The sequence below is a fragment of the Lactuca saligna genome, chromosome 8 (assembly GCF_052625555.1).
Source record: "Lactuca saligna cultivar CGN05327 chromosome 8, ASM5262555v1, whole genome shotgun sequence".
NCBI classification, from domain to species: Eukaryota; Viridiplantae; Streptophyta; class Magnoliopsida; order Asterales; family Asteraceae; genus Lactuca; species Lactuca saligna.
This window is the reverse complement of record NC_136424.1, coordinates 264,033,090-264,105,178: the sequence shown is the minus strand read 5'-3', so window position 1 is coordinate 264,105,178 and position 72,089 is coordinate 264,033,090. Positions and strand designations below refer to the sequence as shown.

Here is a 72,089-nt window from a genome sequence, read left to right as displayed (position 1 = left end):
GGCATAAACGACATGCAAAATGAGGCAAAACTTAGAGAGAGGGAAGAGTTTGAACAAGAGAAAATGGCTGAATTCGAGTTCTATTTATAGGCTGCTGGGTCTGGGATTACGCGGGGCGTAATCTCAAATTACGCAGGGCGTACTTTGACATCACTGCGTGCGTCGACTGGTGGTACTCGAGTATTGGTCAGACAAGTTGCATCCGACTGAGTACGCTGGGCGTACTCAAATTACGCTGGGCGTAATTGACTCGTCGAACTTCTAAATTGCGTAACTTTCACATACGAGCTCCGTTTTCGACGTTCTTTATATCCACACGAAGGTCAGACCATACTCTACAACTTTCATTTAGACTCCGTCGGCTAATTTTGACTTTTATTTTTATTATTTATTTTTAGAAGGCCGGGACAGAAAAACTTCGTTATAAATTCATAACTTCTTAGTCTGACGTCCGTTCTCGCCTAACTTTTCATTGTTTCGCTACTAACAACAAGATCTTCGATTCTCATTTAGATTGTTTCGGCTAAAAACCGCTCGATCTCAAATCGAGTATTCGGGCTGCATACTGCTAAGTCGAAACTTAGAAAAATCATAACTTCGTCATACGAAGTCAGATTTGGGCATTCCTTTTATGCACGCTCTCGGTTTAACGAAATCTACGACTTTCGTTTAGATCGCTAAGGCTAAATATCGCTCTATCTTAAATTCAGATTTTACGTCACTCGGCGTCGTGTCGGTTCTGTCGCAAAATTTCGACAAGTCATAACTTTTTCGTTATAACTCGGATTTTGGCATTCCTTATATCTCCGGACTCCTTGTTTCGACCACTACAACTTTATGCAAAGATATCAGGCGTATCTCAAACTTTAATTTTGACGCTTATTTTATTCTTAATTTATTAAATTATAAAAATCAAGAAAATAAACACATAAATCACATAATTCACATAATTCACAAGTAATACATTTTTATTATTTCAAATTTAGTTACAAAGGTTAACTTAGACTATTACATTGCTAAAAATGGCAAGCCCAGAAACAGGGGCGATACAATTCTCTCCACCTTAGAATGATTCCGTCCCCGGAATCACACACCAGCAAACAAATGCGGATAGCGACTCATCATGTCACTCTCCGTCTCCCAGGTGATATTTGGCCCATTCGTGTGTTTCCATCGGACAAGCACTAACTCCACCATCTTACGTCGCAATTTCTTAGTCTTTCGGTCAACAATTGCCTCCGGTTCCTCAATCAACCTTTTGTTCTCATCGATCCTCAACTCTGAAAGTGGAATTATGTCGGGAACTTCTCCCGTGAACTTCCTCAAATAACACACATGGAAAGTGTTATGAATTCCATTCAGTTCTTCTGGTAGTTCGAGCTTGTAAGCTTGGTTCCCAATCCTCTGAAGAACTTTAAACGGTCCAATAAACCTTGGACTTAACTTTCCCCTTTTTCCAAATCTTATAAGTCCCTTCCACGAAGAGACTTTAAGCAAAACCAAATCTCCAACTTCAAAAGTCATCGGTCTTCGCTTTTTGTCAGCATAACTCTTTTGACGGTCCTGAGCTGCTAACATTCTCTCCCTAATTATTTTCAACTTTTCAGCAGTTTGATGGACTATCTCCGGCCCCATAAACTGCTTTTCCCCAGCCTCAAGCCAACAAGACGGCGTAAGACACTTCTGTCCATACAAAGCTTGATAAGGTGCCATCTTTATGCTCGAGTGAAAACTATTATTATAGGAAAATTCTACCAAAGGTAAATGTTCATCCCAATTACCTAGGAATTCCAAGGTACACGCTCTTAACATATCTTCAAGTGTTTGTATTGTCCGTTCGCTCTGACCATCAGTCTGCGGATGGTAAGCTGTACTTAAACACAACTTGGTACCCAATTCCTCTTGTAGACTTTTCCAAAATCTTGAGGTGAAACGGCTATCACGATCCGACACAATCGTTAACGGAACACCGTGAAGTCTCACAATTTCCTTCACGTAAGAATTCGCAAGCTTTTCCATAGACCATTTCTCATTGGCTGCTATGAAATGCGCACTCTTAGTGAATCGATCAACGACCACCCAAATCATGTCGTAACCATTCTTTGTTCTGGGCAGTTTAGTGACAAAATCCATAGTAATGTCTTCCCACTTACCCATAGGCACAGGCAATGGTTCTAAACTCCCGTACGGTTTCTGATGTTGTGCCTTGACTCTTGCACAAGTCACACACTCGGCCACATACTTCGCAACTTCGAGCTTCATCGTTGGCCACCAATAATAGGGTTTCAGGTCCCTATACATTTTAGTGCTACCGGGATGAATTGAGTACATGGTCTTGTGAGCTTCTTCCATCAGAAGATCTCTGAATCCTCCTGTCTTAGGTATCCAAATCCGATCTTGGAACACCTTCAGTCCGTGACTGTTTACACCGAACACCAACGTTTTGCCCAAACGTTCCTCCTTTCAGTCATTCTTCTCCGAAGCTTCCTCTTGAGCTTTCTTTATACTTTCCAAAATGGTTGAGACAACTTCAATTCTCAACGCTCTTGGCCTTCTCTTTTCAAGATTGACTTTCCGACTGAGAGCATCAGCGACAACATTGGCTTTACCGGGGTGGTAAAGTATCTCACAGTCGTAGTCTTTAAGTAGTTCCAGCCAGCGTCGTTGCCTCATATTCAATTCTTTCTGAATAAAGAGATATTGGGGACTCTTATGATCAGTGAAAAGTTTGCACTTCGTGCCATAGAGGTAATGCCTCCATATTTTCAGAGCGAAAACTACCGCTGCCAACTCCAAATCATGAGTCGGGTAGTTCTTTTCATGCTCTTTCAGCTGTCGAGATGCATACGCGATCAGCTTATCTCTTTGGGTCAAAACACAACCCAATCCAACACCAGACGCATCGCTATAAACAGCGAAGTCTTCAACTCCATCGGGTAGAGAAAGTATCGGTGCCTCGCATAGTTTCTTCTTTAGCTTCTCGAATGCTTCTTTATGCTTATCACTCCAAGCATAAGTAGCTCCTTTGTGGGTCAAAGCTGTTAATGGACTAGCAATCGAAGAAAAGCCTTGGATAAACCTTCGGTAATATCTGGCTAATCCTAAAAAGCTTCGGATCTCCGTGGGACTTTTTGGTTGTTCCCACTTCATTACAGCTTCAATCTTTGCTGGATCAACCATTATACCTTCTTGGTTGACCACGTGACCCAAGAATTGGACTTCTCGAATCCAAAAATCACATTTGGAGAACTTCGCATACAGATTCTCCTTCTTCAAGACTTCCAAAAATTCTCGCAAGTGTCTTCCATGCTCCTCTTGGCTTTTTGAATAAATCAGAATGTCATCAATGAACACTATCACAGATTTATCAAGGAACGGATTACAAACCCTGTTCATTAAATCCATGAATGCTGCTGGAGCATTGGTTAGTCCAAACGACATAACCAAAAACTCATAGTGTCCATATCGGGTTCTGAATGCAGTCTTCTCTATATCCTGCTCTCTTACTTTTAGCTGATGATATCCTGACCTCAAGTCGATCTTTGAGAAATAACTTGAACCTTGTAGCTGATCGAATAGATCATCAATCCTCGGTAACGGATATCTATTCTTTATTGTTGCCTTATTCAGCTCTCGGTAATCAATGCACATCCTCATGCTTCCATCTTTCTTCTTTACGAATAACACCGGAGCTCCCCAGGGTGATGAACTAGGTCTAATGAAACCTTTGTCCAATAACTCCTGAAGTTGCATCATTAGCTCCTTCATCTCCGTCGGTGCTAATCGATAAGGTGCTTTTGCAATTGGCGTTGTTCCGGGCAACAAGTCAATATGAAATTCTACTTGTCGATCGGGCGGTAATAAAGGAAGATCTTCGGGAAATACTTCCGGATAATCACACACAACAGGAATATTTTGCATTACCTTCTTTTCCTTCTTAGCATCGATCACGAATGCTAAGTATGATGTACACCCCTTGGTCAAACATTTTCTGGCTTTCATTAGAGAAATGATTCCAGAATTTACTCTGCGTTTATCTCCATACACCATAAATGATTCCTTTCCAGGCGAATTCACTTTCACTATTTTCTTCTTGCATAAAATTTCGGCATCATTGGCACTAAGCCAATCCATTCCCAAAACGATGTCAAAACCATTAAGTTCTATAGGTAATAATTCCTCGTGGAACTTATTCCCATTCAAATCAATTAAAATGTTTTTCATACGATGGCTAAAAGGTACAATCTTGCCACTAGCAACTTCGACTAATAAAGCATTATCTAGTCTCACAATAGGCAAAGCTAGTTTTCTACCAAATTCATGCGATATAAAGGAGTAGTTGGCTCCAGAATCAAATAAAATTTGGGCAGGCAATTTGTTAACAAGAAAGGTACCTGAAGCGACATCAGCTTCATCTTTAGCAGCTTCTAGTGTCATCTGGAATGCTCTCGCCTTTGGCTTTGGCAGAATGTTGGGTCTTGCTGCCTCCTTCTTCTTCGGATAATCTCTTGAGATGTGCCCCTCCTCACCGCAACCATAACAAACATTCTTGGTGAAAGTGCATTCGTTGGCATAATGCCCTGGCTTTCCACATTTGAAGCATGTGGTTTCCCCGCCACGCTTCCCATGATGCTTCTTCTTGCACTTGTCGCACCATTTCGCCTCTACCTTTCCTCCACTTCCTCTCGAACTAGACTTCGAGAATTTACTTTTCTTGCTAGACCCTGAAAATCCATCGATTTTCCTTTTCTCACCAAACTCTGACCTTTCTAGACCTTTTTCCCTGATCTGGGTCTCAACATTTCTAGCAGCCCAGATGGCGGCTTTCAATGTGGTTGCTTGCTTAACCATTGGACCATAGTCTGCTGGTAGTCCAAGGGCAAACTTGTTGACCTTAGAGAGTTCTGTAGGCACCAAATATGGGATAAACTTCATCTTTTCCGTGAAACTTGTTGCATATTCAGTAACGCTCAATTTCCCTTTCTTCAAATTCTGAAACTCATTACTGATTTCCAGAAGGTCCTGCTCGGAGCAGTATTGCAGTTTTAGTTGTTCCAGAAAGTCTTCCCAAGACATTTTGCTTGCTTCTCCCTTGGGCATAGAGTCAGCTAACAGCTTCCACCAACTCAACACGCCAGATTTTAGCAGAGGGATCGCAAGAGCGGTCTTCTGCCTGTTGCTGCATTCGCAACTTTCAAACATAGTCTCCATTTCGGAGACCCAGTCCATAACTTGCGCCGGCGTCGGGCTTCCGGATAGGCATGGTGGTTTGGATGCCATGAAATCCTTATACTTGTACCCACGACCATCATTTCCTCCATACTGGTTATTGCGTCTAACCACTGGTTGTTCGTCTTGACCAATGATCCCACTAAAGTTTTCTCCTTCAGACTGCCCTCCATTCTCCTCGGGCTCTTCCACTTGAATTGACGGTTCTTCACGATTCTGCCTAAGCACGCATCTTGTTTCTTCCATCTAACGATCTAACATCATTTGAATCATCATTTGTACACGAGCCATTGTTATCGGCTCAGGTGCAGCAGCTACGACATGTACTTGCTCGATTACAGGCGGTTGATTCCTGTTTTCATTAGCATTTCCAACTCCGCTTCTTGTTCTCACCATTTTGATCTATACAACGAATAATTTCACCTTATTACTCCAAACGATTACATGCTAGTTCTAATATCGTACATATACGCTTAGAATCCTAAACACATAAACCTTCAGATCCGGTTGGCAACAAACCGTAGATCCGAACAAATAATATCATATATGGCAACATATAACATTTAGCACATAAAAGCATTTTAGGCAACTTTCCTAAACTAAACTAGTGCTTGTGTCTAAAATCCAACAGACACACACCTCGTAATCTCCACTTAGCATCCTAAGTTTAAGTCTAGAAATCCTACAAATTCCTAGTTCGCTTAAACTAATGCTCTGATACCAACTGTGACATCCCCAAAATCTCGCCCAGAAAAGACCGATTTCATTTATGCTTTTTAAAATAATTTTCAGAGTAAATCCTTTTAATTTTAAAAGAGATGCGGAATTTGTTCCCAAAAACAAAACATGATAAAATAGATATTTATCAAAACATTTCATAAAGAAATATGATTTCATTTCATAATCAATAGTCGGGATGTCATGTTCTGATACAAATCATAAAGCATAAACGATAGCATTACAAGTCATTCAACAAATATATACATATACAGACTTGTAAGCAAAACAACTTGGTGTTCGCCCATCTTAAGCTCTTGCGCCACTTCCTGTAAAATAAATCAACTGAGTGGGTCAGGCTTGGGAGCCTGGTGAGCATATAGGGTTTTCAACCCACAATAATTATATTTAATTTCAACAATCAACAATAAACCCGATTACCCATTCCCGTTATCCTCACCTTACGTTCCTAAAAATAACGTCTATTATAAGGAACCTATTTCAGGATTTTTCATCGGGATGGACATTACTGCAGAGGGGCTTCCTCAACAATAAGTATCCTAAAGGCAACCATGTGGGGGATAGAGTACACCGGTGAACACGTCGTTCACAACACCTAAAGGTAATGAGCCTGCTAGTGTTCCACAGGACAGTCTAGAATAGTCTGTGGTCATCATCCATACTCTGCTGAATGACTAGAATAACACCAATAACACCGAGGCCTCTCATCTGTTTATTACACACAAATTATCTACCCATGTTCTACCTAACATATTAGTAGATATAAATATACATTTTTATACATAGTTTAAAAACCTGTATAACATGCTTTAAGCAATACATATTCCACATAACAGATGAGACATACACACATAACACGTATTTCATAGAGAATACATCATATCTATAAGATAGAAGAGAGTGAATATACACTCACACGTATAACAACCAAATATATACACATAACACGTATTTTATAGGAAATACTTCATAATATTGCGTTGGAATGAAAATAACTACACACTCACTTGATCAGAAGATGATCGGGCAGCACTACGTCTTGCAGAACAGGTGTTTCTCCGTAGATCTGGAAGATCTTCACAAAACCGGGCTCCTCGCGGGCAGCATTTCGGCTCGGGAATAACGCTCTTCGGGATCCTCGGGGTTCGGATCTTTCTTCGGGGCTCGGGAATGATACCGGGGCTTTGGGGCATAAACGACACGCAAAATGAGGCAAAACTTAGAGAGAGGGAAGAGTTTGAACAAGAGAAAATGGCTGAATTCGAGTTCTATTTATAGGCTGCTGGGTCTGGGATTACGCGGGGCGTAATCTCAAATTACGCAGGGCGTACTCAGTACGCGGGGCGTACTCGCATTACGCGGGGCGTACTTTGACGTCACTGTGTGCGTCGACTGGTGGCACTCGAGTATTGGTCAGACAAGTTGCATCCGACTGAGTACGCTGGGCGTACTCAAATTACGTTGGGCGTAATTGACTCGTCGAACTTCTAAATTGCGTAACTTTCACATACGAACTCTGTTTTCGACGTTCTTTATATCCACGCGAAGGTCAGACCATACTCTACAACTTTCATTTAGACTCCGTCGGCTACTTTTGACTTTTATTTTTATTATTTATTTTTAGAAGGCCGGGACAGAAAAACTTCGTTATAAATTCATAACTTCTTAGTCTGACGTCCGTTCTCGCCTAACTTTTCATTGTTTCGCTACTAACAACAAGATCTTCGATTCTCATTTAGATTGTTTCGGCTAAAAACCGCTCGATCTCAAATCGAGTATTCGGGCTGCATACTACTAAGTCGAAACTTAGAAAAATCATAACTTCGTCATACGAAGTCAGATTTGGGCGTTCCTTTTATGCACGCTCTCGGTTTAACGAAATCTACGACTTTTGTTTAGATCGCTAAGGCTAAATATCGCTCTATCTTAAATTCAGATTTTACGTCACTCGGCGTCGTGTCGGTTCTGTCGCAAAATTTCGACAGGTCATAACTTTTTCGTTATAACTCGGATTTTGGCATTCCTTATATCTTCGGAATCCTTGTTTTGACCACTACAACTTTATGCAAAGATACCGGGCATATCTCACACTTTAATTTTGACGCTTATTTTATTCTTAATTCATTAAATTATAAAAATCAAGAAAATAATCACATAAATCACATAATTCACATAATTCACAAATAATACATTTTTATTATTTCAAATTTAGTTACAAAGGTTAACCTAGACTATTACATTGCTAAAAATGGTAAGCCCAGAAACACGGGCGTTACAGTTCTCTCCATCTTAGAATGATTCCGTCCCCGGAATCACACACCAGCAAACAAATGCGGATAGCGACTCATCATGTCACTCTCCGTCTCCCAGGTGAGATTTGGCCCATTCGTGTGTTTCCATCGGACAAGCACTAACTCCACCATCTTACGTCGCAATTTCTTAGTCTTTCGGTCAACAATTGCCTCTGGTTCCTCAATCAACCTTTTGTTCTCATCAATCCTCAACTCTGAAAGTGGAATTATGTCGGGAACTTCTCCCGTGAACTTCCTCAAATAACACACATGGAAAGTGTTATGAATTCCATTCAGTTCTTCTGGTAGTTCGAGCTTGTAAGCTTGGTTCCCAATCCTCTGAAGAACTTTAAACGGTCCAATAAACCTTGGACTTAACTTTCCCCTTTTTCCAAATCTTATAAGTCCCTTCCACGGAGAGACTTTAAGCAAAACCGAATCTCCAACTTCAAAAGTCATCGGTCTTCGCTTTTTGTCAGCATAACTCTTTTGACGGTCCTAAGCTGCTAACATTCTCTCCCTAATTATTTTCAACTTTTCAGCAGTTTGATGGACTATCTCCGGCCCCATAAACTGCTTTTCCCCAGCCTCAAGCCAACAAGACGGCGTACGACACTTCTGTCCATACAAAGCTTGATAAGGTGCCATCTTTATGCTCGAGTGAAAACTATTATTATAGGAAAATTCTACCAAAGGTAAATGTTCATCCCAATTACCTAGGAATTCCAAGGTACACGCTCTTAACATATCTTCAAGTGTTTGTATTGTCTGTTCGCTCTGACCATCAGTCTGCGGATGGTAAGCTGTACTTAAACACAACTTGGTACCCAATTCCTCTTGTAGACTTTTCCAAAATCTTGAGGTGAAACGGCTATCACGATCCGACACAATCATTAACGGAACACCGTGAAGTCTCACAATTTCCTTCACGTAAGAATTCTCAAGCTTTTCCATAGACCATTTCTCATTGGCTGCTATGAAATGCGCACTCTTAGTGAATCGATCAACGACCACCCAAATCATGTCGTGACCATTCTTTGTTCTGGGCAGTTTAGTGACAAAATCCATAGTAATGTCTTCCCACTTACCCATAGGCACAGGCAATGGTTCTAAACTCCCGTACGGTTTCTGATGTTGTGCCTTGACTCTTGCACAAGTCACACACTCGGCCACATACTTCGCAACGTCGAGCTTCATCGTTGGCCACCAATAATAGGGTTTCAAGTCCCTATACATTTTAGTGCTACCGGGATGAATTGAGTACATGGTCTTGTGAGCTTCTTCCATCAGAAGATCTCTGAATCCTCCTGTCTTAGGTATCCAAATCCGATCTTGGAACACCTTCAGTCCGTGACTGTTTACACCGAACACCAACGTTTTGCCCAAACGTTCCTCCTTTCGGTCATTCTTCTCCGAAGCTTCCTCTTGAGCTTTCTTTATACTTTCCAAAATGGTTGAGACAACTTCAATTCTCAACGCTCTTGGCCTTCTCTTTTCAAGATTGACTTTCCGACTGAGAGCATCAGCGACAACATTGGCTTTACCGGGGTGGTAAAGTATCTCACAGTCGTAGTCTTTAAGTAGTTCCAGCCAGCGTCGTTGCCTCATATTCAATTCTTTCTGAATAAAGAGATATTGGAGACTCTTATGATCAGTGAAAAGTTTGCACTTCGTGCCATAGAGGTAATGCCTCCATATTTTCAGAGCGAAAACTACCGCTGCCAACTCCAAATCATGAGTCGGGTAGTTCTTTTCATGCTCTTTCAGCTGTCGAGATGCATACGCGATCAGCTTATCTCTTTGGGTCAAAACACAACCCAATCCAACACCAGACGCATCGCTATAAACAGCGAAGTCTTCAACTCCATCGGGTAGAGAAAGTATCGGTGCCTCGCATAGTTTCTTCTTTAGCTTCTCGAATGCTTCTTTATGCTTATCACTCCAAGCATAAGTAGCTCCTTTGTGGGTCAAAGCTGTTAATGGACTAGCAATCGAAGAAAAGCCTTGGATAAACCTTCGGTAATATCTGGCTAATCCTAAAAAGCTTCGGATCTCCGTGGGACTTTTTGGTTGTTCCCACTTCATTACAGCTTCAATCTTTGCTGGATCAACCATTATACCTTCTTGGTTGACCACGTGACCCAAGAATTGGACTTCTCGAATCCAAAAATCACATTTGGAGAACTTCGCATACAGATTCTCCTTCTTCAAGACTTCCAAAACTTCTCGCAAGTGTCTTCCATGCTCCTCTTGGCTTTTTGAATAAATCAGAATGTCATCAATGAACACTATCACAGATTTATCAAGGAACGGATTACAAACCCTGTTCATTAAATCCATGAATGTTGCTGGAGCATTGGTTAGTCCAAACGACATAACCAAAAACTCATAGTGTCCATATCGGGTTCTGAATGCAGTCTTCTCTATATCCTGCTCTCTTACTTTTAGCTGATGATATCCTGACCTCAAGTCGATCTTTGAGAAATAACTTGAACCTTGTAGCTGATCGAATAGGTCATCAATCCTCGGTAACGGATATCTATTCTTTATTGTTGCCTTATTCAGCTCTCGGTAATCAATGCACATCCTCATGCTTCCATCGTTCTTCTTTACGAATAACACCGGAGCTCCCCGGGGTGATGAACTAGGTCTAATGAAACCTTTGTCCAATAACTCCTGAAGTTGCATCATTAGCTCCTTCATCTCCGTCGGTGCTAATCGATAAGGTGCTTTTGCAATTGGCGTTGTTCCGGGCAACAAGTCAATACGAAATTCTACTTGTCGATCGGGCGGTAATCCAGGAAGATCTTCGGGAAATACTTCCGGATAATCACACACAACAAGAATATTTTGCATTACCTTCTTTTCCTTCTTAGCATCGATCACGAATGCTAAGTATGATGTACACCCCTTGGTCAAACATTTTCTGGCTTTCATTAGAGAAATGATTCCAGAATTTACTCTGCGTTTATCTCCATACACCATAAACGATTCCTTTCCAGGCGAATTCACTTTCACTATTTTCTTCTTGCATAAAATTTCGGCATCATTGGCACTAAGCCAATCCATTCCCAAAACGATGTCAAAACCATTAAGTTCTATAGGTAATAATTCCTCGTGGAACTTATTCCCATTCAAATCAATTAAAATGTTTTTCATACGATGGCTAAAAGGTACAATCTTGCCACTAGCAACTTCGACTAATAAAGCATTATCTAGTCTCACAATAGGCAAAACTAGTTTTCTACCAAATTCATGCGATATAAATGAGTAGTTGGCTCCAGAATCAAATAAAATTTGGGCAGGAAATTTGTTAACAAGAAAGGTACCTGAAGCGACATCAGCTTCATCTTTAGCAGCTTCTAGTGTCATCTGGAATGCTCTCGCCTTTGGCTTTGGCGGAATGTTGGGTCTTGCTGCCTCCTTCTTCTTCAGACAATCTCTTGAGATGTGCCCCTCCTCACCGAAACCATAACAAACATTCTTGGTGAAAGTGCATTCGTTGGCATAATGCCCTGGCTTTCCACATTTGAAGCATGTGGTTTCCCCGCTACGCTTCCCATGATGCTTCTTCTTGCACTTGTCGCACCATTTCCCCTCTACCTTTCCTCCACTTCCTCTCGAACTAGACTTCGAGAATTTACTTTTCTTGCTGGACCCTGAAAATCCATCGATTTTCCTTTTCTCACCAACCTCTGACCTTTCTAGGCCTTTTTCCCTGATCTGGGTCTCAACATTTCTAGCAGCCCAGATGGCGGCTTTCAATGTGGTTGCTTGCTTAACCATTAGACCATAGTCCGCTGGTAGTCCAAGGGCAAACTTGTTGACCTTAGAGAGTTCTGTAAGCACCAAATATGGGATAAACTTCATCTTTTCCGTGGAACTTGTAGCGTATTCAGTAACGCTCAATTTCCCTTTCTTCAAATTCTGAAACTCATTACTGATTTCCAGAAGGTCCTGCTCGGAGCAGTATTGCAGTTTTAGTTGTTCCAGAAAGTCTTCCCAAAACATTTTGCTTGCTTCTCCCTTGGGCATAGAGTCAGCTAACAGCTTCCACCAACTCAACACGCCAGATTTTAGCAGAGGGATCGCAAGAGCGGTCTTCTGCCTGTTGCTGCATTCGCAACTTTCAAAAATAGTCTCCATTTCGGAGACCCAGTCCATAACTTCCACCGGCGTCGGGCTTCCGGATAGTCATGGTGGTTTGGATGCCATGAAATCCTTATACTTGCACCCACGACCATCATTTCCTCCATACTGGTTATTGCGTCTAACCACTGGTTGTTCGTCTTGACCAATGATCCCACTAAAGTTTTCTCCTTCAGACTGCCCTCCATTCTCCTCGGGCTCTTCCACTTGAATTGACGGTTCTTCACGATTCTGCCTAAGCACGCATCTTGTTTCTTCCATCTAACGATCTAACATCATTTGAATCATCATTTGTACACGAGCCATTGTTATCGGCTCAGGTGCAGCAGCTACGACATGTACTTGCTCGATTACAGGCGGTTGATTCCTGTTTTCATTAGCATTTCCAACTCCGCTTCTTGTTCTCTCCATTTTGATCTAGACACCGAATAATTTCACCTTATTACTCCAAACGATTACATGCTAGTTCTAATATCGTACATATACGCTTAGAATCCTAAACACATAAACCTTCAGATCCGGTTGGCAACAAACCGTAGATCCGAACAAATAATATCATATATGGCAACATATAACATTTAGCACATAAAAGCATTTTAGGCAACTTTCCTAAAATAAACTAGTGCTTGTGTCTAAAATCCAACAGACACACACCTCGCAATCTCCACTTAGCATCCTAAGTTTAAGTCTAGAAATCCTACAAATTCCTAGTTCGCTTAAACTAATGCTCTGATACCAACTGTGACATCCCCAAAATCTCGCCCAGAAAAGACCGATTTCATTTATGCTTTTTAAAATAATTTTCAGAGTAAATCCTTTTAATTTTAAAAGAGATGCGGAATTTGTTCCCAAAAACGAAACATGATAAAATAGATATTTATCAAAACATTTCATAAAGAAATATGATTTCATTTCATAATCAAAAGTCGGGATGTCATGTTCCGATACAAATCATAAAGCATAAACGATAGCATTACAAGTCATTCAACAAATATATACATATACAGACTTGTAAGCAAAACAACTTGATGTTCGCCCATCTTAAGCTCTTGCGCCACTTCCTGTAAAATAAATCAACTGAGTGGGTCAGGCTTGGGAGCCTGGTGAGCATATAGGGTTTTCAACCCACAATAATTATATTTAATTTCAACAATCAACAATAAACCCGATTACCCATTCCCGTTATCCTCACCTTACGTTCCTAAAAATAACGTCTATTATAAGAAACCTATTTCAGGATTTTTCATCGAGATGGACATTACTGCAGAGGGGCTTCCTCAACAATAAGTATCCTAAAGGCAACCATGTGGGGGATAGAGTACACCGGTGAACACGTCGTTCACAACACCTACAGGTAATGAGTCTGCTAGTGTTCCACAGGACAGTCTAGAATAGTCCGTGGTCGTCATCCATACTCTGCTGAATGACTAGAATAATACCAATAACACCGAGGCCTCTCATCTGTTTATTACACACCAATTATCTACCCATGTTCTACCCAACATATTAGTAGATAAAAATATACATTTTTATACATAGTTTAAAAACCTGTATAACATGCTTTAAGCAATACATATTCCACATAACAGATGAGGCATACACACATAACATGTATTTCATAGAGAATACATCATATCTATAAGATAGAAGAGAGTGAATATACACTCACACATATAACAACCAAATATATACACATAACACGTATTTTATAGGAAATACTTCATAATATTGCGTTGGAATGAAAATAACTACACACTCACTTGATTAGAAGATGATCGGGCAGCACTACATCTTGCAGAAGAGGTGTTTCTCCGTAGATCTGGAAGATCTTCACAAAACCGGGCTCATCGCGGGCAGCGTTTCGGCTCGGGAATAACGCTCTTCGGGATCCTCGGGGCTTCGGATCTTTCTTCGGGGCTCGGGAATGATACCGGGGCTTTGGGGCATAAACGACATGCAAAACGAGGCAAAAATTAGAGAGAGGGAAGAGTTTGAACAAGAGAAAATGGCTAAATTCGAGTTCTATTTATAGGCTGTTGGGTCTGGGATTACGCGGGGCGTAATCTCAAATTACGCAGGGCGTACTCGCGTTACACGGGGCGTACTTTGACGTCACTACGTGCGTTGACTGGTGGCACTCGAGTATTGGTCAGACAAGTTGCATCCGACTGAGTACGCTGGGCGTACTCAAATTACGTTGGGCGTAATTGACTCGTCGAACTTCTAAATTGCGTAACTTTTACATACGAGCTCCGTTTTTGACGTTCTTTATATCTACGCGAAGGTCAGACCATACTCTACAACTTTCATTTAGACTCCGTCGGCTAATTTTGATTTTATTTTTATTATTTATTTTTAGAAGGCCGGGACAGAAAAACTCCGTTATAAATTCATAACTTCTTAGTCTGACGTCCGTTCTCGCCTAACTTTTCATTGTTTCGCTACTAACAACAAGATCTTCGATTCTCATTTAGATTGTTTCGGCTAAAAACCGCTCGATCTCAAATCGAGTATTCGGGCTGCATACTGCTAAGTCGAAACTTAGAAAAATCATAACTTCGTCATACGAAGTCAGATTTGGGCGTTCCTTTTATGCACGCTCTCGGTTTAACGAAATCTACGACTTTCGTTTAGATCGCTAAGGCTAAATATCGCTCTATCTTAAATTCAGATTTTACGTCACTCGGCGTCGTGTCGGTTCTATCGCAAAATTTCGACAGGTCATAACTTTTTCGTTATAACTCGGATTTTGGCATTCCTTATATCTCCAGAATCCTTGTTTCGACCACTACAACTTTATGCAAAGATATCGGGCGTATCTCACACTTTAATTTTGACGCTTATTTAATTCTTACTTCATTAAATTATAAAAATCAAGAAAATAATCACATAATTCACAAATAATACATTTTTATTATTTCAAATTTAGTTACAAAGGTTAACCTAGACTATTACATTGCTAAAAATGGCAAGCACAGAAACACGGGCGTTACAGCTTGGTGGTTGTTGTTGTTGTGACGATTGTTGTTGGAGTTGTTGTAGTTGTTGGAATTGTTGAAATTGTTGGTATTGTTGTTGCACTTGTTGTTGGAAAGCCGGAAAATGTTGATATTGTTGTTGGAAAAGTGGTGATTGTTGGATAGGGGAACCACTTTGAAGTAGATTGATAAAACCGCATTGAGGTGACTCCATAGTCGGGAATTGGCGAAGTGTCGTATCTAACGCAAAAGCGTTATCGGGTTTGCGATTTCTGTAGTTTGGAGGGGGTTTTTTGGTTGGGATCCATGGTTTTTGGTTGTGAAGATGTTGTGTGTAGTTTGTGTATAAAGAAAGAAACGAATGGTGTAAAAATTAAGAAGTTAAGGTGTTGTATTTATAGGTAAATAAAGTGGGTAATTTTTTTTTAACCAAATTAGCCGTTCAACGGCTAGCAGCAACGGTCAAAATGGGGATTCGATTTGATTGGGCATTTACATCCGTTGTGTGGAACACGAATGACCACGAGCACGAGCTACCACGAACCACCGTGGCAGTATGCACGACCGTGGTTCGTGGCCACCTCAACCACGAAGTGCCTCGTGGTTAGTATACCATACGGCCTTATGAATAATGGACAAAATTTCTGAGGATAAATATAGTTATCTCGAAAATACCACGTAAAGAAAATTAGATTTGAGTGAGAGGTATAACTAGTGTTCTAAATAATGTAAGATGTGACTTGGCGGCAATATCAGGCCTTAAGATTTTCCGACCCTTGGCAAGTCACGATGTTTGTAAGGCGTGACTTACGGCGGTAATTTTCTATATAATTAATATTTTTATATGTATTTTCAACTATAATTCAATTTTATACACATATATGAGTTAAGGCGGTGTTTTGACAAATTTTAACGACAGGTGCAAGCCTTGGAGACATAGCGGAGCTATGACCAGTTTTTTAGAACCTTGGTTGTAACTAGGAAAATTCTCATGGACAATTTATGTAACTTGAGAAACAACTTGATTCCAAATACGACTGTGCATCTTCCTACTGAATCGATTTTATAACCACAGGTTGCCAAACATATTCCTTTTTTCTTTCATCGCTCCTCTGATACAAGTATAACAGAAATATCGATCGACTGCTATGATAGGTACCTTTGCAATCATACAACAAAAAGGGTCGTGAGTTCTCCGATTAAACTTCTGGTCATTTGCATGAGTGATTAAGTGTAAGAACAGTGCCGACCCAATACCCATGCGAGTGGGGCAAAGGCCCAGGGCAGCAGGCATAATAGGGGCATAAGTTTAATCGAATTGCAGTACATATATCATTTAGGCCCAAAATAGTTTACAACCTTGATTTATGGCTTAGCGTGAACGCGAAAAGATTGAAGAGGTGGCTACTCCTTTCGTGAATCGACACCTAAGGCAACGAAACATCAAGTAGTACCCTGTAGAAGACGAGGATGAAGAGTCGACTGTCTACACTTCTGTCGACAAATTTCCACAGATTGGAGAAACCAATAAGCAAAGAACCGATTACCCCTAGATAAGTAGATAAAGCTCTTTAATCTTATTTCCAATTTCTCAGTCTCTCTTATAAGTCCATGCGATTTTTTGAATGAAGAAGACAAAAACGTATTTCTAATTTCTCAGTTATCTAATCTCTCTTTTTAAAACACTGTTGCATTTTTAGAATCAGTGATCTATTTCCCTAATTCTTAAGTTAGAGTTCAAAGTTTGCTTCACTAGGTGTTTTTTGTAGTTCTGATTGCCGAAAGTATGGAGTTCTTATATTCAATCTAAGTACTTGTTTTTCTGGTATTATGTTTAATCTGATATCTTATTTTTAGCTATTCAAGAAGTACAATTCCCAACCATTCAACACTTGAAGAGGTATAATTTACATCTATTCATTCATTGGGAGGTTATAATATTTGGGAGGTTATAATATTTAATGGTTGAGCATCAATGTATGAATTCATTTAATGGTTTTCGTGACAAGTTTTGGTGTTGAAAATGCAACAGTGTTTTAAAAAGAGTAAACACTAAAAATGGTCCATGTAGTCTATACATAGAAATGACTCTTGGTCCTGCAAGTTGACTATTTATTTTATTTGAGAAAAATGTTCCTTTTTAATATTAGGTTGTGTTTGAGTTGAGTTTGGGATAATTTGATTTTATTTTCTATTCAACAAAGAGGATATCAAATTTGACTTGGACTTGAATTTAAAGAGGATTTGATTTCAACTCAATTAAGTATGTTTTTTTGGCTTTACAATTGCATTAGAATCTTTAGTGTCATATATTTGAGGGATCTTAATGTTCGCAATTTAAATTCATCATTATGTTGCAACATGAAATTCATTAAGCGAGGATTCAAGTGAGCGGGGAGATGGCTTTAAAAGAAAATGTATGTTTTAATCATTAGTTGTGTTGAATATGAGATGTGTGTATATATATAATATAATTGTATTATTTCTTAATGTAGCTTGTTGTGTTAGATGTGGTTTGTAGAATTTTAGTAAACGCTACATTTTATTGTTTTTTTGTATTAACATATGTATTTTAAATAAAATTCTAGATATTTACTTTAGCAATTATTAATTAAAATGGTCTATATTTAAATATTTCATAGTATACATCATAAATATATCGACTTCACGGAGGTTTTACAGTAAAGTCATAGGGCATCCTTAAATACTTTCGCCTAAGGCATCAAATACCTTTGGACCGACCCTGTGTAAGAAGGATCCACGGATGATAATCATCAGGGAATAGCAACTTGTTGATTCGTATGAGGGAGGTATGAGGAAGAAAAGGTATCCCCATCATCGGTTAGTAACATTCATCAGTGGTTACGTACAAGAGAGAAAATGAAAACAACGTTGTCCTAGGTCTGCTTGTTATTCCCGTAATACCACCATAAAGAAAATATGAGAGAGAGAGCGAGAGAGAGTCAACAACAACAATGAGAGGCAGGTTGCTGCCAAGTTCTGGGGTGAGTTCGGTCAATTTGTTGAGAGAAGTTGCTACTTTTCCATATCAAACTGGTGATTTGAATGTTGAACAAACTCAAAAGAAAGGCGGATATAGTCCTTAACATATATGACAGAAGGAGGAAGAATGGGGGATACGTAAGACTCATTACTAGTACCAAGATGGTAGAATGTATACAACACCATAATACCAAAAGTCAGTACATGCATGTTTGTGATGAGTATGGTGTTGGGAAAAGATGTGTATATGGTGTGATTAAAATGAATGTAACATATTTGTTAATTTAAATTTATCGAATAGCCATTCTAAATAATAAATTATTGATAACTTTGAATTCAAAGGGTATCTTACTTTTATAAATTTATAACTTATATTATATACAATATTAATAAAAAATAAAAAATAATATTATATAAAAGTAGTAATGGTATATTAGTCTTTTTAGTTCTATCGGGGACCAGACATGCAACATAAATATATTATAGGGATACAATAGGACCGTCCGACCAAGTTAAAAAAATAAGTTAGAAACCTGTAATTTATCCGAAACCACAAGGGCCATTTGTTTAATTTACTCTTTAATTAGTTAGTATTTGATATTTTTCATGTATATAAATGGTATAGAAAAACTATCATTTTTACCTTACTGTTAGCATAATGTTTTATAGAAACGTATTTTACCTTACTGTTAGCATAATGTTTTATAGAAACATATTGTTTATGAGAGCAAGGGTTTATATGAGAAGCTAAAAGTTAATTAACTAAAATGATACAATCTAATCTAAGTGTTATGAGAACATCTCTAATAGTAAACCTATATCATAAATATAAAAATATTGACTACTTTATTTTTGTGGACCTGTAATTAAATTGTTTCTTTAATGGTTAAACTTTTTTATGATTTTTTTTTTATTTTTTATTTTTTATTTTACTATTTTATACTTATCTATCTAAAATATTATATAACTCCCTCATTTAACTAATCGCTTTCTAAACACATCATATTTTACTATAAACATTCCTTCACGTACAAACGATTTACATATTACTATAACTTATATTTATATATTGTATATTTGTTAATCTATAAATTTTAAATAAATAATAAATAAATCAAAGTAAATCAAAGGTAGAAAATGAAATAATTTTAAATAGATAGGGGTTAATTGTTCAAATCTTTAAATTATATTGCCCACTCAACATATATTGAGTGGTCAATAAAAATAACCAAATAAGTCATATACTCCAATGATGTTTAATTATTTTGATCACTTAAGCAAATAGTAATAACTTATAAAAAAAACTCACCATTAGAGACGCTCTTACATTAGCTTTTATTTGCTTATTAAATAAGTTGATTAAGCCTAAACTAATCTATTATATTTAGCATTTCGTCATGGATTAAAGGAGAATACAAGAGCAACAAGTAGAGTAATTTTACAGCAACCAAATGTGAGTAAGATTTTTTTGAACACACATTCCTAAAAGATTTTATTTTTGTGTCTACGTAGCATGTGTTATGATTTTTTTTTTTTATTAATTATATTATACGTTGCTATGATATGATTGATATTTTATGATCGTATATGTATTGATTACGCGATATGAAGTCACTATAAGTTTCTTATGAATTTAGTTGAATATATGTAGGAATTGATTACTTCTGTTAAGCACATGTTAAGATTCAGGAGTGGTTTTCATAATTTCCATGAGCTTGATTTTTTTACTAGCATTAAGCTATTTCAATTTAGGACAAAAGATTCAGAAAATCAATATTAAAATGGTGATGATGGCATCTGTATATATGTTCATCACTGGTGGTTGTTGGAAAAGATACACAAAGGTAAACAGAGAGTTAGAGGGGGTTATTAATCTTATAGGGAGTAGTGAAGAAGGTGATTGGGTTCCTTTAATATTTTAATTTCAAAAAACATTAAAAAATTGATTAAAGAAGAAATTTCAATTAAAAGTGCCCTAAACCCTTGACACTTAATTTCAATTTCAATTTGAATAAATATTTTATCAACAAACATTATCAGTGATGGTTCTCGGACAACATAGACAGGGAGGAGGAGGAGGGGGCTATTAAAATATTGATTAAAGAGGGTGTTTAGGTCTTTTTTAATATTTTAATTTCAAAAAACATTAAAAATATTGATTAAAGAGGAAGTTTAAATTTGAAGGGCCCTTAACCCTTGACACTTAATTTCAACTTCAATAAGAACCTCGTACACAACAAAACATTATCAAAATGAAGAAATTTGCAAGTTTAAAACTTTTTTTGCGGTATAGTCAAATAAACTATTCATACCATTTTTGCTCTTTACTTTTTGAATATTGGCCCTAATAGACATGAGAAGAAACAACGTTGCTAGAGAAAGGTGGAAAAAAGAACATTTTTTGTACATTTTACCAATAAAATGATTAGCATGTTAAAATCCAAGAAACCATATATGTTTTGCTAATTAAATGAAAAACATGTTAAAATGCCAAAATTTTAATCGAATAACATGCTATTCATCTTTTCATTATATTTATACACATAAGTCATTTGTTTATATAATTGGAACTCCATGCTATAACTTCGACACAAAATTTTGTTACCTTCTTTCTTCACAAACCACATATATACATTTGGAGCTTCTTCTAATGGAGTTTTCTACATGTTGTTGGTCCATTACAATCTTCATAATGATTTTGCAGGTGTTATGGAATACTAGCATGCATGTGAATGGATGCTATACGACCATCTTCAGCTTTGGCGACTCCCTGGCCGACACTGGAAACATTAAACAAATCGCCTCCATATCCCACACAGACGTTGAGGCTCTACGGTGGCCTTACGGTGAAACCTTCTTTCATCAACCCACGGGTCGTGCCTCCAATGGTCGCCTCTTAATCGATTTCCTAGGTAACTCCTCTATGTGTTTGAAGCTAATAACTATCAAATGTGGCTAGTAATGGTTGAGCCCTAGCTTGAACAACTTATATTTTACAATAAACAACTAGATTTGATTGAACATGTATATAATTGGTTTATCCCATATTAGACTCGACTCATAGTAATTTTGTTTGATTGAAGATTCAATTTTACTTATGTTTTAAGGTATGTCTATATGATAAATCAGATTGTAGTTGTCAGTACCATTGCATATATACATGAAATTTCATGCATGTGTTGACAAATACCTAAAGCATTTCATCGACCACGTTCCTCATACCAGTACCATTTCATATATACTTTTTGTTTCCGTGATTATCATAATTTGATATTGATTTCTTTGTATCAACCCTTGTAGTGGATTTAGATATCTGACATCTTGTAAATACTATCTAATAAACTATCTAGGTCATGTTCTAGGGGAATAAATTTTGATATTTTGTTCTTCCTGAAGCTGAAAGTCTTGGGTTGCCATTGATACCACCGTTTCTACATGACAAAGAGGATGACAAAGTGGTGGAATTTGGACAAGGAGTTAATTACGCGGTGGTGGCTGCAACAGCATTGGATACATCATTTCATGAAGCAAGAGGGGTTGTTAATGCGGTGGCAAATGTTTCTTTAGGAGTTCAATTGACATGGTTTAAACAATCATTGCCTTTTATTTGCAGCAATGCCTCAGGTAATCAAGCATACATATGTGCTTCTAATGTATACACTTTTGCTAAGCATATGTGTATATAATATTTGTTATATATTAGGATTATAATTTTCTAAAAGGTCATAAGATTCATGTTTATAATTTTGAGATTCAGTTAACAGTGTACAATGAGTACTTGTGTTGATTATAATTGTTGGCAGATTGTAGAAACTTAATTGGGCGTTCTTTGATCCTAATGGGAGAGATTGGTGGAACCGATTACAATAATCCAATAGTTTATAATAAACCAATCGATGAGCTCAATTCATACGTTCCACTTGTTATTGATACCATCATCTCAGCAATTAATGTAACTACTCAAATCATTCAAACTATATTTTGAATTTTCACTACCAACAACTTACCATGCATTCACAAATTTCTTTTTCTATTTTATGATTTTATCATGGGGTTGACTCTAATAGTTTTAAATACAGGAACTAATTAATCTGGGGGCTCAAACATTGGTTGTTCCAGGAACCTTTCCAATTGGGTGTTCTGGTATGATTCTAACAAGCCATTTTTTTGAAAAAGAAGAAGAGTATGATAACAGAACCGGTTGCCTCATCAAGTTCAATGCACTTGCTGAATACCATAATGAACTGTTGCAAACCAAAGTAAACCACCTTCAGGAGCTTCATCCGAATGTCATCATCATCTATGCTGACTACTACAATGCTGCCATGCAGATTATCCGTTCTCCCGATAAATTTGGTACTTTTTTTTCTTGAACAGTCAGATTTATATTAAAAGGAAAACGAAATCATAACAAAAAGAAAAATTACAAAGCCACACAACCTACGAAGTTAAAGTGTCTAATAGGAATATAAATACACCACTGATAGGCTAACATATCATTCACGTATGACCACATAATCCAATACTATGCAAACCCCAAACCTTTTCTTGTTGCAAGAATCTAGTTTATAAGAAGATCAGGGTATAAAATTACTTTGATCAATGAGAGTTGTGAAACACTTTCAGATTAAAGCATTTTGAAGGTACACTCGAAACTCTCTAGTCGGATGAAACTCATTGTTAAGAAGATGTTATGAAAATCTATACCTAATATGATTTTGAAATTAATCGTATAACAGGAAATAATGCCCTGCCTTAAAACTTCCAAACAACAATTTTTTGTCTTAAACGGTCATATACTAACTTAAAAAACCGGTCTGAAAATGGATCACAAATCCAGCTGTATTTAAAAACATAAGGATTTTTGAGGCATTTTTTTATATAGCAACATAACTCATATAAAAATTTCAACTCGACCCCAGATAGAGGCTTTTCCCCTTGGACCCTGCCAGATTTATATTCAAAGGAAAACCAACCCAGAAAAACAATGAAAATTACAAAGCCACACCACTTGCAAAGTTAAACAGTCCAATAGGAATACAAGTATGCAAACCCCAAACCTTTTCATGTTGCCAAAATGGAGTCTCCCCGATGTTTCGTGCATCATAATGCCCAGTCTAGTGACTGACATACCCATGATAATCCAAATAGCTCACAATCAGATATTTTTGAGTGTTAAAATGATGCTCGATAAAGAAACTTTTTTTTGGACCTTGAAAAACCATCAAGTAGTATCTGAAATGTGATCACACCATTTTATCACATAGAGACTTAACAGATGATAACAACCAAAGATCAATTTGAGACTCTACTACAGTAAGCCATGGAGTATATTTAGCCAATCTTGTTCACGTAAAGGAATATACACAACACCAAGTTTTCCCAATTTCCAAAATCTTCCAAACACAAACAAAATAACTTTTTAACATGAAAAGTATATCAATCACACCAACACCCTTTGATCTCACAATTAAGATTGCACCCCAAAACATAAACACATTATATGAATTCCAATGTATCCAATCCACCACGACCCATGTTCCAAATAATGAATGTGCATTCTATGATTACTTGTTGAAATATCTTCATATAAAGATTTTCTAACAAATAGAAGAGTACAGCAAACTCGATGCATCAAGAAACGATAACACGAAGAATCAATTCTTTTACATTCCTAAATAAATGAAGTATTCTTTACTCTTAAATTGATAACCACTTACAGTTGTTGAGACGTTGAAAATATAATCGAACGAATCCACATTACCTGGAAGGAAATTAAACCCAACAACTTGACACCTCTACCCACATATGCGAAGCCTGATATTGTCTCTCCAAAAGAGCTCTTGTGTATAGAATAGGGACTCTAACATATATGGCCACTTTAATTACCGTGTTGTACCGATGTGGGATATACTAACACTCCCCCTAAGAGTCGTAGGCTTGATAAGGATAGAAAGGGACGTGTTAGGCCAAGGGGGTGCTGATCAACAACTTTGATACCATGTAAATATATGTGAAGCCTAATATTGTCTCTCCAATAGAGCTCTTATGAAGAGATTGGGGACTCCAACATATATAGTAACTTTTGTTACCATGTTGCACCGATGTCGGTTACACTAACACTTTGGCACCAAAATTCTTACTAGTGCATGCTCCTTTCTTTCTTCTTCATTCTTACACAAAGGGCAACTATGATCATCAAGTTGTATGCCAATTTAAAGTTGACAATAGTAGGAAGTTGTTTTTTAAGAGTTCTCTAGATAAAGATATTAATTTTTAAGTAAATTACACGAATGGTCCTTATGGTTTAGGGTAATTTACACATTTGGTCCCTAACTTATTTTGTTAACTCAGAAGGTCCCTACTGTTTGTTTTTGTTACACACTTGGTCCCTACTGTTTGTTTTTGTTACACGTTTGATCCCTATCTTAGCTAAAAAGACTTTTATTTAAATAGGTAAAAATGGTGGGATAGGTAAGGTAAGGTGAAGAGTGTGAGATTAGGGGTGTGTTTATTTAAATAAATCAAAAAATCAATGGCAACATAGGCTTTTTAGGTAAGTTAGGGACCAAGAGCGTAACAAAACCAAAAAGTAGGGACATTCCGAGTTAAAAAAATAAATTAGGGACTAAACATATAAATTACCGTAAACCATAGGGACTATTCGTGTAATTTACTCTTAATTTTTCTATGGATCATGTTATTCCACTTCCACTTTGCACAACACCCATGAAAAAGCATGTCATTTCATATGCCGTAACGATCCAACCATGAATCTTTTTGAAGGATCAAAAGATTATTTTCCGCAATAGGTGTCTATAGATAGCCTTGCGTTTATGCAAATGTCAGTTATATTATCAAATTCCTCACTAGTCCTTCCAGCCACCTTTTCTTGAACCCCATCCCATGAGGATTCTACCCTTTCACTATTATTTTAATCTTTGGCTCAACTGACAATCTCTATTAGCTTCAATTGCCAAGACTCTTGGAAACAAGTTTGCAAAAGTTGGTTTATCACACAATGTTCTTAGTGGGTAATATAGTGCACGACTTGTAATTGTGTTCACATCCCTTGCATAAATAGCCCAACAATATGTTTGTATTTTGTTACATATTTCTCTTGTAATCCCTAATATCAGCAATGAGAGTGAACCTTTTAAAACAAGGTATCAAAGCTCGTATCTTCCAATAAAATTCCCTATTTTCCCTTTTTTTTCTCGACAACTTCCTCTTTTACTCAAGGCGACACCACCTGCTCCACCTCCTGCCACCATCCTTAAGTCGTCTTTTTCTTATCTTCCAAACAAGGTCTTTGGTATTACCAATATCAAAACTCACATAACCTTGATCCTAGACTAAGATCCATTTAACTTTGATGGTTGGAAAGTACAGTTTTCACCACACTATACTTTTGATATACTGCCCCATGTGGACAACACCATGCCTAAGCCAATGGATGTAGAATGGAAGAATATTGATGCTATTTTGAAACTTTGGACACATGGCACAACCTTTTAAAACCTATCATCAATGTTTTGAAGATCGGTTTCACTGTTAAAGACATAGGTGAATCATGAAGGCTTGTTGTGAGTCAATAAGGATGCAAAAGTTATAGAATTGGATCATAAATTAAGTAATGTGTCCATTAGAGATATTTTGGCCATGAGATCTTCAAAAAAAGAAGACGATGGCTGAATTAATTGAAAATATCGGATCCTCGATACTAGACAAAACATAGTCTTCTTTGTTATTGAAACATCCAAGATCCCAAAGCTAAATTTTTCATTTTAAAAAATAATTAAACATCTATTTTAGCCAAATTACATTCAATTCAGCCCATTTGTTCATAAACCATTATTCGAAAATCGGTAATAGAATGACAATGCGGAATCTCAAATCATAAATCTATAGGTGTATACGTACAGTCCCGCCTTTACAATCCAATAAGTACTTGCAAAATATTTAATCCACAACTGTAAAATATTTAATCTGCAACTATAAGCGCGAAGTTTAGTGAGTTCTAAAAAATATTGCATACTATATGACGTAATAATCGTTAAGTGTGACATCCTCTAATTTTCAGAACCGATTAAAACTTTTCTTTATGCTTTTGAACTTATATTATCATTGGTGCGGAAATTCTTGTTACATTTGAAACATTTTGAGTACAAGTGATTGTCTCAATAAAATCCCAAGAATGTCATAATCCATACAGAAGCATATGCTATAGCATAAAGACCTAATGGTCCTGAACTCTATTGCATGTGGTCTCTTAATCAATCATCTATACTAATCAAGTTCCAGTTGCTTAAGTCTTGATACTTGTGATGTATATAAACTAAGTGGGTAAGGTTGGGAAACATGGATAGATACATAGGGATTTCAATCCTATAATAGTTTCATGATAGTATTCTTTAATTATCAAACCAACAAATCCAACGGTTACCAAATAATATAGATAAGGTTTAAACATTTATAGAACCCTCCACCCATCCTAATTGATCCTCATAGATCCTAGTACATGAGTATTAGGAAGTTTTTATCTCAATTGATGAATCATTTAAGGGTTTCTACTACACATCTAGGGGCCTCCTTGGCTAGTTAAGTCTTAAGACACATGAGTTGTTAGAGCATTTTAATGAATATGTTATTACCATTCATATACTTTTGTAGGTTAGTAGCCCATACAAGCAATGTAATTCCCACAATGCCTAGAATGGACAAGTGTTGTCATCCTACTACGGGGGATGACCAGACATAACACCAATGTATGCTTGATCGGGACACACAATTCTTGGTCATCCCAAGATGGAATACTTATATATACTCCATTACGGAGCTACCGTACATCAAAACTTAAAAGTTTCACGGAACAGGACACTACTCTCCATTCCAATCATACACACATTCTCCTACTAAGACTACCCAAAATCAAAGTTAACCGAACTCAACATCTTCTGTGAGTCTAAGTTTGTGCCTAGACTAGAATACGGTGCATATAACTAACTTCTAGTAAAAATTCTATTCTTAGGAGACACTAACCTATCTTTAGTGTGTGCGTGTATGTGTGTGTGTGTATATATATATATATATATATATATATATATATATATATATATATATATCATACGAAGTATTAGGTATTATTATTCAATTTTCTTCTCAACAACGCTACTTATAATATTATTATATAGTATTATCTATTTATATGAACATAGAATAGAATAATATCTAGTTCACGCATAGTATGGTACAAAATATATACATATATCTTAACATATAATCCATGTAATAAGCATATAATTCACATAGGAATTTCAACACATATTTAATACTTCAACTAATACTTATATTAAATCATGTTCATGAAAGGGACTTTGCACTTACTTGATAAAATGGGTGACTAATGCCTTTAGCAGCGCTTCGCTTCACACTTTCAAAGAGACCTAAACGTATAAGGTACTAAGCTACAGTATAGGTTCATAATCCTGGAGACTATAATAATTATAGTCTAGATTCCTTGATAATCCCAAATGTCTACATAGAGATCTACCAAGTAAGGAATAACCAATTAGGATATCGGAGCCAAGTCTGTTTGGTATACATAGTATACTGTTTGAAAATTTCATTTTAAACACCTCATTAAATCCAGCCTAGACGTCATTCTGATAAGTATATCAATCAGTATAATCACATGGAATCATTAATAAATCTTAATTATAGCCTTATATCATTGATTATAACCATAATTAAAAGTTACACATAAATAAAATAAGTGTTGCTTAACTTACAAAGTAATCTAGTGAAAACTACAGATTTATGCAGGTAGAACTTTGATCTGGGTGCTTCTATTCACCGACAATTATAGTGCACAGATTCGCCAAAGGGACTAGAAACTTGGGATTAAAAGGGAGTAAAAGATAAAAGGAGTTCCAGAGAGCATTTGGAAGAATGGTGTGAGGAAAGAGTCGATTTTTGGAGGCTTATATAGGCAAAGTTGGAGTGTGCGCTGTCGAAATTTTGGTTATCTTAGGAAATTCATAAATTGCTCATACGAGCTACGTCTTCAATGGATTTTATATGAATGCATACCTATCGATGATTTCTACAACATTCATTTAGACTCGGTCGCCAAATTTAGAATTAATTTTTCAAGTTATATTTTTAACAAGCTTAGACTGTTAATGTCTGTTAAAAATTCTTAACTTTCTCATATGACCTCCGTTCTCGACTGTCTTTATATTGTCGAGTTCCTACTAATGAGATCTTCAATTCTCGTTTAGATTGTGGTGCCTAACAATCAACCATTCTAAAAGTCGATATCAGTGTTGTAGACTATTCTGCTGGAACTTATTAAAATCATAAGTTCTTCTCATGAATTCAGAATTGGATGTTCTCTATATGCACACACTTGGCTTAACGACCGTTACGACCTTCATTTAGGTTAATTAGGCTAATAAGCAACCTATCTCCTATTCACTATTTACGATATACTCACTAATCATGAAACTTTTGGAAGTCTATACCTTCTGCATACGAAGTCGGATTTGGGTGTGTATTATATTTATAGGATTCATATAACAGCTCCTACATTTTACAGTAAGATTATTTGTCTTAAATAATCCTCTATCAAGATTTTCATTTCATAGTTTGTTGATATATTACTAAAATGGATTTATAATACATAGTCTGCAATGCGCAGAACTAATCAGATTCCTATTTGAGGATTTGAATTATGCTTATTATTTATTTTTTTCTATCCTGAAGATGTGGGCATTAAAATAATCTCCCTCTTAGAATTATTACGTCCTGGAATCATCAGAAAAATGGCACTGAATAACAACTCTTAAGCTGTCTCTCAATCCTCAAGCAAGGAGTTTTTGTAGTTCTTGTTTCCTCATAGTACTATCTTAGCTGATTCATTTGTGCTAAACACAAAATAATATTTTAGGTTCCTTTATGACAATTGCCCGCTGACTTAAATCCATTAACACCTTTACTTAAGTGACTTCTTATAAATATTCTTCCTTCACCAACGACAATAGGGTACACAAAATTAACCGTTACGTACCCCTCTTTTGGTTTTGATTTTTCCAGTCCACATTGCTTTCACGTTATCACTCATATAAGGATTTATAAGAAGACCTAACAAACAACTCAGATCCATATATCTCAAATTATTCTTGATAACGAGTCTACGAAAACATGATATACAATCTAATTTCTTATAGTCTTGATACATAAGAAGGTACGTTTTGTCGCTTGGTCGATTCCCACCTATGTTATGTTGTGATTCTACAAAACCATGGACACTTGATATTAAAATCTATTGTGAGATTGTTCCATTTACGTATAGGCACAAGTAAAGGTTTCAACTTCCCTCATGATGTTTTTTCCTAATTTTCCAACCAAAATGTCCATTCAAACATGTCTTAAAGCTAATAACTCTTTTCCTTAGTTTCTGGTGTTGCAACTTCCCTTAATCTTGATGCGGAAATATGAAATTGAGTTGTCTTTCGCACTTTCGGTCTCCCACACTTGGGTTTGAACCCTTGCTTTCTCATTACCTACAACCTATCGAAGCCTATGTTGGCTTTTTCTCTATGATTGGTAGTTTTTTTTCTCTTGAAAGAAATCCTTAATTCTCATGATGAATTTTGAGTTTCAATATATTATTGTTTCTTGTGCTTACAATGAGTAATCTTCTTCTAAGATATGATGCAATCCGATCAAGATCATAACAAGCACTTGGATAGTTCTTACAACATACATGTGTACCAGATTGTAGATGAGGGTCGTAATATTAGCAACGCATGCGGTTGTTGAACTCAATATTTTCTAGTCCTCATTTATAAGTTGAGTATCCATGTCATGCTCTTGTTGATCATAATTACAGTAATTGGATACCAACATACTACTAACATCCTTATCCGTATCTCCTCTGTAGAAATCACAATTTTCGCGATTTGCCCAACGTGTATCAAACCTTTGGACTTCTTTTGGCGGTGCTTAGCTTGTGCATGTATCCTAATTATTTGTTGGACATTTGGTCAAGATCTTTGAGTCATAAATTCGATCTGTATTTTAGGCGCCTACTTCCTCTTGAATTTTGCGAAAGACTCGGTCTAAGATGACGTCTTTACTCCAATTACAATAACAAACTGATTGGTCACATTCTAATGACCTTTTATTGCATGGTGCATACGATGCACGTTGAATTGGATTCTTGTATTTGAAATTCCTACTATTAAGGATACCTTCCTTCATGTTCTAATATCGTACAACCACATTATAGAAAGTAGCACTTATAGGTATAGGTTGCTTGGTTTTGACGAAAGCTACAATATTTCTATCGATTGCCTTGATCTCTTCCTCTGATATATCGACGAGGTTCGGTTATTATACACTCACGGTTCTCGGAACCAATCAACTTACTTCATAGATTTTATACTATTTGGAGTTGGCTCTTTATGACCATCATGTTTGGAATGAAAATTGCTTTTGTAGTCATTAACAAAAAAATGGTAATGATAGAAATGAACAAACTTGACTTGGATACTAGTTTCTCGGAAACCTTGCAACTGGTCCTGATGCAAGTGTGAGTCCCGTGCTTCTGGTAGTTTAGGCCTCTACGACCCTTCGTGCGTACTCATACTCATCCAAGGAATTGTCTCACAGTTTTCCAAGTGACAATACAAGAACAAAATAATATACCAATTTAGTAGTATAACAGAATTAGAGATTTTTATAACTCCATAAATAATTACAATCATATCCAAGCTTGTTATACTATACACCTCTTATATCAGGCTACATACTATAATACTATATATATATATATATATATATATATATATATATATATATATATATATATATGAATGATGACTACTTCATATCTTGAACTTGGATAGGGGACTTACTTTTGGGTTTTGAGCATTCAAACACTCCTAAGGTATACATGCAACACTAAATACCTTGGATCTATGTTTTCTCTATTATACATGAAAACTTGAACTTTCCAAGGTATTATTGTAACTAGCATACAAAACTTTTTACTTGGGTAATAAAACAAGTTAGATGACATACCTTTTGTTGTAGTTGGAAGCCTTGGACCTTTAAGAAGTTAGTGCCCCAAGTGTTGCACCTCAAATGGAATCACACAACACCACCAACAAATAAAGGAACTTGATAAGAGGTCACTTTCACTCCATAAAATTGGCTAGCCCTCATGCATATTCCTTAAGTGCGGATTTTTGGAACCATGGGGGTTCTTATATAGTGTGGTGGAATTATGGTTACACCATGCAAGCCTTAATTGCCATGGCTTTCGACATTCCTCATGATACATGGGTTTTACCCTCCATGGAGTATCCATGAGTCACCCCATGGGTTTAGCCCAACATAAGGAACTATCAATCATATGCCCACTTTATAAGAATGAATGATTTACCAAATCAAACCCTCATATTTAATTATTCTCTTTTGATCAAAAAATTAATTCCAAATTAATTCTTGATCAATACTAATTAAATAATATGATTTCTTATTAATATATTAGAACTTATAATGTATTAATAAACCATAAATAACCTTCTCTCAATTATCCATCCTTCAGATTGCTCCGGTGCCATGCAACCCAAATGGACCATGCTACTCTCGGGTCAAGTACATACCAATAATAGTTATAGGCTTAGACACCTAATCCAACAGTCTCCAACTTGGATAAGTCTAATAACTATTACTACACGCATGACTCCAACCCGACTAGCAATCGTAGCTCTTAAAAGCCGTTGTTGAACTCTGACCTAGTCAATGACGTGTCCATTAAATAAGGGATCATATATTCCTCAATTCTATATATCATATGGACTGAGACATGGATTATAATCATTGTCTTTGTCCAACTGTTTTTTCCCGATTTCCGATTTATGACGACCAACTAATTGAACAAATGAAATCAGTCCAGGCCTAGTGTCATCACTAAATAATCAAATGGGTCATTGATATCGCTTTTATCCACATGGGGTAAAAGGAACAGATAAACTTCGACCCAAATGCTCGCTTGTACTTACTCATCAAGTTACACACAACGATATGTTTTATAACATCCAAGTTACTGGTGAGTTTACATATTTCAATGTGCAATCGACTCACAACTTCAACTCACATGTCTCCGTTTGAAGCATATTAGATATAATTGTCTCATGATCACTCGTGATAATATCCATGAAGTGATTCAAATGAGCGTGGGTTGAATCCAATAGTCGAATCTTATTCCTGAAGTACTCATGAACACTACAACCACTTTGTCCTAGACAAACTACAGACCCATTCATCGCAGTCTTGCCTCAATAAGTCCTTCCAAAGTATGATCGACTGTGGATAGTTTGAATAAAATAGTTATTTGGGAAGTCAAAACATGCAAAGTGAAACATAAGAATAATTGAATCCAATATGTTCTCAAAACTTATGAATATAAATAAAACACCTTTTATTTAATCACCATATTGATTACACATTATTCATTGTATAATGTTTCGATTTATCAACTTAATACTTGAATTAGAACAATAGCTATTCCATACTCCAAGAATGCACACCATGTCTGTCCATGGTCCTGACTTCGTGAAATAGATCAATTGAAAACATTCAATTATGCTCATTTCACAATTCCAAATCCTTATTGCAAGTGTTAGAATTCCAAATTCTTGTTACTGTTAGAAGGTGACAGATTCTAAACTCTCATGCAATGACTCTTTTGTAATGTCTAGGTACCAAAAGTGATAGAGACTTAACCAATGATGTTACAAAATATTCCTTTGGAGATTGTTACAAGACAATTCCATGGAAATAAACTCTCAAATTCAAAGTACATTCCTTTGAACATCCTTCTTGCATAAAAGTTTCTAACTTTCTTATCTATTATTCAACTCCCAATATGGAAACATTCCATATGACAACTCATTATTAATAGACTCCCGTCTATTCATAATAATGTCAATATGGTCCATCCATTACTATACTTCCAACTGTCCTTAAGCGACCAATCTTTGGTGAACCTTAGATTGTCCTTAAAAGTTGTTTAACCACTATAGTCATATCCGGTTCTATACTTTTTCCTCTGAATTCCCTAGGCATTTGCAAAATTAGAACACGAGAATATAATAGCATATACAATCGATCCGATACCCGAAGCATATGAGATACGATTCATAATGTCTAACATAAAGACATGATACTTAATCATTCTTTTGCTATAATATTTCTATTTGCAATGTTCTCGAAATTTTGATTATGAAGAGGTATGCCATAATCATAACCAAATTTTGAGAACACAATTAACCTTTCCATATATAGAATTTCCTTATGTTGAACCATTCCAACATAACATTCATATATATATTTGACGATAATTGATTAAAATCTCAATCTAAGCTTTTAGATTTGAAATGAAGTATGAATTCCTCTCCCTTAATTATAGCAAAGCAACTTTTCAATTCCTGCATCTTTTCAAATTGAAACTTTTGAATTCTATAACTAATATTGCTAACGTACAACAATTACCATAATAATTATGCTCCAACTAGCATAATAATTATTATCTTACTAGCATAACATTTATGCTCCCACTAGCTTTGACATATATTCAAAAATCAGTTGGACTTCTAGAAATCAATACTTATTGACTTTCATTACCAAAGTTCAGATTTATGATACGAGATGCTTCGATAAGACTTTATATAGACTTCTCAAAATCATACACCTTGCCTTAGATAGCTTACATGTGTGTCTAAATAGTTTTAAGAACTTATAGCAATAAGTCTTAAATGTTTAGACTTTTTGCCATTCCTCACAATTCGAATTATGAAAAGGGATGTTGTAATCATAATCAAATATGAGAATTCAAATATCACAATTGCTATCTCCTTAAAATCTACTTAGTGAAAGCATTTCCTCACCATCATTTTCAAGAATCGGAGAGAAACCTTATGAGACTTTGATTTTATAGTGTGTATGTGCCTATCCATGTGAATTTGTCAAAACCATAACCAGAAGACAAGGTTAGTGACAAATCCAAACTCTTATGGACTGAACTTGTTCAATCTGAATTTCTTGCACCTAGCAGTACAAGGGACTACCATTGCTTCCATGTTGTTACTCGAACAACTGAGAACTTATATAACTCACATGCATAGTCAAATTAATTGGAATGGGCACAGAAATAAGAATATGTCAACACGATATGTTATAAACCTCAAGTCATGTGCTAGTGATAAATAATAGGTTTGTTCTAGATCAGTTCTTGAAACTTGGTAAGATCTTTAAGACTCCCACTGCCCTCTTGACATATAAGATTCTCTTGTCATGAATCATTCCTTGACATATCAAATATTAAATAGTTAGTATGGATTCTTATCAAGAAAAAAAAACCCACACAATTTGGTCCTAACTGGTCTTTTTTTTTATCCAAAACATCACAACTTAACAATTTCAAATGTACAAGAGCAGAAAAATTTTACTCTACATTTGATAAGTGTTCTAAACATTTCTTAAGATTATGTCACTCAAGGTTACAATCTTGGATTATGAGTCTAATACTTGTTTTGGGAATGAAGTACGACTCATCTTCTTGATTTAACCATTTCAACAATTCCTGATTCCTCTTCTTATCCATATAAGTGCACTAAGGTGTCCTTAGAGGATCAATTGTGATGTGATTTTCCTTAATCATTAAGACTATCATAAAACAATATACTAAAGTACTCTCCTATCCTTTCATATTGGAGAAACTTTTATCTTTCTGCCTAATTTGATTATTCACATTCATTTTGCCATACATTGAACCTTTTCCAATGTTTCAGAATTATACTAAAACTTGTAAGCATAACCATATTTACTAAACTTCAGTAAATCATGATGAATAGTCTTATCGTTCTTTATGGTGGATCTTGACCAGCACACACCCAGCATACCCAATCCCCTAGTCCTTCACTTGACTCACATATACATGTGAACAAGGAATTAGTATTAATTTCTTAAAGATTGAAAATTTTCATTCATCATGCAATACAACTAACATGATTCCAAGTTTCCATCCAACTGAAACTCGGGTGATGAGAATCTTTCCTTATTTGGTAAATTTAGACACTAACACTAACGAAAGAATTAAATTCACATTTCCAATATTGCTAGAAACATACAAACATCAATTTTTTCATAAATGCCATTGCAAGGAGATAAAATTAAATAAAAACAAAATTTATTTTTTTATAAAATGCGGAAATTTTTTCCTTACAATGCAATTACAAATGAAAACTATGTTATTACGTATTTCCTACCAATCTATCATAACATCTAAGGAGCATCTCAAAAATCCGATCTTTGTACCATGTGATTGAAATTCATCTTCGTGATCAAATTCAACATACTCTTCCATTAAGCTTCCTTCCCTTTACATGATCCTACAAAACATCTAAATGCAAGCATGTCACATCATGTATTAAGAATCAACAATTAGGAACTTAATAGAGTTAGATAATAAACCTAACTAAAGCAGAGTCAAACTTTTCGATTCTACCATTTCTCAGATCTTTCAGGTAGTCAGGGCAGCTACGCAACCAATGCCCCTTTTCTTGGCAATAGAAACATATGGACTCTTTGGGAATGGTACATGGGAAAATCTCAGACTTAGTCTTTCTCTTTCCCTTGGAATGTGAAAATTTTTCTAGACTTCCAATGTTTCCATTGTCAATGTCCATCGAAGTTTGGGGAGTAGATCTTCCATTCAAATTTGTTTTTCCAGTGTGCCAAATCATTGTTGATTTAGCAACAACAAGCAAATAGGTAAGATCAATAAGGGTGATGTCGTGGTCTATCACATAGTAGTCCTTAATAAACTCACCATATGACTCAGAAAGTGACTGGAGAACCTATTTAATAGCCAACTTCCTTGAGACTCCGACACCCAATACTCTCAGCCTATCAATATGTGACTTCATCTCCAAGATGTGAGTACACACATTCCTTCCATCTTGATGTTTCATTGCAAGTAGGGCTTGAGTGACCTTGAATTTTTCAAGTCTTTGAACTTGTGGATTAGCAAAATTTACTGAAGGAGGTGGAGGTAGTAATGTATGACTTCCACGATCCAACCGCGATACATCATCTTTAAGAGGAAAGCTTGTTCCAAAGGATCTGGGAAGACCGGAGTTGTCTAAACTAGATATCTATAATGGGAGAAATTTAAGTTAGTTGATTTAGTCCTTAATACAACACCCAAATGAAATATTAAGGCTAGCACCTAACACAATATAATACAATTTGGAAGGGGGATGTCGTAATCCAAACTGCAAAATATTTTAAGGTAGGTAAATGAGGATTTACAAATTTCCACCACGAAAAACAAAAAAGAATTAAAGTATTTAAGTGAATTGAAACTCCTAGATCCTTTGAGATTCATTGAAAATTCAATGGCATGTTTAAATCTCGAGTGTGCCCTTCAAGTTAGTGACTGGGATGCCGAAGATCACAAACAAGGTGTGAATAACCATACAAATTTGCTTGGTACACCCAATGTTACAACCACCTAATCAATTTGCTGGTTAACCACACACGCTCCATTTATCTATGATTAACATCAAGCTACCTTTGTCATGCGCTGTCACCCAAGATTACTATGTAAGTTAACCACACACGCTCCACTAACGATTTAACAAGGTGCAAAGTGCAATTTCTTGGGTTAGCACCATATTCATATTTTCCTAAAGTAACTAAGATTGGGAATTTATATGTGTTTAGGTACATCATTTTTATCATTATACTATTTGTGAAGGGGGGGGGGGGATTAGAGTCCTATCCTACCCGTTCGGCTAACGACCTCCACCAGTCAAGGAAAACTGTGGGTGAGAGTGGACACCCATTAAACTGCCATTTTATAGGAAGTAACCTTATACCCCCTTTTAGACCGGCTTCGTGAATGAGACTTATTAATGGTAAGACCGAATTTAATCTTATACATATATATATATATATATATATATATATATATATATATATATATATATATATATATATATAATAGTATAATGATTGGATTTTTAGATTTTAAAATTCTAGGGTTTGGAACTAAATGTTTCAAAAGTTAGACTTTTCTATCTACAAATTCCAAAACTTGAGGGCAATTTTTGTAACTTTCAAAACTATTTGGAATCAATAACTTATGAGTTTAATAAAGATTTTATTAATAGACTCTTGGCATTCCATAACTTGAGGATAAGTTATGGGGTTCATAAAAAACCATTTATGAGAAAAAGACACTTCAAATAACCTATGATTTCTTTAAAAGAAAACTTTTTATTTTCCATAAATTGAGGACAAGTTATGGAATTCATCAAAATCATGTAATTAGCTTAACAATATAAACTAATAAAAAACATGAAACTTTGACAATTATCATTTAAATTGGATAAGCATGATCATTACCACATCAAAAACCGGTTTATAAGTTCAAAAACAGTTTAGGGTAATGATCGTAGTCTAATTCCAGCCAAAAAACTTGAAAAACTGCATTCTAAGACATCAACTCGTCGAGTGTATGAACTAACTCGGCGAGTTGGATGAATTTATGCTTGGACTCGGGGAATCCCCCAGTGGACTCAGCAAGTCCACTTTCCAGAACAGTAGAAAATCGATTTTTAAAGCATTTCCAAGCAAGTTGCATCAAGTGTAATAGAAAATAAGCCTAGGCTCTGATACGACTATTGGGTTTTGAGCATTTTAATACTCCTAAGGTGTACATAAAACCGTAAATACCTTGGATCTATGTTTTCTCTATTATACATGAAAACTTGAAGTTTCCAAGGTATTACCCTAACTAGCACACAAAACTTTATACATGGGTAATATAACAAGTTAGATGACATACCTTTTGATGTAATTGGAAGCCTTGCACCTTTAAGAAGTTAGTGCCCCAATTGTTGCACCTCAAATGGAATTACACAACACCACCAAAAAATGAAGGAACTTGAGAAGAAGTCACTTGGACTTCATAAAATCGGCTAGCCATCATGCATCTACCTTAAGTGCTCATTTTAGGAACAATGGAGTTTCTTATATAGTGTGGTGGAATTAGGGTTACACCATGCAAGCCTTAATTGCCATGCCTTTCCACATTCCTCATGATCCATGGGTTTTAACCTCCATGGAGTATCATGATGGGGTTTGATCATTCTAACACTCCTATGGTGTACATGCAACCCTAGAAACCTTGGATCTATGTTTTCTCTAAAAGACAAGCAAATTTTCTTTCCAAGGTTTACAACCTAACTAGCATGTTATGGCGTACTTGTAATAAAAAACTTTTTGTAGAATAACATACCTTTCTTTCGTAGTTTATTGCATGGAGTTTTAGAGTCTGGCACGAATAGTGTGGATGCCTAAAGTGGTGTCACAAATCAACCAAAACAACTTGGAAATACTTGATAGAATATGTTGCTCACTAAAATCAGCCCACTCTTGTTTCTCACACACACTAGTGCCAATTCTAGAACCAAGGACCTCTTTATATATTATTGAGGATTAGGGCTACACCCTAATACCCATGAATCTTTATTTACCTAGGATCCATGGGTTAAAAGCTCCATGGACTATCCATGGACTTCCATATACTCTTAGACCATCCTGAATAAATGCTAGCCCAATCAATATATATGTAAAAGTCCATATTTAATTAGCCTCTTTTGATCACTAAATTAATTCTAAAATCAATTCTTGATCAATACTAATTAAATAATAAGATTTCATATTAATATATTATAACTTATAATATATTAATAGATCATAGACATCTTATTCTCAAAAGTATATCCATACAAATTTTTAGGTGAAGTGTAACCCAAATGGACCATGTCGGGTTGTGTCAAGTTCATACCAAATATAGTTACGGACTTAGACACCTTATCCAATAGTCTCCCACTTGGATAAGTCTTATAGATATAGTTGCAAGTATAACTTTAGGAACGAACCAGTAATCGTAGCTCTTTAAAACTTTGTTGAACTATGAAGCTCCATTTTAGATAAGTGATCATGTAATCCTCTGTACTCAAGATATCAACTGGAAAAATACATGGAACAATGTCGTACATATTGTCCAACAATTGTTTCTCGATCTTTGATTTCTTTGACATAGAACTAAATTGAACACATTAATTTGGTTCTGACCTGTGACATCCACATTTTTACGGCCAGAAAAGACCGATTTTGTTTATGCTTTATGAAAATCAGAGTATCTCTTTTAATAAAAATGCTGTGGAATTTGTGATGGGTTTAATACAAATAATCCTATGTGTGCATGCAACCCTAGAGTTGGATCTATATTTTCACTATTAGTTATACAACTTTATGAACACAAAAAGAAACCTGACATGCTAGTACTATTTTCGAAATCCACATAGAAGAATAGAATACATACCTTTTGTTGTCATATAGCAATAACAACTAGTTCCTTGAATCTCCTTAGCTCTTGAAAGCAAGTACCACAAGTGTAGTACCTATAATGGTTCACACACTAGGTGAAAGGATGAATATGGGAGAGAGGAGAGAAGGGTATCTTACCCTAGTATCAATATGACTAGGGTTTAGTCTGACGTTAACCGTGACAAATTAATAGTTTAGCTATTATTTTTTATTATATAAGCGTTAAATAACACTCAATATAACTCATAATAATATCACAAATAATTATTTTAAGGTCCTAATAATGTTACTATAATTAATTAGAAGCTATATTAAAAATAGCGTAGGCATAGCTCACGTAAAGCGGGTTATTCGCAAAACCGGGCTTCACTGGAGCAACGTTCCCGAGCCGAAAGGCTCTTTTCTCGGAGCCGTCGGGCGCTCCGGGGCTTCCGCCTTGTGCTAGGGAGTTACCCTAGGCTTTGGGGGGTTAGGGAGGCTTAGAGATAGAGAGTTTAGAGAGAGAAAGTAGTGGGGGAAAGGTGTGGGAAATGGAGGAACCCGGCATCTCTTTTTATAGGCTGGATTCTTGATGGACTCGCCGAGTAGGAGGACCTACTCGTCGAGTTGGGGCATGTGGCAACCTTTTGGTGGTGCCACACGTCCAATTCAGGTGGTGCCACGTCACCCCCTATCGTGTATCAGCCTTCAAACTTATAAAAACGATAACTCTCGCATACGAGCTCCATTTTTTTTACATTGTTTTTTTCAAAGCGTAGGTAAAATCAATATCTACAACTTTCATTTAGACTCCGTCGGCTAATTCTTGACCGATCTCAAATTTAACAGTAGGAGGCGTTTAGATTGTTAAATGACCGCGAACAACTCGTAACTCCTTCATACGGACTCCGTTTTCATCTATATTTTTACCGTTAAGTTCCTATTAATGAGATCTTCAACTCTCATTTAGGTCGCGTAAGCCAAAAACCGCTCAAACTAAAATTTGAGTTTCGGGCCATGCACTGCTAAGCCGAATTTTAGAAAAATCAAAACTTCCTCATACGAAGTCAGATTTGGGCGTTCTTTTTTTTGTATGTTCTCGGTTTAACATATACTAAAACTTTCGTTCAGATTGCTAAGGCTTAAAGTCGCTCCATCATAAATTTACTGTTTACGCTTCCCGGTGTCGTGTCGGTTTTGGCGTAAAACTTCGACGGGCCATAACTTCCTCGTTAAAACTCAGATTTCGGCGTTCTTTATATGTATGGAAACCTTGAGACATATTCTAAAACTTGGTTAAGAGTATTTATTATAAATAATATTTTGCCGAAAAGTCTTTTTCGACACTTATTGCCTTTAAATTGACTAGCCCGGATCTACGGGCGTTACATGATCGGACCCGACACATAATTCAAAACCAAATCATCGATGGGCCCAAATATCGCTTCTATTTCTAGAAGGAACATATAAACTTTGGCTCATATGCTTGTACTAACTACTAGTTGAGTTATGCATAAAAGCATGTTTTATGACATTAATTTACTGATGCGTTTTCGTACAATCAATGGATAACCAACTCATAGTCAACAACTCATATTTCTAGGTTTGAAGATATATATGATATTACCGTCTCACCATTACTCGACATAAATTCCATGAAGTGATACAAGTAAGTGTGGGTTTAAACCAATACTCAGACCTTATGAGCACTCATGAATGTTGTAGAAACAATTGACATGTCAAATGCACATTAGATAGATCTTACAAGCCAAATTCATGACAATCTTTATTCAATACCTACTTCCAACGTATGACTGACTGTGGAGAGTTTTGAATAAAATAATTATTTTAGAAGTCAAAACATGCAAAATTGAAACAATAGTAAACGATTAACATAAGATAGAAACACATTTCTTATAAATAATCGACAACTTTTATTTAATCATTAAATGTTAATTACATTTTACAAGTTTCAGAAATAGCTATCTAATTATTAAAACTAATATCGTCTCTCAGCCCCTATACTTGAACTATGAGTCTTACTCAGTTTGGCATTGTGTCAAATCGGTAAGTCTCGTTTCTTGGAAGTCTCCTTGCCTCTTCAACACCTTATCCAAGTATGTACTTTGACTAAGTCCCATTAGTCTTTTACTCCAATCTCTCAGTATTCTTATCCCTAGGATATAGACATCTTCTCCAAGGTCCTTTATACTGAAACACTTCCTAAGCTAGGACTTAATCTTCTGCAATATTGGGATGTGATTTCCTATGAGTAGTATGTCATCCACATACATCACCAAAAAACTAACTATACTCTCACTAGCCCTAACATATACACAGGACTCATCCTCGCTCCTAGAAAAGCCAAACTCTTTGACTTTCTCATCGAAGTAAAGATTCCATCTGCAAGATGCTTGTTTCAATCCATAAATGGATTTTGCAAGCTTACACACTCTATTCGGGTACTTTGCATCGACAAAGCCCTCTAGATGATTAATATAAACATCCTCGACCAACTTCTCATTAAGGAAAGCGGTGTTGGCATCCATTATCCGTATTTCATAATCCTGAAATGCATCTATGGCTAGCAGAACCCTAATAGACTTAATCTTCGCTACTAGTGAGAAGGTCTCATCGGAGACAAATCCTGGAGTTTGAGTAAAGCTCTATGTCACCAGTCGCGCTTTGTAAGTGTGCACCTTCCCATCCATGTTGGTCTTCTTCCAGAAGATCCATTTCACCCAACTGTCTTACGACCTGGTACATTGTCAACCAAGTTCCAAACTTGATTGTCATACATGGACTGAATCTCACTGTCCATAGCCTCCTTCCATTTACCAGACTTGGGGCCTGCCTTGGCTTCCCTATAATTATTAGGTTCATCCAAATGTACCAATATACTGTCACTTATAAATGTATCACCTTCACCAGTGATGTCATAACCATAATAAAAATCAGGTGTGTTCCTAACTCTAGTGGAACGACTCGGAGGTACGGACTCATCAATCAACTCAATAGGAGTTTCCTCCTCAGGTTGGTGATCGCTAATATTTGAGGGTCCTTCACCGCTTGACTCTTGAAGCTCTTCAAGGTCAATTTTCCTCCCACTATCTCGTTGGCTTATAAATTATCTCTCACGAAAGAGGTAACCAAAGGATTTTTGTAGGTAGCTGATGAAAATACACCTCTCACTTTGAGGTTCGAGCTTTCCGTGAGACTCGCACCTCATGAAAGCCTCGCAACCTCAAATCTTGATGTAGTCTAGATGGGGAACTTTCCCAGTCCACATCTCGTGAGGTGTTTTGGCAGCCTTTTTGGTAGGGACTAGATTAAGGATATGGGCGGTAGTCTCTAAGGCATACCCCCGGAATGAGATTTGTAACAAATCTCAATTCATCATGGAATGAACCACGTCCAACAAGGTCCGATTGCGCCTCTCAGCCGCACCATTTAGTTGTGATTTCCTAGGAGGTGTCAGTTATGAGACAATCACAGATTCCTTAAGATAGTCAAGGAACTTAATACTCAGATACTCTCCTCCACGATCGGATCAGAGCATCTTGATATTCCTGCCCAGTTGATTCTCCACTTCCGAACCTTCAGAAAACAACGGCGGAAACATCTGGGGGCAGGTGACATCATACGTAGTATCACAACAATCATATCATAGGAATCAAAGTAAACACAACCACTACATTAAAATATGAATATTTACATCTGTTTGATAACATAGTTTGTATACATCGATATAAACAAAAGATAAAGATGAGACTCAAAAATGCTCTGCCTTCTCCAAAAGCTGGCCATGGTACGTGTCTATTGCTGCCCTGAGAATACAAGCGGTTTTGAAAATGTATCAGCATAAAGCTGGTGAGTTCATAAGCATGTTTTTATATTGAAAACTAGTCACTGAGTTTGTAAAAATGGTTTCTTTTCAGTATAAGTAAAATCTCGTTTGTGCCGAAACCCATTGTTATCAAGTTATGAAACACATATGCATGCTTTCCAAGAACATCCCATATTTTCTAACATGTTTGTTGATTTCTGTATGAAAAGTATATTGCGTTTGAAAACCCTGGTTACCACCAGTATTTATAGTAGTTTTATTTCTTAAAATAAAACCATAGACTGTGTTCCTGGATTACCCTCCAGTAAGTAGATATGTAGTTTTATTAATTTAAAAAAAAAAAACCTATAGAAGAATGAAATGGTGTATACAAAGGTTAGTTTATACTTACTGTGAGTCTTATAACCATATTAATATGACCGGTGACCTCCTTGACGTTTCTTTAGGCATCGTATGATTTCAAAATTTGTCACCGCAGGCGTGCCCGCCTAACTGTAGCTAACAGTTTAGGTGTGGGATTGTCGGTCCCGAATAGATCTATTCACAAATTTCACGCTCTCCCTCCAGGAGACTCTGGTTATACTGCCGATGAGGATTTATTGGTACCTCAAGGGGCATAACGAAGATAAGTCTCACAATCTTGTAATAAGTAGTTTATGTGTTGATCGGTTGTTCTCGAGTTCGAAATCATTTGTAACGATGTAGAGTATGAATAATTATACATAAATAATTATTTAGCAAGATACTCCAGGTTTGTTTTCTTAGTAACGGATAAACTAAATCTGACGTAGTTTATATGTTTGACTTTGCATGAAATTTGAATCTGTAAGACTGGTAATGAAATCCCAAACTATACCTATTATAGTTTGAATGTTTAGTTATGTTCATGTAGTGTTTTGAAAACTATGCAATTATAATTAGAAAACATCCCTTATGCTCCGCATATTACAAAATGGATAAATATATTTAAATGTTTAATAGAAAACCGTTGTAATTGAATCAATTTTTAAGTTATGAAAACTTTTATGTTTGGCTTGTATCCCCCCCCCCCCCTGAAAACCTGAAAAACTCGGAAAAGCGTAGGGGGTATGAACTCACTGTTGGTTGGATGCAGAGGATTGAACCTGACGATCCTTAAGTTGCTGTATGTTGCACTTAACGGAATCCTAATATCAAATGAACACATATGTGTATTTAAATTAGCGATTTCGTTAGACAAATTGTTAGATAAACACTTGGTTTCTGTTAAGGAATGCAATTGGGAATTGGTTGGATCGATGAAACAGGTTTTTTCCCACAAAAGAGTTGTTTACGGCCATAAAGGGAGTTTACGACTGTGAGCTGGGTTTGCAGTCCAAGGGTTAACGGCCGAAGGGTTTATGGCCACAAACACTTCGATGAGAAGTATGGTTTTCGGTATTTTAGGGTCCTTTCTAGCCCCTTGGATTTATTCTAAGTCTTGTGCATAGCTCAAAGCAGGGTTTAAAGGCCAATATTTGACCTAAAATGGAGTTTACGATCTTTGAAGGGTGTACGACCGTACACATGGGTTCACGGTCGTAAACCCATTCAGAGTTCATGATTTGGGTCGATTTCCAGGTTAAAAATCAATGGTTTCTAGTGGATATCAAGCATAGATGGATGTTACTTACTGAAAGAGACTTGGAATAAAGTTTTTTTCCACCAAACACTAGTGTGTGTTGTTGGTATTCTTGGTGAGAGAGAATATCTAGCAAAGATGAAATTATATGGAATGATACATGGATTCGTCACTTAGAAGGGATTAAAACACAAGAAAGGTGAAGAATCACTTACATTCTTGAGGGTTCTTGATCAAACTCAAAATTGTAGAGAGAGAGATTGAGAGAGAGAGTAAAGAGAGAAAGCTTCTTAGAGTGTGAAAAGGCTGAAATGGAGGCCAATCAACCCTTTATATATGGTGAGTTTACGGCTAGGGGTGGGGGTCCACCTGGCACTGACCGCAAACAGAGTTTACGGCCATACACGAGTTTACAGCCGTAAACTCGCCTAGGCTGTGAACTCCTCGTTTTTCGAGGGGATCGAGAGTTTTCGTGTGATTTTTCGTTTTCCGACACGCATGTAATTATGACAATAACCCTAATTGATTTACTTAACCCAAGAATTTGACAGAAAATTTAATAAAAATTAAATTTTATTAACAGAAGTGGGTTACAATAGCGGAATAAATTTCGGGTTGTCACATCATCCCCCCGTTAGAGGGAATTTCATCCAGAAATTCGAACATGGAATACAAATCTTGGATTTGGAAAGAGATGTGGATACTTATTTTTCATTTGATCTTCGCGTTCCAAAATGAATTTGGGTCCTGTTTGGCATTCCAGCGAACCTTAACTATCAGAATGCGACTTTGTTTCGTTTGTTTAATTTCTCTATCCATGATTTCGACCGGTTCTTCCACGAAATTAAGGTTCTCGTTTATTTCAATCTCATCGAGAGGGATTACAAGGATTTCATCGGATAAGCACTTTTTAAGATTTGAGACGTGGAAGAAAAGGTGAATGTTGCTAAGCTCTTGACCTAAACGGAGTTTGTGGGCTACGGTACCGATCCTAACAAGGATCTCGAATGGTCCTATGTATCTTTTTTGTCGATGTTGTGAGGCTTTTAGTTGTTCTTGTATTTGTATGTTATTTTCGGTGGTTTCGTGGATGATTTCTGGACCACTGAGAGTGTTGTCGGGAACTTATTCCTTGGCTAGCTACGTGTCGCCCACCTCAGCCCAGCACAGAGGGGATCTGCACTTGCAGCCATAGAGGACTTCAAAAGGCGCAGCCTTGATACTGGTATGATAACTTGTGTTGTAGGAGAATACAACCAAAGGCAAATGGGTGTCCCACGATTTATCGAAATCGATGACACATGCTCGTAACATGTCCTCCAAGGTATGAATAGTTCTTTCACTATGTCCGTCTATCTGAGGATGGTATGTTGTACTCATATCCAGCTTAGTTCTAAGAGTTTTTTGTAGTGACTACCAAAACCTCGAAATTAACCTGCTATCCCGATCGGTGATAATGGACACAGGCACCCCGTGCAGTCGAACTATGTCACACCCCGAAACCCAGGGCGGAAACGTTCTAGGGCGGAGGTGACTTCATGTTAAGTATCACAACCAATGTACATAGTAAGCAAAGTAAACAACCATTACATTACATATTAGAATTTACATTTGTTTAAAAGTAAAGTGTTACAAGTGTTATACATATGTATATATGAACAAAAGTATAGACGTGTCTTCTGCGAACTATGTCTTCGCCAAAACGATTGCTAGGTATCTGTCTAAAGTGGACCTGAGAATTCAAGCAGTTTAAAAATCAGCACAAAGCTGGTGAGTTCATAAGCGGTTTTGTTTTTTGAAAAATGAACAAGTTTCCTTTCGGTTTCTGAAAAAGTTACGAATCCAAGAAAATACCATATTTTCTTATATGTAAAGTTTGGTTATCTGTTTTGTTACACAAATTTGGTTATGAACAACTGTTATCCCAGGAAAATCCCATATTTTCCTAAAAGTTGGTTACCGATCCGAAATGTAATGTAAAAGATGTATTTTGAAAACCTGGTTATCCTTGTGAAGTGTATTAGTTTTAACTTGTATATAAAACTAATAAGTATAAAGTAAACTAGTTACTAACCCTTTATTACTAACAAGTAAATCTTTGTTATCCAAATTACGAGTTCCATAACCATACGATAAACTAGATATGGCAATAAGTAGTCCAAATCATTTTAAGACTTTCATCACCCTTGAACCTTTCAGTTCGGCTGTAGCTAGCAGCCAGGTGTGGGGTAGTCAGCCCCGTATAGATCTACACACTCAAGTCACGCTCTCCCTACCGGAGATTCTGGTTACAGGGGCGGTCCTCCACTCGCGTATCTCTGTGGAGTGTTTCCGAGGATGTGTTTCCAATTTATAGGAATAGCAAATTTACTAGTAATAATACAGAAAGGTCCTATTACAAATAGTGAATCCTCCATTCGTGTATCTCTGTGGAGTGTTACCGAGGACAAATCAAACGTACCAATGTGTTGCTTTCAACAATAATGATATGGAACAAATCATCTGTGAAATATAAAACATAACAGTTAATAAAGAGTTTCACAAATAGTTTGAAAACTAACTGTACATGTTTAATATCTGGTTAATACTATTTCCAATGATAAAAGCACGTGAATATCAAACATTTTAAATGTAATAAATAATTTAAGTACAAGATATTCTTGTACTTCTGCTTGTATTCCCCCTTGAAAGCATTAAAAAACACTGAAAAAGGGTAGGGGTAAGAACTCACAAGACGAGAAAACATGTCGGTTTGGATGCTATGTGTCGGTTCGGGGCTTGATAACGCGCGAGGTTCCTATGTAATATGGAATGATACACAAATGTATCTATTTAGACTTTAATTCACTAATTAGATGTGATTATACATTCCAAGATGCAGAAACACTTCACATCAAGTGTTTGGAGTGACCCGGGTGGCATTTATGGACAAATAGGGCTTAGATAATGAGTTTGATCTTCAAGAGTAAACTCCTTAGGGATTTTTCAGCCCTAAGACCATGTCCACATGAGTTCACGGCCGTGAACTCATGGATGATGGGGTTTAAGGTTCTCAAGGGTCAAATATCACTTGGGGAATATTGCTAGGATTTAATCTAAGGCATAGGAAGGAATTAAACCACCAAAGGAACCATCAAAGGGAGTTTACGGCTGTTAACTAGGATTTTACGGCCGTAAGCTCCCAAGTACCCTTTCTTTTTATGTTTTGGTGGTCTTAGATCAATCACATGTGATTCAAACTTATTTTACAAGCCATGTAATGGATTTAGGGCATCATTTGACTAAGGTATAGGAGTTTACAGCCTAAGAACCTATCCTTGGAGGGTTTACAGCCGTAAGCTCCTATGGGGGTAGTTTTAATCATGTTTGAGACCCCTAAATTGATTGTGGTTTCTTCTAGACTTTAATCCAAGGCTTATGATGTGTTTAAGTGGCATCTTAACACTTTAAATTGAGTTTACTGCCCATGATATGGATTTTACGGCCCAAGCATGTTCTTGGGTAGTAAACTCATGTTTACTCCCCAAATGCTGATTTCAAGGTGTTCCAAGTCCATTCCAATGAGTCTCTAAGTTGAATCCAAGCTCTATAAGTGATTTGGGAGGGTTTTTGGGCTCCAAAACCCATTTTATATGTGTTCACGGCCCATGAGTGTTCCAGGGATGTAAACACAAGTTTATGGTCCCTTTTCATAGTTTGAACATGGATTTGGAAGCTGATAAGGTTATACTACTAGTTAGGATGGTTACCTTGATGTTTTGAAGCTTGAAATTGATGATTTTGGACCAAGATTTGAGTTAGTGAGAGAGAGTGTAGTGAGAGAGGGTGAAAAAGCTTCAAATGAAATCAATTGATCTTTATATACGGTTTAAGTTTGGGACACAGTGGAATTCTACCTAATACTGAGGTTATACGATGCTTTTGGTCGCACCCGATAAAGTTGTCGTAACCCGATGTGGTCGAAACTAAAATTTTTCTAATTGTTAATTTGGAATATTTTCTTGTGATAATAACGTGTTTGAACACCCATTAAGTCATAATAAACGAATCAAATTTAATGACTTAATTTAATAACGACACAGAAATAATTCGAAAACGACGAATTTATTGACGTAACGGGTTATAATGACGGAAAGAATTTCGGGTTGTCACAAACTATTTCTTGAATATAGATTCGTGAGAATCTTTCCATTTTGAAAGTTTCTTTGATTGATAGGAAGTGAATGGATTTCGTCAATCTATTGAGTATTACCCAGATGGTGTCATACTCTCTCGGAGATTTGGGTAATTTGGTAATGAAATCCATGGTAATCCTCTCCCACTTCCACTCAAGTATCTCCGACTGTTGAAGCAAACCTGGGGGCTTCTGATATTCGACCTTCACCTTGGCACAATTTAGACACTTGCCCACAAAGGTAGTGATTTCTGCTTTCATTTTTGGCCACCAATATAACTTCTTTAGATCAAGGTACATCTTTTCCGAACCTGGATGAACAGAGTATCTAGTTTTGTGGGCTTCGTTCATGATGAACCCTCTGTAACCACCGAACTTTGGGGTCCAGATCTGATCCATGAAATAGTAGACTCTATCTCCCTTGATCTCTAAGTTCTTTTCCATTCCTCTCAAGGCTTCATCCGCCTCTTTTCTGGTTTCAGGGCTTCCAGCTGAGCCTCTCTGATTTGTGCGGATAAGTGGGAATGGATGGTCATGGTAAGTGCTTTCACACTACGACTTGAGTATTCCTTCCGACAGAGGGCATCTGCTACCATATTGGCCTTGCTGGGATGATAACGTATTTCGCACTCATAATCGCTGAGTAGCTCTACCCATCGCCGTTGTCTCATGTTCAACTCCTTCTGATCAAGGATGTGTTGCATGCTTTTATGGTCAGTGAAGATTGTGCACTTGGTTTCGTAGAGATAATGTCTCCATAGTTTCAATGCGAAGAGCATTGCTCCGAACTCCAGGTCGTGATTTGTGTAATTGACTTTGTGTGCCTTCAACTGTCTGGACGCATAAGCAATAACCTTTCTGCTTTGCATAAGTACACAACCTAAGCCTTGGTTGGATGCATCACAATAGACAAAGAAGTCCTCTATCCCTTCAGGCAGAGATAGGATAGGTGCACTGCATAGAGCTCGCTTCAATGTTTTGAATGCAGTGTCTTGCTTTTCACTCCAACAAAAGGGTACACCCTTCTGAGTTAGAGTGGTTAAGGGTTTGGCAATTCTGGAAAAAATCTGGATAAACCTGCGATAATAGCCAGCGAGACCCAAGAATTGACGAATTTCTGTGGCCGTCTTCGGTGCTGACCAGTTCTCTATCGCTTTGATTTTGGACGGATCCACGTGTATGCCTTCCTCACTTACCACATGACCCAAGAAAGTCACTTTTCAAATCCAGAATTCACACTTGGAAAATTTTGCGTATAGCTTTTCCATTCTTAGAGTTTCCAACACTAATATCAAGTCTTGTTTGTGACCTTCCTCTCTTCTGGAATAGACAAGTATATCATCTATGAACACAATAACAAACTTGTACAAGAAAGGACGGCACACCCAATTCATCAGGTCCATGAATACTTCCAGTGCGTTGGTTAGACCGAAGGGCATTACTACGAACTCGTAGTGACCATAACGAGTCCGGAATGTTGTCTTAGGAACATCTCCCTCGTTGACTTGCAGCTGATGGTACCCTAATCTGAGGTCTATACTGGATAAATAGCTAGCTCCTTGAAGTTGATCGAAGAGGTCATCTATCCGGGGAAGTGGATACCGGTTTTTGATGGTGAGCTTGTCCAGTTCTCGGTAGTCAATGCACATCCAAAAAGATCCATCCTTCTTTTTCACAAATAAAACAGGGGCTCCCCAGGGTGTGGAACTTGGCCTGATGAATCCTTTGTTGTTCAGCTCATTGATCTGGTTGGATAACTCTTACATTTCTGTTGGTGCTAGGCGATATGGTGATTTAGCTACGGGGGTAGCTCCGGGGATTAAGTCGATACGAAACTCAACTTGGCACTCAAGAGGGATTCTCGGAAGCTCTTCGGGAAAGAAATCAGGAAAGTTGCATACTTCATGGATGCTCTCGAGATCTTTACCTTCCTACTTCTCGTTAACGACATGAGCTAGGAATACATGACAATCATTTCGCAAAAGTTTTTGGACTTTTATGCACGAAATGATACGGAGGTTTGAACTTAGTCTATCAGCATAGATAATGAGGGTTTCACCAAAGGGGATATTGAGAAAGATAGCTTTTTCATAACGAAGGATATCAACGCGATTGGGGCTCAACCAATCCATGCCGATGATGACAGTGTAGCTCTTTATGGAAACCAGAATAAGATCGATCAGAAAGGAATGATCATTTTAGGTAAGGGTACAGCCGCATAATATATCATTAGTGCTATCTTTCTCACCGTTGGCCATCTCGATGGTAAATGTTTCGGTTAAAGATTGAGGTTTATGTTTGAGAAGATGCTTGAATGCATGACTAACAAAACTTCTCTCCGCACCAGAATCGAAAAGAATGCATGCATAAGAGTTTTCGAGGAGGAACGTACCAGTGACAATGGTAGGGTCAGCAACTGCCTCCTCTTGCTCCATCGTTAGCACCCTTCCGGTGTTGCCATTTGTTGTTGCCTTGGGGCAGTTTCTCTTGTAGTGCCCAACCTTGCCACATCCATAACAGGCTTGATCGACACCTGCTTCTATTGCCTGATTGGTTGATTGAACCGGTGTCCTGTAGTTTCCTGCCATGTGGCCCTTTTTGCCACAGTTGTTGCAGAGCATTTCACGACATGGGTTGGGAATGCGATGATGATAACTACACTTGCTACACCAAGGAAGAGTACCAGTATATCCGATGGTAGGTGCTTGAGTTGCAGGAGCAGTAACAGGAGTAGTGGCAACGTAGATTGCCACCGCATGTTGTTTCTTAGAAGGCTCCTGTGAATATTGACACTTTCACTACTTCCAGAACTTTGTCTTCTCGCCACTCCCTTTTGCTGGTTCGGGAGCGGCTGTCACTTTATCAAGATCAACGCCGTGATCTATGAGAATGTGCGCCAGGCACTTGGCACTATCAAAAGTAACTGGCATGGCAGCCAAAACATTCCCTTGAGTTGGGGGTGTCAATCCCCAAATTTATCTCTCTATCTTCTTGCTTTCCGGGGTGACCATTCCTGAGAAAAGAAGAGCTTGGTCTTCAAACCTAGAAGTGTAGGCAGCAATGTCGGAACCCTTCATTTTTAGGTTCCAGAGTTCGTGCTCTAACTTCTGCCTTTCAAACCTAGAAGTGTAGGCAGAATTGAGTTCCTTCAGATTCTCCCGACCCATAGCATTTCCTACTAGCATTGTTAGGGATTTGACCCGACTATTCCACAAGGTCAGTGCTCTGTTGGTGAAAGTGCAAGCGACAAATTTCACCTTGTTAGCTTCAGAATAAGAGCAAATCTTGAATATAGAATCGATCTTCTCAAACCATCAAGTCATGGAAATAACACCTCCAGTGTCGTCGAAAGATGTGGGTTTTCTTTTCATGAAGTCGTTATAGGAGCACTCCTTCTGATGCCCTTGAATTCCTTCATGACTTTGGGATTGATTACCACTCCTGGAACCACCAGAACCACCGGAATTTATCCGTGACAAAGCAGCGGTCACAACGGCAGTAACGACTTCCTAGAACATTGCAGGACCGAACTGATTGAACAAAGGTAGCTCACGATGTGACTTAGAAAGTGAGTGAACATCCAACTTTCTTAATACTTTGACACCCAACTCTCCCGGCTTGTTAATATATGAATTCATCTCAAAGATGTGAGCACACATAGACTTTACTTGCCAATAGGGCTTGAGTGACCTTGAACTTTTGGGTTAGGGAGAATAATTAGAGGAGGTAGAGGAAGTGAAATTCCAAGAGATTTGGGAAGATCATAGATGTTTGAACTAGACATCTTTTGGGAGATATTCAATATAGTTGATTTAAAGTCTTTAATATAACACCCAATATGAAATATTAAGGCTAGGACCCAACACAATATTTTTATAACTTGGAAGAGGGATGCCGTAATCCAAGCTATAGAATATTTGAAGGTAGGTGAATGACGATTCACCAATTTCCACCATGAAAATGAAATAATTTAATCCGGTTTTACTTGGATTTGAAACTTCTAGATCTTTTAAGATTCATTGAACTGTTCAATGGCATGTTTCAATCTCGAGTGTGCCATTCAGGTTTTGTGATTGGGATGCCGAGGATCACAAAACAAGGTTTGAAGTAACCATGCAAATTACTTGGTACCCTTAAGTGTTTACCCCTCAATCGACATGCTGGTTAACCACACACCCTCCACCGATACTATGATAAACATTAAGTTACCCTTTTCCTACCTTTTAAAATATGAGTTAGTGTGTCGGTTAACCACACACGCTCCACTAACCGACTTAAACAAAGTGCAAAGTGTAATTTCATGGATTAGCACCAAATTCACATTTTTGTAAGTAAATAAGATTGTGTATTACTAAGATTTTAGTTACTTAGTATTTATCATTAATACTTTTAATGAAGGGAGAATTATAGTCCTTGTCTTACCCATTTGGCCAACGACCCTCCACCAGTCAACGAAGCGGTGGGTGAGAGTGGACACCCATTAAACTGCCATTTTATATGCAATAACCTTATACCCCCTTATAGACCGGCTTCGTGAATGATGCTTACTAATGGTATGACGACTTACTCTTATACATATATAAAAATATTATTAACTTATAATATTATAAAGTATAAGGTTTGAATTTTAACTTTTAAAATTCTAAGGGCTTAACTTGAAATTAAAGTATTCATGGGAAAACTTTACAAATTCCAAAACTCGAGGGCAAGTTTTTGAAACTATTCAAAACTTTTCATTTCATAACTTATGAGTTTAATGGTTCATTAAAATGAAGACTCTTCATTTTTATGTAACCTCTTATTCTTTAATAACACTTTTAAAGAAGTGACTCTTAAACATCCATAACTTGAGGACAAGTTATGGAGTCATAATACTATTTAATGAAAAAAAACTCTTTATTTTTTTATGTAACCTATGGTACTTTTATAAGTTTTAAGATTCATTAATGTGACCTTTTATGTAACTTGAGGACAAGTTACACAATCATATTTTATGAACTACCTCTAGATTAATTAGGATTGAAAAAAACTAAAACACAATTTTTTTTCCATTAATCTAAACTAACTCATAAAACAAGGAAACATAAAATTTTTGGTTATCCATAACTTATGGAGTTAAATGCTTGTTTTATGATGAAACTTTTGATGTTCCATAATCTAAGAATAAGTTATGAAATTCTTTAAAACATTAACACCAAATTTTGTAACTCCATAAAAACTTTGAGTCAAATTTTTTTAAAACCTTTTGATATCCATAACTTATGGAGGTTTCAAAAAAATAAAAAAAAATAAAAAACTCCTTAGATCAAACTTTTAAAACTAATAAAATAATCATATCATTTTATCTTTGACTAAATTTGACCTAATTCAACTCGTATAGCAAATGATTCAAATTTTATAAATAATTAGTTTTTCTCAACAACAAGTAATTATCTTAAAATTTGACAAACGTCATGTTTTTTTTTTCCTTTTTTTTTCAACTTTGAAAATAAAACATTTGCATCAATATAACAGAAAACAACCCATGGCTCTGATACCACTGTTGGGTTATGGGCATTCTAACACTCCTAAGGTGTGCATGCAACCCTAAATACCTTGGATCTATGTTTTCTCTATTATACATGCAAATATGAATATTCCAAGGTGTTACCCTATCTAGCATACAATCTTTTGATACTTGGGTAATATAACAAGTTAGAATACATACCTTTTAATGTAGCTTGAATCCATGATGCTCGAGAGCCTAGTGCCCCAAGTGTGTCACCTCAAATGGTTCACACAACATCATCAACACTTGGAATAACCATGAGAAGAAGACACTTCATGCTCAAACCGGCTAGCCCTCATATATAGTGTGACTATTAGGGTTACACCATGTAACTCGTGACTTTACCGATTCCTTATGCTCCATGGGTTTTAATCTCTATGGAGTATCCATGGGTCACCTCATGGGTTAAACCTAACATAAGGAATCTTGGATTATAAGCCCACATATATAAGAATTAATGATTTACACAATCAATCCCCATATATTTAATTAGTCTCTTTTGATCACTAAATTAAGTCCAAATTAATTCTTGATTAATACTAATTAAATAACATGATTTCATATTAATATATTAGAACTTATAATATATAAATATGACACAAATGTCCTCTTCTCACAAACAGTCTATCCAAATGTTCTGATGCCATGCAACCCAAATGGACCATGCCGACTCGGGTCAAGTACATACCAATTATAGTTATGGACTTAGACACTAATCCAACATCTATCTACATAAAATCAATTCTATCTACATAAACTTCGACCCGTTTATGCGATCGCAGTAGTTATAAACATGATCGCATTTTGGATTTTTGGCATGTTTCGGCCGCGATTCTTCAGTTTAAGTAAACATTGAAGTCGTATGAAATTTTTTCTGGTTTCCGGAATATTTTTAATCTCGTAAATCTTATGATATGTTAAAAATTCTAACAGGGGGTCAAAGCTGCAAACAACATTGTTTAGGCTTTAGATGGTAGTAATCTATCTACATAAAATCAATTCAATCGAATGCTTCTTCTCAAGAATAGCTTCTAAACATCCCTCAGAATTCACTTTCAGTTACAACTACATTTAGGCTCTAAATATGCATTACTCATAACTCGTCCAGTAAATGCGTTAAGCTCCATTAATGACATAAAATCAAGCTTACCCATATGAATGCACTATCGAGGGATCTATGTCATTATACCACACATCTTCTTTGTCTTGATCAACTCTTCGGATTTAACTTGCTTGTTTCTTGATTTCGAATTGAACCTGACTTGGATTTAACTTTTAATTTTGAGATTTCTTCAAGTTTCTTGATATATCATTTCTAACAAATATATTGATCGGGCGTGGATTTTACTTTGAGGCTGAAAGTATCTCCAATACTTCAAAACTTATAATAAATTGTGTGGATACAACAATAGTTCCTTCCTAAACTCAAAAAGCGCAGAAACTATAGGTTCAGTACTTCAAGGAAAGAAAAAGGGTTATTCAATCTAGGTTCTTTTATGGTATTTAAGGGAATTATTTCTAAAACATTGTTCGTTTTTCCATCCCACACTTCCATTGTAAAAATAATCCGACTCTTATGTTAGTTCATAATTCAAGAAAAAAAATAAACATTTTCTGATATGAAAAGATAATCCTTGGAATACATTGTAATGGGACTGTTATTTTCGGTTCCTATCCGTGGTTGTAGAAGTCATTACTCAGTAGTTGTTCGGCCGACTGCGAGTAGTGAGCACTCGAGGAGTACTCGAATTCGGTAATTAATGTAAAAATATTTTTACTGAAATTATATATGTCAAAATCATAAGTTAAAATCACAAGTTGATTGAAAATATATAACAAAATTATATACATGTGAATAGATAAAAACTGAAAAACACACAATGATCGCACTTCTTAAATAATTACTGAAAAAAATTAAGGTATATATATAGTAATAATCACATGTGTGTGTGTTAAATAAAAAATCATTCAGTATATTATAGATACTAATCACCGAGTTGTCCTATTTTTACAACAATGCTCGCTTCAGTAAGGGGCCGGTCGGGGAGTACTATGGGTCTGCAACTCGCATCGGTAAAGGGCTAAGCAAGGAGTACTCGGCTGAGTAATTGGCCAACTAGGCGAGTTTTACAATGCTGATCCTGTCACACTTAATATTTATAGAGCTATCGAATGTAAACAATATCACCATTGCATGTCAATTTGTTTAATTTTTTTAAATATTTCGAAATTTTTTTAATCAGAAAATAAAAAACTAAAATAACTAGAGCTAAAATCTTTTTGGGGTTTTTTATGAATGCAAAATAATATAAAAGGTAAAAAAAAAATTTCACTTTTTTTTTTTAAAATGCAAATGCAATGCAAAAAATAAAATACAAAAAGAAAAAAATTGAAAAATCTACTAACAAACAAAAAATTTAACATTTCTAATAAAAAATGCAAGTTTTTAAATAATGCAAATTTTTACACTAACCCCTCACCAAACTTAAAATAGTACTTTGTCTTCAATACTCAGAGATGAATGAACGGTTCAATAAAGCATAAAAAAAACTTTTCAACTAGGAATGAACGTACCTGATAGATTTGCATAAATTTTGATTTTGAGATTGTTTTTGGTGAAAAATCTAAATTTCAGCAGCTTAGAAGATCCTATAATTTCCCCAAACTTACTTGGAACTACGACCATATATTTATTGAAAGCATAAAAAACTAATAACTAATCATCGGGTTGCCTCCCAGAAAGTTGTCCATTTTTAAAGTCGATGGATCGACTTTGCCCAACCATATTTGCTAATCGGTGTGGTTGGGACTTCTCTGAAGCTAATCTCTCTTCCTTATCACTCATGACCCCTTTAGATATGGCAAGATTGGGGGATTAGGAACTTGTTCAGCAAATAGGAGAGACTTCTTATTATCTTCAGATAGGTTTTTCTGATTTTTGAACTTCTTTTCTTTTCTGATCTACTTATTTCCAGGAGTGTTCTCATATTTCTTATTTTTATTTTTTCAAAAATTTTCTCAGCAAAAATCATAACTTTCTGTTTAATCCTTTTCAAGAAATCTTCTTTTCTTTTTCCCAAGATTTTTTTTTCCAGCTCCTTCTATGATGTTTCTGCAGCATAAATAAGCTTTTTTGTCACCTCCCGAAGCTTATTTCGTTTCAGCTCCCTGGATGTATTATCAGATAAAATCCTATAAAAAATAAATTTTGGACGGAAACATCAGAAAAATCATAACAACCCTCATATAAAGGACTACTGGTACCCATAAAATTAACTGAAATATTATCAGTAGTATCATCATCATTCATTTTTAAGTTCACCACATCACCATCGATTTCCATAGAATGCATACCAGCAAAATCATCAGTTTTCATTTTACTAGTTTTCAGAAAAAGTCTTCCCAAAATAATTGATTTTTTTCGGATATGTCTAAATCACCCATGTCCAAAATATAAATATCAGTGGCAAAAATAAGCTCACCCTCTTGGACAAGAACACCCTCCAATACACCTTTGGGTGTACCGTCGAGTGATCTACCAACTGAATCAGTGTACAGGTCTTTTTTAAAGTTCCTAATTTTACTTTTTTGAACACTGAAAAGGGAAGTAAATTTACTGATACACCTAAATCAAGCATGAAACGTGGAAAAGTAAGGTTCCTGAATTTACAAGGAATCGAGAAAATTCTCAGATCCTTGCACTTAGGGGGCAAACATTTTTCCAAAATGGCAGAAATATTTTTGCTGCTTTGATAGTTTCATTAATTTTCATTTTTTTTTTCTTAAAAACACATAATTTTTTCAGCAACTTGGCATAACGAGGGACATGTTTGATGACATCTAAAAGTGGAAGATTACTTCACCCTTACAAAAAATTTCCATGGTGTCTTTATCTTCTCGCTCTCACTTCGTACTTCTCAGTCTTGATGGAAATGGAGGGGCTTGTACTCCTTCATATCTGACTTCATTGGTTGCGAAGTTTTTGTTCCTTTATCTTTTTCAACATATTCGTGAACCAAACTTCTTCGTATTCTTCTTCTTCTTTTTCTGGTTCTTTTTCATCCTCTTCTTCAAGCAGAACTTCTTTATATTCTTCTTCAGCTTGTTTTTATTTTTCAGATAAATTTAGGCCTTTATAACTTTTCCCACTTCTCAAGGAATTAGAACCCATATTGTGTTTTGGATTGTTTACCGTGTGCCCTAATAACTTTCCTTGAGATTCTAGTCGACCCATAAAACTGGCAAGTTGAGACACCTTTTATTCTAGATTCTTGATACTAGCTCTAGTTTCATTCTAAACTGCTTTGGTGCTCATGTCAAGACTCTTCACAATATCTTCTAGGGCCACACTGGAACTGCTAGGTTGTTGATGTGAATTTTTCTGATTCGGATTCTGAAAGCTGTGTTGATTCTGAGAATTTTGATGATAGTTCGTCTACTAAAAATTATTGTTCTGATAATAGTTTGAAGGTTGGTTATAAATCATCTGTTGTTGTTATTCTCCGACGACTTTGACTAGAGTAACATCCTCTTGCAATATTAGACACATATCTGTTGGAAGTTCAATCTTCAAGCAGATTCAAAATTGTTTCATTGCAGCTGCTTTTTTCCTTCATCAAGAGCAAAACCACTTTTGTTATTTCAGAAATTTAGGCCTCCAGATAACGATTGTTGATTTCGTTGACTCCTCGTGGCTGATCAGTATGCCACTCGTCTTCATTTTCTGGAATGTTTTGACTCTATTACCAGCTTCTTGATCATCTTCTAGATTTCTGTTGGTGTCATATCACCTAAGGAACCGCCACTGGAAGCATTTATCAGAAGTTGCTCCATGGGTGTCATACCTTCATAAAAACAGTTGTAGAGCTAATAATCATTGATCACATGTTGTGGGCAACGAACCAATAACTTTTTGAACCTCTCCTAGTAAGTGTGTAGAGCTTCTCTTCTTCCTCATTTGATACCAATGATTTCTCTTCTGAGGATCAAAGCTTGCATTTCTAGATAATACTTCTCTTGTAAAAACTTCACGATTTCTATCCAAGTGGTGATCGATCCAGATGGGAGCTCATACAACCATTCTCTTGTTGATTCTCGAACTGAAAATGGGAATACGTTTGAATTTAACTGATCTTCAGCAACAGCATGTGGCTTCATTCCTAAACAAACCACATGGAATTCCTTAAGGAATTTATGTTGGTCTTCTTTTTGTAGATCGCAAAATGTGGGAAGAAGATGTATGAACCCAGATTTTAGTTCGAAGTTTTGGGCTTCTAGAAAAAGTAATGCAAAGAGGTTTCTTATTGATCTCTTGTGTGGTGTACTCTCTGAGAGTCTTTTATGCTTCTTCTCCCTCGTCAGTCATGGCTGATTTTTCATATTCTTAAGGCTCTAGAGTTTCAAATTTGTTAGATAAAGTTACAGAAGAATCTACTTTCTCAGATTTAACGAAGGATGGTGGGGAGTAAGTTCTAAAGGGGCTATCAGAAGTTGAAGATGGGGGTACTTTCATAAAAAAATGGAAAAGTTGGGTCTGATTCGTTCCACAAGGGAATGCCTTGTGGTGTGGTAATTGTTGGAGTTACTGAAGAGGATGAAGAAAAAAAAACACCTAATTGTTTTCTCATTATTGCTTCTTTCTTTGGATTTCTGCAGTTCTCTCAATTTCTGGATGAAAAGCTAAAGGTGTACCTGTATGAAAATTTCTCTACATAAAACTATTAGAAGCCCCATGTCCCCGACAATGGTGCCAATTTGTTAACATACTATCATGGGCGTATTAAGCAAATAAAATTCCACTACTGTTTACACTAATAATATAACATAAGGAAGTAGGGTCATATCATCAGGAACATAACCTAATAGTCAATGCCTTTATTGCATCAGACACATTCTAGTCAAGAAATAAAAGATATAGAAATGGTTTTTTTGAATTAAACTAAAAACTAAAAATTACAGTAAAATTAATTAAATAAAACTCAGTAACAAAAACGATTTCAGCTTTGTTGCGACTTTCCAAATCATACATTTAGAAATGATTATTTGAGATGCGTTCTATTTAAGCTGTTCGTGAGAAAAAGTAACAAACTTTAGTATAATCTCTTTTACCTAATTAGTTATCCAAAAAAAGCTCTTTGAATTAATCCTAACTTTTTACTGTTCAATTAAACAAGCTCTTAATTAATTCGGAAAAGCAGCTTTATGTTTGGTGTAAAATTCCCAGCAATACCCAATACTTCTCACATACTCGTAAGTGTAAAGATATGATTTCTTACAGTTTATATCATAGTTAAATCCAAAAAATGGAACCGATCTAAAACTTGTTACTTATTACTAGTTAAAATGAACAATTATGGGAACTTGTTAACTTGAATGATAAAAACCCTAGCTTGGAGATTAGACTAACAAGAATTAAAAATCAAACGTTCATTAAGCTCAAAACTGAAAAATCTAAATACAAACATAAAAAGAAAACCAAATATGATAACTACTCACATGAAAAGTACTAGTCTAATGCAGAATTAAAAACTAGGGTTTTAGCCAGACATGGCTAAAACCAAATCTAAACTAGTAAAATGAAAAACAAACTGAATAATCTTCTAAACTAAGTCTAAGAGATGATTCATGGCCTTTAGATATTGAAAAATCGTTGAAAGGTATTAGAAATCTCCTTCAGAAGTGTTTTTCGTCGTCTGGAATCATCCAACCGTAAAATCTGATTATGAGGGTCATATTTGTACGCAAGATAGAAACTTCCATAACAAGTCAGCAGAAAATGTGATCGCAGAAGCCATGTATGTGATCACAACAATTGATGTTCTTTCCATATTTACCCTTAAATGATGCACAATGCTATTTTCAACTTTATTTGAGCCGCGAGACAAAAATATGATCACGTATATTATATACGTGATCTCATAAATTGACTCTCCTTCTCAAATGTATTCCATATGTCTTTTTTCGACCCTAGAAAACTTTGACCCATTTATGCGATCGTAGAAGTGAAAAATGCGATCCCATTTTTGGATTTTTGGCACATTTCAGTAGCAACTCTTCATTTAAAGTGAACACGAAAGGTGTCTGAAATTTTGTTTAGTTTCCAGAACTTTTTGAATCTCGTTAATCGGAGTTATGACTGATGAGATATGACTAGAATACTGACCAGGGGTCAAAGATACCAACAACATTCTTTAGGCTTTAGATTGTAGCAATTTATCTTCATAAAATCAATTTGATCGAAAGCTTCTTGACCAAAATAGCTTCTAAGCATTCCTCAGAATCCTCCTTCACTTTTAACTCCATTTGGGCTCCAAATATGCATCTAGTTGCTCCTAAAATACTACTGCACTCAAAATATCTGAAAATAACACAAAAATGTCAGCAGTACGGGAATTTTGATAAAAGACGTGAGTTGAACGTTATTTAAGCTAATGACACGCAAATGTATAAAAAAATGCTAAATTCTAATAAAAACCACCCAAAAAGATGCATAAAATGGCATCGATCAGTCATCTATCTTGGGATCTTATACTAACATCATTAAATCACTAAATATCATCCATCAACCTTCCTTGTTACTCTCAAACAACCTACTAATTGCTCCCTACAATAATTTCTTATTAGAGCAAGATTGTGGAGCATAGATATTGATGAACAAAATATCCATTTTTTTATGTACCCATATGCTTTTTATTGCTAGCAAGAATTCTTTCTTAATACCTTATGGAATAACAGAATGTTTAAATTAAAACTAGACTACCTAATTTCCGGTTTGGAATTACAAGGTAAAATTCTATGTTATGTCTCCTAAAACATATCTACAATGCTTAATTAAAGCGTTGATGTCATAAGTTCCTAAACCCCCATGAACTGTACCATATTTTCTCTACATAACTCGTATCCAATTTATTTTGGCTGCATAGCCCACTCCTAATTTTGATAGGAGTATTAATAGGTGAATCTTTAGCACAACTCCCTTTTTTAAATTTTCTAATATATCATTTTCATTACAACACATAGTGAAATGTTCTTCAGTACCAATTTCAATTATTCTTCTAAGTTTTGCATCTACATCATAAATTGAGATTTCACAATTAGCCATAGATGCAACTAAAGCGTTCTCTATGTCATTGACCTTATTTATTCTACTAATTCGAATGATCTTTGAGTCACATGGAGAGGAATAACATCTCCCTATGAACTAATAAACAACACTAATTCATCTGGTTCTCTCTTTTTCTACTTCTTTTTTGTCCAATCTTTCTTGAATGGTAATTAATTGGACTTGTTTCTCTTTCTACTCTTTCCACCCTATTCTTTTTGATTTTCAATTTATTTATTTTTTCAATCAACCTTAGGTCACCGCACAAGATACATGAAAGGCTTGCCATCTTTAGACTTGTACTAGTTTTCTTAACTCTATTCCTTTTGATTTTTCATGAATGATCTGAATTAGTTGAATAAGGATTTTGATTACTACTTCCCTACCATTATACATGTACACAATATGTCATAAACTTAAATCATTTTGTGTTACATCATGGGAGCCTAGTGATTGATGTCTAAATTCCGACAAACAGATCTAATGTTTGAATATTAGAACAACCAAATTATTGCTAGTGTTACTAGATTTACCATATACTTTGTTAATTTAAGATATTGGTTTTCTTCTTGTGATGGAATTCAAAATATTGTAGGATTCACAAAAATGGTTTTGAAGTCGTGCTGTGGAGGAGGAGGTCCATATAATTACAATCCATTGGCACAATGTGGATATGCATTTGCGACTGTGTGTGATGATCCTAATATGTATGCTTACTGGGATGGAATACACTTTACAGAAGCAGCATACAAAATAATCTTCAAAGGTTTGTTTCAAGGCCAATATACTACACCCCAATTTAATTTGTTGTGTCCTTCATCAACATCACAAGTCGGAGTTGGGTTATCAGGTTCATAAATGCAATTAAGACCTATTCGAATTGGAGCCCGAAATGGGATATGTGAATTTGCTAGAAAAAAATGTAATATATAGTTAAAATAAATAATGAGAACATTGTATCGAGAGTCCACAATTAGTGGAAAACTGAAAAAAGTAGAATGTTTTATAAGGATTAAATGGTTATGGAGTTCGTAGGTCATTTTTTCACTGATTGACAAAAAAAAATTGTTTAAACGCGACGTTTGGATTGTTAAATACTTTTTGTAGGATATGGAATGTGTCAAACCATTTGGACTTAGATGGATTTAGACTTACCAAGACTCACATGATATTGTGTGTTTGTATAATATTTTGAACATAATTAAATTTCATTTTGTTTAGAATATTGTTTGGTGCGCAAAAGATTTTAAATGTACTTATGCCATGGTTCTAAAAGGATCATCATGACACATCATCTCTCCAAGGCTTATGGTTGAAGCCATGCTTTGAAAACATGTCGTCATGACACATCATCTCTCCAAGGCTTATAGCTTCTTTGGAAAACAAAATACCCTAAAAATCGTAAAAATGTATAAAAAATACTTAGAGATCACAATTTTTTTTTTAATTTATATTCTTTAAAACTGTACCTTTTTTATATAAACTCGCCGAATTATTTTTTGACAAAGTAAGCCAAAAAAAATAATAATAAATAAATAAGTAAATAAATATAAAAAAATCAAATTTTTAATTTTTTTTAGCGAATTTATAAAAAAACTACGATTTTTAAGGGTATAAAGTAAAAAAAGATTTGTCATCTCTAAGTATTTTTATTTTATGTGTTTTTATGATTTTTATGGTTTTTTTGTTTTCCATATAACCCTTCCCATATATATATATATATATATATATATATATATATATATATATATATATATATATATATATATATATATATATATATATATATATATATATATATATATATATATATATATATAGGTTTAGGTTCTATTGAAAACAAAAAACCTTAAAAATCATTAAAATGCATAAAAAATACTTAGAGATCACACATCTTTTTTTTTTTATAATTTTTTTATCAAAAAATCGCAACTTTTAGGTCAAAATCGCTAAAAAAAAATTATTTTTTTAGTGAAATTGTAAAAATACTGCAATTTTTTGATAAAAAAATTAAAAAAAAAGTTCGATGTTGTCTTGGTATTTTTTATGCATTTTTATGCATTTTTAGGGTTTTTTTGTTTTTCAAATAACCATTCCCTATATATATATATATATATATATATATATATATATATATATATATATATATATATATATATATATATATATATATATATATATATATATATATATATATAACTACCACTTTTAGTCACGCCTTAACAACAATTGTGACTGGTTAGAACTCATATAGCTTGAGGTTTGACACTTTCATCACAATACGGCTCACGTTATTTAGAATCTTGATTTATTTTAGACATAAATGACAATTAACTTTTGTTTTTATAATAAAATATTCTTATTTATATATGTTAGGTATTATGTGTTGCGTCATGGGCTATTCTTTTGTATATCCGGTTTGGGCCCGTCCAACCGTAATTATAGATTAGGGTTATGTATCATATATAGTCCATGCATGTATGCCTTAGAAGATACAATAGTCATTTATTATCTCTGCTGCAATGTAACCCTAAACATCTCTACAGTCGAAGTTCTCAATCGAGCTCTTTCGGGGTGTTCAACTTAATCATTCGACACCAGTTAAACCATTCTTGTGTTCATCAATTCTTTATTTTCCTACTTGAATGTAACGATCTTTAAAAAGTTTGTATTCGAACAATTGGTATCAGAGCAGGAGACTGTTTTACTCATACGCATTCCTTCTGTGTGAAGAAGTCATTAGGGTTTCCGCTTTTATCAAATATATAAAGGCCATCTTCTACCTATCGACGATAAATTTAGTGTTTGATAAAACCCTAATCTCAAGTTTACAAGTCTGATTCTAGCAGGTCTAGAGCACAAGATCATCATGTCACACGAAGTGTGGGTGCATCACTTTAAAGATTACGTGGTTGAATCTGAAGACAATGGTTACCTCATCTTGGAGGCTATCACAATCGCTTCATTCGTTCATGATGGAACAAGTAGGATAGTGAAGACTCAAAAGGAGTACAATCAGCTTTTGGTGGACGTAGAAAAGATTCCACAAGATGAAAAAGAAAAGAAGCTGTGTAATCTTAAAGCCTTGAGGATGATCAGATTTTCCCTACAAGCCAATACCTTCTGTCTGGTTAGTTCATGTACTACTGCGAAAGAAATATGGGATAGGCTGAAAGAATTGTATTCGACCGAAGAAGATCTAGAGCACTCAATACAAACCTTATTACTCTCTGAGTTCGGTGCTTTTGCTCAAAAACCTGAGGAGACTCTTCTTCAGACATTTGATTGATACAATCATCTACTCAACAAGATGATGAAGCAAGATATTGAAGGAAATGAGATTTAATAGAAAGTCATGTGTATGAATGGTCTGAGACCTGAGTGGATGGCAGTGGTCTCAACTGTGAAGGCTGATGAACAATTCAAATCTTACTCGCTAACAAAACTGATGGGTATCTTAAAATCCCATGAAAGCACAGTAACAAAAGAAGCAAAGGCTGCGTCTGGCATGGCCTCTTTAGCCCTTATCTCAAAAGGGACGAATGTGGTAGAAGAAGAAGATGACTCAGGTTTGTCTGAGTGTGACCTCACAGGTGAAGAATATGCAATGATGGTCTCCAACCCTAAGATGTTTGCAAGAAGGAAATTCCCTTCCAATAAGAACCAAAACCGGCAAGGGAGTTACAGCTCCAAGAGCGTGAAAGAAGAATCGAAGCACGTCTCTCAAAAGAATGATGATAAGAAAGAAAGCAAGCTAGTAGGAGATTCTAGATACGATTACAACTATTGTCACGGCAAGAACCACTTTGCCAAATATTGCATGTTACGAAAGATGGCTGAGAAAAAGTATAGTGAAGATGATCAGGCTTATCATACACGCAAGCTGGAAGAGCTAAAGAAAAAGAATGCAACTAAAAACTCCATGAATATCTTCATTGTGCAGGAGAATGTAGTCGATGATGAATTTGAAGGCATTGAAGTTTGGTCAACAGACTCTGAGGATGAATAAGTGAGGAAGCCTTCACATGGCAGAGCATATGTGGCGAGAGAGGAAGTTAACAGTTTGGCTGGGAGGTGCTTGATGGTGACTGCAGGAGTATCAAAAGAAGACGAGCGTAAGAAGCCAAAATTGAAGGAGGACAAGTGTTTTGCAGCAAAGCCCATGAGTGAAAGGATTAACGACTACGATCGGCTAATCAAAAAGGTACAATACATCCTCGAATCTATTAAAGTTCCCGTAACAAATTATGAAGAAGAATTAAACGAGCTTAAATTTAAATTCACTAATCTAAGTAGTAGTCTCATGCAAATTCTCTTAACGAACTCTAACCTAACTGACCAACCCAGCAGGGAGTCATCGAAGAGTGAGGAGATTCGCATGTGGATTGAGATGAAGGAGACAAAGTTAACTAGGGCTAAGGATGAGATTATCTATTACAGAGAGAAATTTGAAGTTTTTAAAACAAAGAAGCATTTTTTTCTTAGTTGCTAAACGTTTATATACTAATATTACTCAATTGCATTTAAATTGTGAAATAGGGAAAAAGATTCATAAGATGATCTTACCGTTCCTTGAACTTAAGGAGGATGAGGTCATTGCTTAATGTGAATCCATAATGTCCTCAAAAGAGACTTCTGTCACTTATAAAATCAGTCTGGACAAAATTGAATCTTTCATTGACTCAAACGAACACAAATGCATGCTTAAAAGGCTCTTAGATGAAAATGATAAGTTGCAAATTAAGATAGAGACCTTACAATCATATGACTCCTCAAACGCTAAATTAATGACCGAACATAAAATGAATGTAGAAAATACATCTGAATTTGATGAGGAGAGTAAGATGAGTGAAATTTCAGTGGAAGATGTAGTTGATTGCTCTGAGTTTTTGAAAAGCGAAACTGACAAACCCCTTATATCCAAAAATTCGGTTGAATATGCACGTTTGTCAAAGGATAAGTCAAAGAAACTCAAAGAGAAGGCAGTGGTTTACCAGAATGTTCAAACAGTGCCAAATCAGGATTATTTTGTCACAGGGGTCACTGGAAAACAAACAACAGAACTAAAAATCTTGGTTGACAAAGACAATGCTGAAGGTTGTGATAATTATTTCTGGTCTGCTCCTATCGATAATGCAGACGAGGCCGTTGGTCTATCAGAGCGAACCTCATGGAGGGTAAAGGGTAGGTATGTTGCCAAACCAATCAACAAGCACTCAAGCTTTCACAAACCAAGTTCAAGTGGGACAAAAGAGATACCAGAAAAACCGAAGATCACAACTAATGTATCTTCCAACACAACTGAAGCTAAAAAAGAGATGCCAAAATCAAGTTTCAACATTCATAAATCTCAAAAGCAGCTGGCTGAATAGAAACGCCAAAGAAACCCGAGATACATGAAGAATCTGAATGAGAGAAAAAGGTTTTGGCAATCTCAAAACCCTAACCATGTTCCCTCGAAGAGAAAAGCAGATGCTAAAGAAAATGACAAACTAGAGATCAAAAGAAAGAAAAATATAAGTCCCAGTTCTTACTATTCCAGAGCTCAAAACCAAACATCCAGTTTCTGTTCCGACTCCAAAGGACAAAACCGAACTTCCAGTTTCGGTTTCAACAACAGATTTCGAAACCAAACATCATCGTTCGGTCCTAACACCAAGACTGAGAACCGAAGGTCAAGTTTCGGTTCTTCCCAATAGAAACATTACTCAACAAAGGATGTTAAAGGAAAAGGAAAGCTTGACTCTATTGCATAAGACAATAATAATAAAAAGGAAGCTAACTCTAGAGATCAAAAGCAGATGCCAACTGATAAAACACCTTCTGGTACATTGCAATTTAAACAAGATAAAAATAAAATAAACGTGTACACCATCAAAAGAAAAGACGAAACAACACTAATAAAAAGAACTTTTATTGTTGAAATTTATGTTGCTATTCCTTTTTCTGTGAAAAACTCACCAGGGCCCAAGAGACTTTGGGTTCCCAAATCTGATTAAATTTGCAGGTTATAAGTGACGAGCAGTTCGATGATGAATGGTACATAGACAGTGGTTGCTCACGTCATGTGATAGGAAGAAAGGAAGAGCTAAGGGAGTGTCGGTCCCTTAAGGATGATGGTTGTGTGAAGTATGGCAACAATTCTTATGGAACATCAAGGTATATGGGATGATAAACAACGAAGAATTTACAATTCGAAAAGTGGCGTACGTGAAAGGATTGCAACACAACCTCATAAGTGTATCTCAATTGGTTGTGGGTACCGAGCTGAAAGTCTCATTCGATGATGCATGATCAGAAATTATCGAAAAGAAATCCAAAAGAGTCTTGTTAAAATCTTAACGAAAGGGAGAAATGTACCCCCTAAACCTCAATCCAATTAAAGGAAAACCAACTATTTGGTTGTTGTCCAAGGCAAGTTCTGATGAAAGCTGACTATGGCACCGATGCCTATCACACCTAAACTTTAAAGATATTAATAAGCTGGTGCTTGGTGATCATGTTCGAGGTCTTCTAGTTCTCACGTTTGATAAGGAACACATGTGTGCAACATGTGAGATGGGTAAACAAAGCCGAAAGAGCCATCCAACACATATCAATACAAAGATCATTGAAGCTCTTGAACTTCTGCATATTAACTTATGTGGACCTTCAACTATTGAAAGCATCGGTGGCAGTAAGTTTATTTTTGTAATGGTAGATGGTTTTTCACGTTTCACCTGGGTATTCTTTCTTAAACAGAAGTCAGAGGCGACTCCAAAGTTGAAATCTTTCATCAAACAAGTCAAACTTCAACTACGAAAGGTGGTGAGGAACATTCGAAGCGATAATGGGCTTGAATTCAAGAATAAAGAGTTTGAAGACTTTTTGGCTGAAAAGGGAACTTCTCACAACTTCTCAGCTCCCTATACCACACAACAGAATGGAATTGTTGGAAGACGAAACTTTTCCCTGTGTGAGGCAACCCGAACCATGCTGAGCTTCGCTTCACTCACCCTATACTTCTGGGCTGATGTAGTTGCTATTGCATGCTATACTTAGAACCGATCCCTACTTAACAAGCGATTCGCTATCACTCCATATGAAATTCTAAACAACAGGAGGCCCAATGTTAAGTTTTTCCACGTGTTCGGTTCCAGATGCTTCATTTTTTACTCCAAAGAGAACCAAAAGAAATATGATGTCAAGGCTGATGAAGGAATTTTTCTTGGCTATTCATTAACTTCAAAGGCTTATTGGGGTTTGAATAAACACTCCAATAGGATTGAAGAAACCTACTACGTAACGTTTGATGACAACTACATGAGGAAATTTCATACAACCGAGAATGTCACTGGGGAAATATTTCCAGAATCATGTCAAGTCTCAGTTCCAATTTACAACCTGTTTGAAGAGTACATAAGGCTGTTCGATAAACCAGAAAATGATATACTCTTAGAGGCGAAAGCAGGAGATAAAAAAATCAACCATCTAAAGAACATTATCGATGAAGTTGCAAAAGATATGGAAAAAGAACCTCCTAAACAAGCTAAAGGTCAACCCTCAGCAGATCGTCCAAAGAAAAGCTCATTGTTTGAGTGGGAGGGTCCATCAAGGGGGAGCATCCAACTCTAACTCATGATGGTCTAGTCGATGGGGAGAACCCTCCTAAAACTACAAGAGAGCATCCCAATACAAATGACGAAGACGATCAATCAGAATTTGAAGAAGAAATTAATGTAGAGTTGGATCTTGTTTATGGCCTGAACTACCCTCCTCTGACAAAATAGACTAAGGATCATCCCAAAACACATATAATTGATGAAGAATCTGAGCGAGTTCTCACATGCTCTCAACTGAAAACGAAGCAAACTGCATTACTCTCTCACATTGAAATCTGATTGGGTACAGGCAATGCAAGATGAACTCCATGAGTTTGAACGCAATCGAGTTTGGAAACTAATTCCCACACCAAAGGATGATTTTGTGGTTGGATTGAAGTGGGTCTTCAGGAACAAGATGGATAAAGAAGGCAATGTTATTAGGATTAAGGCTCTGCCAAGAAGAAGGAATAGACTATGAGGAGACCTTCGCTCTTGTAGCCAGATTGGAATCGATTTCGAATCTTTATAGCATATGCTGCTCATAAAAACTTCGAAGTTTTTCAAATGGATGTGAAATGTACCTTCCTAAATTGAGAACTAGAAGAAACAGTGTATGTTGAGCAACCACCCGGGTTCGTGAATGAGAAATACCCTGAAGCAAGCACCAAGGGCCTGGTCTGAAACAGTAACTTTTTTTCTAAAAATGTCTAAATTCAAGCAAGGTTTGGTTGACCCAACCTTCTTTCGCAAGAAAGAAGGCGAACATCTTATGATAGTTCAGATTTATGTCGATGATATCATCTTCAGCTCCACGAATCCTAGCTTAACAGTTGAATTCCGGAAGTTGATGGAGACTAAATTTCAAATGAGCGCAATGGGTCCAATTAACTTTTTTTCTTGGGTTAAATATAAGAAAGGGACCAGAAGACATTTTTATTAACTAAGAGGCCTACACAAAGAATATATTGGCAAAATTTGGTATGATGAGAGACTCAAAGGTGAAGGTTCACATGGCGATTGGCACTAAGTTAACACCATCTCTAGAAAAGCTTGTTGTTGACATGACTCTCTACCATTAAATGATAAGATCTCTCATGTATCTAACTGCTAGTAGACCAGACATTATGTTTTATGTCTGTTATTGTGCCAAGTTTCAAGCTAATCCTAGAGAACATCACATGGTGGCAATGAAGAATATTTTTTGTTATTTGAAGCGAACCTCGATGCTTGGTCTATGGTATCCAACAAAATCTAGGTTCATTGTTCAAGCCTTTTCTGATGCAGATCTGGGTGGATGCGGTCTCGATAGAAAGAGCACAACTGGAGGATGTCAGTTCCTTGATGGTAAACTAGTTAGCTGGCAATCCAAGAAGCAATCTTGTCTGTCTCTCT

At 36.2% G+C, this 72,089-nt stretch overlaps 1 protein-coding gene across 1 annotated transcript; it reads left to right on the top strand.

Annotated features, from left to right (window-relative positions):
* Window positions 1-20,978: 20,978 nt before the first annotated feature.
* LOC145012827 (GDSL esterase/lipase At1g28580-like) lies at window positions 20,979-64,204 on the top strand. The gene is made up of 5 exons (XM_078971628.1): window positions 20,979-21,300; window positions 21,785-22,012; window positions 22,192-22,340; window positions 22,468-22,744; window positions 63,710-64,204. The coding sequence occupies exons 1-5, from the start codon at window positions 21,039-21,041 to the stop codon at window positions 63,970-63,972; spliced, it is 1,179 nt and encodes a 392-aa protein (XP_078827754.1). The 5' UTR covers window positions 20,979-21,038; the 3' UTR covers window positions 63,973-64,204.
* The last annotated feature ends 7,885 nt before the right edge of the window (window positions 64,205-72,089 follow it).

Bases quoted from the DNA above. Each gene is read 5' to 3' on its own strand.
- LOC145012827 (XM_078971628.1), top strand. From the start codon at position 21,039: ATGGAGTTTTCTACATGTTGTTGGTCCATTACAATCTTCATAATGATT. The intron at 21,301-21,784 runs GTAACTCCTCTA...TTCTTCCTGAAG, and splicing joins CCTCTTAATCGATTTCCTAG to CTGAAAGTCTTGGGTTGCCA. The intron at 22,341-22,467 runs GTAACTACTCAA...TTTTAAATACAG, and splicing joins CCATCATCTCAGCAATTAAT to GAACTAATTAATCTGGGGGC.